General features: G+C 36.5%; 1 protein-coding gene and 2 long non-coding RNA genes across 8 annotated transcripts; 2 read left to right on the plus strand and 1 right to left on the minus strand.

Moving 5' to 3' along the window:
- Nucleotides 1-21391: 21391 nt before the first annotated feature.
- Nucleotides 21392-23976, plus strand: LOC113342179. Of its 3 annotated transcripts, XR_003356499.1 has the most exons (5): nucleotides 21392-21490; nucleotides 21566-21631; nucleotides 22025-22183; nucleotides 23051-23430; nucleotides 23524-23976. It is a non-coding gene; the product is annotated as an uncharacterized LOC113342179 (long non-coding RNA). The 3 variants fall into 3 exon arrangements; XR_003356500.1 differs by lacking the exon at nucleotides 21392-21490 and having other exon boundaries at nucleotides 21497-21631; nucleotides 23048-23430; XR_003356498.1 differs by lacking the exon at nucleotides 21392-21490 and having other exon boundaries at nucleotides 21497-21631.
- Nucleotides 23977-35112: 11136 nt separating this feature from the next.
- Nucleotides 35113-38609, plus strand: LOC113342309. Of its 3 annotated transcripts, none has more exons than XM_026586891.1 (5): nucleotides 35113-35318; nucleotides 36250-36719; nucleotides 36804-36881; nucleotides 37575-37730; nucleotides 38007-38223. In XM_026586891.1, exons 2-5 carry the CDS (start codon nucleotides 36319-36321, stop codon nucleotides 38146-38148), a joined length of 777 nt encoding a protein of 258 aa, XP_026442676.1. In that variant the 5' UTR covers nucleotides 35113-35318; nucleotides 36250-36318; the 3' UTR covers nucleotides 38149-38223. The 3 variants fall into 3 exon arrangements, with proteins under 3 accessions (XP_026442676.1, XP_026442677.1, XP_026442678.1); XM_026586892.1 differs by lacking the exon at nucleotides 38007-38223 and adding an exon at nucleotides 37816-37985 and having other exon boundaries at nucleotides 35117-35318; XM_026586893.1 differs by lacking the exon at nucleotides 38007-38223 and adding an exon at nucleotides 38237-38609 and having other exon boundaries at nucleotides 35193-35318.
- Nucleotides 38610-39219: 610 nt separating this feature from the next.
- On the minus strand, nucleotides 39220-40888 carry LOC113342310. Of its 2 annotated transcripts, none has more exons than XR_003356593.1 (2): nucleotides 40641-40888; nucleotides 39220-39607 (listed from the first exon to the last, which is right to left on the minus strand). It is a non-coding gene; the product is annotated as an uncharacterized LOC113342310 (long non-coding RNA). The 2 variants fall into 2 exon arrangements; XR_003356592.1 differs by having other exon boundaries at nucleotides 40618-40888.
- Nucleotides 40889-72089: the final 31201 nt, after the last annotated feature.

The raw sequence follows: 72089 nt of genomic DNA on the forward strand, positions 1-72089 counted from the left end.
CAGGACGTACCCCGAAATTCCTTATGGTTTGACATCAGTTTTCAAGTCTCCGCGCTGCAATGTACATTAATCTGAATTACCGAAGGGATCCTTGTTTCATTTGGACTCTTAAAGTGTTGTCTTGCTTCAATCATAACCCCTTGGAGTATTCCTTATCTTGGTTTAGGACGTGAATTTTATATCCTTAGGCCAGAGACACGTCTGTGGTATGATTGTACGTTTTTACTCTTTGGTTTCCAGAAAAGGTATTTTGCTTGATCCCTTGTGAATGTATGGACCCGAATGAATCCGTGAGTATCCTTAGATACATGGAATTGGTTTATTGAGATTAAAATAAGTATAGTTATATAGTCATGAGAGAAAGTTTCGGCTTTTGTTCACGAGGATTGAAACTTCACAACAAAAACCCTAATTACATACCCTATGTATATGTCATGTGTCTTCACTCTCTTAATGTACTTCTTCTAATTTCTCTCTCGCTTATAGAGTTGCATGGAAAATGAGACTTTTATGGATACAAGTACTCCTCATGGCTAGAAGGGTTTGACTTTGGTAGAATGAAGATGAGGCAAGCTTCAATAATTTCAGAGGGGCTTCAAAAAGAGATTCAAGGTGCAGAGAGACAACCGACCGACCTGAGGGTGATTTCACGGGCCTCATGTCTTCTTTGACTTCGGATGAGGCACTTGTTGGAGGATTTGGTGTCATGAGAATGATAACTCTGAACGTCCTTGCTTCTAAAGAACTTATAAATATGGAAAACTTGATGACAACCCGTGAAAATCTTTGCTTTCAATGTGAGGTAATCGCTAGAGTCGCTTGGAACTACCATGAACAATCTAAACTCCGGTCTTCGTTTCTTAGAGAGGTCCTTATGTAAGAGATACCGGTAGCTGAGGAGACGTGGAGGAAAGGATATGGAGGACTTAAAGAAGAAGAGAGATTTTTGTTCCCGAGAGGTAAAGGTCATTGCTGCTGGATGATTTCCTTAAATGTTGGTAATTTCCCCTCTAGACCTTTTATGTATGCATTTGGTAAAGGAAGGGGACCATCATGAGTTTTAATTTGTGCAAAACCTATCTTGATTCGTTGCGCATGCGAGTAGGTGAAAACCCGGAGTTAAATTTGAAAAAGCGGGGGTCTAACAACCACACCCAATATTTCATTTAGGCAATATGTATGGACTAACTCTAATATAATTCCAAGAGAATCAACAAGATAGTCTGACTAAATCAAGGAAAATATATCCAAGAGTTATATCTCTGTCTCTCAATGTAATCAGCAAATCAAACAGATAGAAATCCGCGAGCCTGATTATTATGAGAAACGACTTTAACGGTACCAAATACCATTGTTCAAGTGTCAATAAATTTCAATCAACAAGCAAAGGTTGGATTTACTAATTGATTGAACTACGCACAACCTGTGATATTTCAATTATATATAAAATATAATGCGGAAAATAAATAACACAGACACCAGAAATTTTGTTAACGAGTAAACCGCAAATACAGAAAAACCCCGGGACCTAGTCAAGATTTGAATACCACATTGTATTAAGCCGCTACAGACTCCAACCTACTACAAGTTAACTTCAAACTGGAATGTAGTTGAGTCCTAACCAATCTCACACTGATTAAGGTACAGTCGCGTTCCTTACGCCTCTAAATCCCAGCAGGACTCTACGCACTTGATTCCCTTAGCTGATCTCACCCACAACTAAGAGTTGATACGACCCAAAGTCGAAAACTTGATAAAAAATATTGTCTCACACAGAAAAGTCTATTAAAATAGATAAATCTGTCTTCCAAAGAAATACCTATGAATATTTTGTTCCGTCTTTTGATAAATCAAGATGAACAGAAACCAATTGATAATCCGGTCTTATATTCCTGAAGAACAGCCTAGAAATATCAATCACCTCACAATAACTTAACTATATGGTGGTAGAACAAGTTATTGTGGAATCACAAAGAATGAGACGAAGAGCTTTGTGATTACTTTTTATATCTTACCTATCAGAGATAAATCTCGAGCAAATATTAGTGAAGATAGTACTCAATACGATAGAACAAAGTAAGATCGGAACACACAACTACAGAGAAAATAGTTGGGTGTGGCTTCAGAATCCCTCTGAGGCATTCCATGCCCTTTCACGTGACTTATCTTAGTCATTTTCACAAATCAGGGTATATCTCTTTATCTTGGCCAACTCAGCTAAAGAGAATATTTATCTCTCTTGCCACATCATCACAAAAGATGACTCAGCTTCACACAAATGAGGGGATATCAATTATGGTTTTGGTCTGGCGGTCTACGACACGTGTGAGAAATACCTAGCCTATTTCTCACCACAGAAGAGAGAAAAGACGATGGAATAATGAGATAAACTCAACCTAGTTTATCTTTATCTATTCTGAAGAAACGGGAGAAGTGATTTGCACGACATGTCAAGCAATCCCTATCTTCACCGACCTGAGATTAGAGAATTTAGCTATAAATAGGTCCTCTATTTCTCCAAGATGACACAACTTTCTCATAAACTCTCACAACAATTCTTCTTCAAACCCTAGAATTTTCTAATCTCTCTCTTTATCTGCTTCCCTCCCTAAATCCAGCCATAAGCCTCTTCCCTGACTGAAGAAGCCTCTGAACGGCCACTGCGCGTGGTTTAGGTGAAGAATGTTCGTGCTCAACCTCATGTAACTCACTTTTAAAACCCAGGAATCCCACTTTAGCCTCTCCCTGATTTAAGGTAACTACAATGATGTACTTTTTGCTGATCCTTGAAATGTTTTGATGATTATCCAATGTTTTGTCTTTTGGGAAATGCCAAAAATGACAACCTTGGTCAATTGAATATTAAACATCTACTAGTTTGATAACTAAAATTCGAACGACAAAATGAATGATTAGACGAAGAGGCATATGGTTAAATAAAATTGCAGGATTAAATGGAAGAACGTGGAATGAAGGGGAGAGAATTGATTTATCAAGAAAGTGGTGAGAGAAAACTGAAACTTAAAGACTTGGGTTAGCAAACAAAATCAACCGGAATCAAAAAAACCGAAATAAATTACAAGGCCCATCCTAATGATCGTTTTCTTGAACTCATGAAATATAAACATTTAATATGTTTTAGTATGCCTTTTGTGAGAGTATTACTAGGTTGAACCTGCCAAGCATAGTTTAGTTCCAAATTAAATCAATGTCGGTTTATTAGATTACTAGAGTCAACTTTGTTAGGTTAGACTAGGAAGTATAGAAATGTTGAGACATATAAGTATTACCTTGAAGAACCTGGGGAATCAGAATACATATCGACATCAACGAACACATCATTCTTCTGTTCGAGGTTAAGAATACAAGACTTGATTTGTTTCCATTTCTATATACATCGTTAATTTCAAGTAGTTTCGATTGGAAACATAACATGCGAAATTATATATATGAAACTCTAGTATTATAGACTTGATCATTTTATTATGACCAAAGTGTGAAGGAAGAATATACAAGTTGTATCCAACTAGATGATAATTGAATCTAAAATCTCAATTCTCCTTCATTCTGGCCCCACAAAAATCTGATGTGGACAATTGTGGTGGGAGTATTACAAAATACATCTCTCTCATTAATTTTCTCCCCGCACAATTAGTAGAATAATAATCGGTTGAATCTCACTTACACCTCCCACTTAGCCCACTAACCTCAACCATACTTTTTCCAAATATGCTTGCTATGTAACCGACCATTCTACACAAAACAACTACAACAACCTCGAGGATTTCCAAACTGCCCCATCTTTAGTTTTTCTTCTTCCCATCCACCGTAATCAAAATTTAAATTAAGATTTGCATGAAATATTTATCTACAATCACATAATGAATCAAATACTTAACATTATTAAGTTTGGGTTTGTTGGGTGCAATAATCAAAAACAAGGAAAAATCAAATAAGCAAAAGTTATTGATACTTATCTCCTTTAGAATCGAAGTGATCGATTTGACGAAACGGACGAGCTCCCCAGATCTCCGCAACAGCAACAAGGAAATTTTTTGAAAAACAGAGTGAGTCACGTGTTCAACACGCTGTCCTTAAGACATTAGCGCCCGGCTACACTCAAGAGTGATGCTATAGCCCTCACAGGATGGATATCTCCAATAAAACACCCTACTATACCTACTACTAGCATATGTAGTAGATGCTCAACTTGAGCTTGGCAACTCCGAAAAAACCCGCAAGGAAAATCCCGAAAGCGTAAGAAAACCATACAAATATTTTCCCTTTGAGGGTCTCTCTAAAATATAGAGAAACCCCTTTCCCATTAATTTTACAAAGGTAGAGTATTTGTTTATATAATGGAACAATAAAACTTAAAAAGTGGAACTCCCCGATGTGAGACTAAAAAGCTTCATTCACAAACGAAAACAATAAGTTATTATTTTTCTTAAAAACTTTAAAAATCAATTTTTTATTAATTGTTTTCCAACAATCCCCCACATAAATGAAAACCTCGATAAAACATGAAAACACAAATAGATCTTGGTAAACCAACATCCCAATCACACGATCAGAACTGACTGAACAAACAGACGGATCGTGCATGTTGAAGTCATACTACCCATTCCAATGTCCTCTCCTTCACACAACAGTGTGTTGACCCCAGGGTCATGCTATGGAATGCAAAATCATATAGTATAGAGCTTTCATCTTTAGTTTCTCACAGGTGAGACTAAAGGTTTCTTTCACTAAGGTGAAAATGCATGAACTAGTTAACCCTCAGTGACCTTTAGGTCCTAATTTCAGTAATACTAAAACCATCAATACAAAAATCACATAAAAAACGCAGTAAATACCATTTTAGGCAGAGGTGTCCATGAGGTTTTGAACCTTTTCTTAGTGAGATATTACCAGAACTACTTGCTAGAAACAGTGAACGCGATGTCTTGAACTGCTAGCATTTGATGTAATTCGTGATAACAACCACGCATAATATCTTCAGGGTTGCTGCCAAGCTCGTGCCATTTTGTCCAATTTGGCCCTGGACATAACATGTTTCCCATAATGCTCTAGAGAATCAAAGCTCATATTCTCATAGGAAGCGTCCCCACTTCCTCGTTCAGATAAATGAGTTTCTATAAAGAGTGTTACTGCTACACCCTACTTCAATCTTAAATTGAAACTATAAAACTCATTAAGACTTCTTAAAAGTCATCCTTCACATGCAGTCACACTATCACATCTACACCATAGGGAAAGAGAATAAAATTCTCTGATAGTGTTTACCTTTAGCTACCACAAATTAGTTGTGTCATTCGAAACCTTTATCTTGGGATCTCCAATCAGCAAGGTTGAGTATCCTTCATGGAAAGTTTAATTTATGAGATTAAGCCCCATCCCCCTTGATGCATTTTTAACTATCTCTTTGTACAAACCTTTCGTCAAAGGTTGTGCAATATTCTCCTTGGACTTTATCCAATCAATGGAAATAACTCCGATTGAGATTAGTTATTTTTAGCTTTAGCTATTATAGCTTGGCTAACACAATGTATAGATATAGCTGACACAGACTTATGTCATAGAGGAATGTCTTCTAAAAAAACATCTTAGGCACTCGGCCCCCTCTCGTGATTTATCTAACGCAATACTCTCAAATTCCATAATGAATTGAGCAATATATGTATGTATGGAAATCTTCCAAAAATAAAACCTCCTGCTAGAGTGAAACCATATCCACTCGTATACTTAGACTCCTCTGAGTCAAATATCTAGTTTGCATCACAAAGTCCCTCAAGGACAACAAGATACCTTTCATAAGTCAAACAAAAAGGTAATAAAGTATTTTAGGTATCATAATACTCTACTAAGTGCATCCCAATGCTCTTGCTCTGGACTACAAGTATATCAACTTAACTTACTCACAATATAGGAAATGTATGGACTCTTACAGTTCATTAAATTCATCAGACATCTTATAACTCTTGAGTATTCAAGTTAAGATACTCCGCTACCCTTAATTTTCTCGAGTCTACAACAATAATCGTATAGAGTACAAGCAGGCTTACAATCAGACTGATTGTATCTCTTAAGTACAAATTCAACATAATGAGAATGACTAAGACTATAAATATTTGATTATCTTCTAATCCTCATCCCTAAGATTACATCAAAAGGGCTTAAGTCTTTCAAGTCAACGTTCTCATTCAGTGCATGTTTTTAGTGAAATTAATCACATCTATGTTTGTATCAAGTATAAGCATATCATCAACATACAAGCATACAATCACACATGCATCCTTAACAAGTTACTTGTAATATACTTGTCAGATTCATTAACTTAAATCCACTACACATTATCACATGATCAAATTTTCCATGTCACTGTTTACGTGCTTGTTTGAAAACCATACAAATATTTGTTCAACTTACAAACTTTGTCTTCATAACTTTTCACTACAAAGTCCTCAAGTTGGTATACGTAAATTTCTTTATCTAATTCAGAGTTTTAGAAAAGTTATCTTAACATCCATATAATGTATCTCGAAGTTATTTATGGTGGCAGCAATATCAATTAGTATCTCAAGAGAAGTAATTCTCGTCACAAGTGAATAAGAATCAAGGAAATCTACACCTTCTTTTAATTTATAGCCTTTAGCTACTTACGTAGCCTAATATTTTTCCACAGTTTCATCTACCTAATGTTTCCTATTAAAGACTCATTTACATCCCATGGTCTTACTCCCTGGAGGTAAACTAGCAAGCTCTCAAGTCTGGTTCCGACGGACTGAGTCCATTTCACTAAATGAAGCTTCTTACCAGAATGGGGTTACATTAGATGTCAAGGCTTATTTACAAGACTGGGGCTCAGACTAAGTTAGGCATGTTATGAAGTCGGCTTCATAAGAAGTCTCAAGTATAATTGTTTTACTTCTCTTAGGCTCAACCTTAACTCCATCTTCCTTTAAGATAAGTTCTGAATATTTGAAAATAAATCTAGGGGATCAACAATACATCTCTAATGAGGTACAGGTTTAAGAAAAAACATGTTCAAAGAACTCAACATCCTTAGATTCAGTAATAATATTCACAACAACGTCAGAAAAATCACACCAAAGTCTGAAAAATCAGAACACACGACCAAAAATCTATATGTAGAAGTATACTCAGCACACCCTATATGAAGACACAATCAACATTTTTGGTTTCTATCTAGTTCTTTTTCGAAGAGGAATGACAACCTTAGTCAAACACCCCCACACTTTGACGCATTCATATGAAGGTCATCTACCTTTCCATAAATCATATGGAGTTTCATCTGATCCTTAAAAGGGTACTCTATTCAGGATATACTAGTTAAGAGGAGTCCCCCCCCCCCCCCCCCCCCCCCCCCCCACACACACACACACACACAAAGCCGCAGGTAATCCTGAACTAATGAACATGGCAATTATCATATCCTTAAGGATACAGTTGTTATGTTCAAAGCTTCTAATTGGTTTTAAACTTCAAGTTTATACATCTTAAGGCTTCTAAGGCATCATCCTTATCCCTAAGCAAGTACGCAAGATAGTACCTCGTACAATCATCTACGAAAGGTATAAACCATCTTTTACCACAGTGGTTTTGGGTTGACCTCATGTCAACTAGGCCTAACTGAATTAATTCTAATAGCTTAGAATTACTCTGAACATTTGTTCTAAAAGGTTTTATAGCATATTTTGATTTTACGCAGATTTCACTTTTGTGTTCAAAATCCAAACTAAATTTGGGTACGCAGCCTACGCTAGCCAGTTTATGCATTGACTTATAAGTTTACGGTTCAAAGTCTACCATGCAAAACATTCAATCACACAAAGAAAGAACAAGAATCAACTATGTTCACTTTCATCAGTTTTTCCGTTAAGCTTATATAAACCAAAAGTCTTATAACCCTTGCCTAAAAAATCATTGCCTAGTTACGATAAGTTTTCTAGATTCAATTAAAATCTTAAATCTTTTATCGTCTACAACATAACAAGATACAAGATTCTTGCATATGCTCAGAACATGAAAACTTCATTTAATGTGAGAATATTATAGATATGAGCTTTTGCTCGACCTCTCCTTTTATGCAACCTTTGTCGCAGATGAGTTACCCATATATAGTTTCTCGACATCCCTTATCCTATGATAAGAGGTGAACATGTCTCTGTTTCAACAAACATGCTTAGTGGCTCCAGAGTCCACCCGTCAGTCTCTCACATTGGTTAAAAATAACTTCCGACGTCATGCCATTGAACTTGTTCTAGTTTGTTTCACCTAAATTAGCATTAACTTTCTACTTAGTAAGGTTTTTATGTTGCCTACAATTTACTGCCGTATGGCCAGTTATTTTACAAACATAACAATCACCCTTAATTAAAGTAATGTCGGATTTAGATTTATGAAACATAGCTTTCTTATGAAGACTACGCTTAGAGTTGTGTTTGATGATCTCGCCTTTGTCATCTTTGGAATACTTGTGTTCATTCACATGCACCTGTTATCCATGTCCCTTTCCAGTTTCATGTCACAATCTTTGTTTATACTCTGATTAGGAAGATGGTAGTTTCCCAATCATCTAAAACACCACATCTCACAGACCTTAGTTCCGAATCAGAAAATAAAATATGAGTTTCGAAGATAACATCTAGATGTGCAAACTTCGTTCGAATCACCATTTCAAAAAACACATGGTTACCCCATAAAAACTACATTAGTTAACATCAAATTTCTGCGTGTCATAATTTTTCGGGAACGTTTCTCTGTTTTGTGAAATATCAAAAATATACTTTTACAACTCCAAAAATTCTGAAATTTTATGTGGATAACTATCAAGATGTCTACTACATTATGTCAAAAGTGTTCGTCGAAATTCCTTTTAGGTTAAGAGATAAATTCGAAACTCTACAGCTGACCAAAAATTCGTTTTTGTTTTTTTCACTCCACAATTAACATCCATGATTATTACAAATTATAATGTCTTAAAATTATAGGGTGCAATAATCAAAAACAAGGAAAAACCAAATAAGCAAAGTTATTGATACTTAGCTCCTTTATAATGGAAGTTATCGATTTGACGAAACGGACGAGCTCCCCAGATCTCCGCAACAACAACAAGGCAAAACTTTGAAAAACAGGATGAGTCACGTGTTCAACACGCTGTCCTTAAGACATTAGTGCACGACTACACTCAAGAGTGTTGCTATAGCCCTCACAGGACGGATATCTCCAAGATAAAACACCCCTACTACACCTACTACTAACATATGTAGAAAATGCTCAATTTGAGCTTCGCAACTCCGAAAAAATCCGCAAAAAAAATTCTGAAAGCTTAAGAAAACCATAAAAATATTTTCCACTTGGGGGTCTCTCTAAAATATAGAGAATCCCCTTTCCCATTAATTGTACAAAAGTAGAGAATCTATAATATAAAGCAAAAAAGAATTGTTTGGTACGACCCTGATTTTGGTCCGGACGGACGCTGTAAAGACCCATTTGACCTTCCGTGTTTCCTTTCTACATTCAACAAAACTCCCGTAGTTTATAAACAAATCAAAGGGTAAATTCGAAACACAACACTCCTTCAGTAATCACTTTCAGGAAAACAATTCTCGCCTCGATTTTTTCACCTTTCTCCATTGAAAGCTCTTCCTCCTTCATCTTCATCACCATTAACACCACCAGTACCTTACATCACCATCACCTCTACCATAACCATTACCACCACTATCATTCAATTCAATTGAAACTGTTGCATCCCTCCCGATTTTGAAATTGAAATTGGATTTACATAACAAACCTAATTTCGAATTCGAACCCATCTTGATCCACAAAACTCTGTATTGTCAGGAACGATGAAACCTCGCAAATAAGATGTGCAATCTATGACTATTTTTTGTTTACAGTTATTACAAATTAGGGATTTAATATTACGACAAATTTTTCTTTGAATTGATCTCCTGTTAACAGGGATTTGATATTTTGGTTTCAATCCATTTACAAAATAGAGATGTGATACAGGTTTGACTGTATTTACATTCAATTCTGATATGTATTTCGGAATGTTGGTACCCTAATTACAGAGCTCATTTATTCGGTGCAATTATGCTTATTCTGATGTTGTTTCTAATGCCTTAATGAAGGTGCTGATTCATGAGTTCATGCCAACGGAAGACTAAGTGATCACCTTTCTGCTAAACCTTATTTTCTATAGTGATACCAATTGTGGTCCATTATTGTAAATTTCTCATTATTTTTCATTAATAAAAGTATGGATATGAGATTGCGAATAGATCTATGTTTTATTTACTTGACTACGAGCCTTGGGAAAATTTGTTATCCATCTTAACCTTCACATCAACTTAATTTTTGCTGCTTCTTTTATATTTTGGAAATTGATACAGGTTTGCGGATTCTAACTTACTGGATGATAATACAGGTAGATAAGCTGAATCCCTTATGTGCACCGCTAACTGATATCCGAGATCAGGCTTAAAGAAAATTACATGAACTCCAGAGTCAATTTCTTTGCTTCTCAGGAATGGTTCCTATACATTTCACCAGAGTTCAATTTGAATACATGATCAATTTTGAACCAAAAATGCAGGTATTGTCTTTCTATGGTTGTTTGGATAACTTAGTGATAACCTCAGTTCCCATTACATGAGGTGACCTATGTTTTCGCCACCAATATTAGAATCTTACAGCTGGTAGTAGCATCACAAGTGGGTCGACTTTCCTCAATATCACTACAGAATTTGCAACCTGCTCTATTTACGTCTACGCCTTAGATTATCTATTGTAAGGAGAGAGTTGTTAAATGTTCACCACAATATGATACGGGTCTTAGGGGGCATGGGTTTTCCACAAAACTGAGAAATTAACTCTTTACAGCAGCCATAATGCTTGCCCATAGTAATTGGTCATTACTCCCATTTTATTTATATGCATAGATTTTTATATATTATCCAGTTTATGTTGCTTTGAGGTGTGTGACCATACTTATCCTTTTACTTTCGAACTGCTAACAAACAAGTTTTGCTCCCAGTACATGGGAATTGTACACGCCCTATCAAGTATCCATAGAAAAGAAGACCCTTGATGTTAGGGCTTCATTTTGTAGTTGGAGTTGTAAGTATGCTATTTCGTCACGAGTATTAAAGTACTATCAGTGTTGCTTAGTATAAACTGGCGAGTGAAAGAGAGACTCTTGCTTAGTACGGCCGTTAAGAAGCTTACAGAGATTCGGCCAAGGTGAGATTGAGTAATAATATTTTCTATCCATATGCATATTGGCCTGACCGGGAGGTAGAAAAAAAGTTGGACATTTGAGACAAAAGAGGATGAATATCATGATTTGGTTTGGATGAGCATACCAGTGCTAATGATGTATTACTTGGTTACCAAATTGATCATACAGATGACAAAAGTGAGGAGTGAACTGCTTGGTTACCAAATTGATCGTGTAGATGACAAGGATGAGGAGAACAGAAACGAGGAGTGATGATTTATCAAAAGTGATTGTAGTTGTAGTGGTAAAACGGATTCGTATCAGACTTGTGAAGGAAATAATTTTTATAGATTTAAATTAAACAGGCAACTAAATAAAATAATTCAAAGTTTTGGAGAAAAATACCAAGACTAGGATTCCACCATCGACCAAATAAATAGTAAACTCTAAATAATATTCATGCAATTCTATCTTTAAAAATAATTCTAATATTTGCCTCAAATATATTCTTGAAGTAATAGTTGTAATCAAAGAGTATAAAACATCAAAAGTATTTAAAACCCAGCATGCTTCATCAAATTAATTCACAACTATTCAATAAGAACTAATATTTCAATTCAATCCCATGCAAATAATCAAATAATAATATTGCAAATAAATAGTAAAATTAGAATTATACCAATTAATGTGGAACAATGGCTTCCTCCGTTGCCTTGGCTAATGGGTTTAGCTCCTCATCCCAAAAACACATTCACAAGATAACTTCATGGCTAAAATAGGTGTTTTTATTGATGTATATAAGATGAAACAGGAATTAGCAACGCTGAGGAAGTGTTACAGTGTCACTGTTACAAAGGGGAAGCGTCTGAAAATAAACAACGATAGCACTAACTGCTGTAGAACAACGACAGTTGGGTTTTGATATTATGACTGTTGAAAAAAGACGGTTCAGAAGCGTCTGTTCTTCGTGTTCTTCAGCTATGCAGCAGCAGAAACACTTTCTCTGGAAATTTTTCTCACGCCTCTCCTGATCTTTCTGTTGCTCCAAACTCTCTCCTAATGGTTTCTCCCCGAACTTTCTTATGAATCGACCCAACCTTTTTATAACTCAACAGGGTCATCAAATCCCGATGAAATCTCCTCTTTTTCTTCTCTGCGTTTGAAACGATAATCAGTTCTGTTTAGTTTTTTTCACGTGCTGTTAGCTATATAATAGCTACCAAACTCTTCCCTAGACTTGAATAGGACCATGTACATGTTAATACAGCGTCAAAGTCCTCCAGAAATCTCTCAAAAATCTTATAAACTCGAAACAGAACACGTCTCTCTGTTGAGACTTTGAAACCCTCTCTCGGCCATTCCAGCCAAATTGGCCCGGGTCCAATTGATTGTACTGGGCTTGTAAGGTCTTCTACAGTCCATACAAACCGATTTCGGCCATTGAATCTCTTTGAAACTGTCCGAAAATTCAAATCTAAAACCATGCAGACTGATGCCAAATTTTCCCGCCATTTTCCTTAATTTGAACTTTGAAGATGACCTCCCCCTTATCCAGTTCCGGCCTCCCTTTAGCAGATGCCTGGAAATGGGTCACCCCTTAGTAATTAGGTTACCCCTTATCCAAAGTGAGAGTCCGTATAGTAATTTTTCCCACGAGCGCAAAAACCACTTTTTAGCCAATTTCGCCGCAAAAGCTTATTTCTCCAAAAACACCTACAAATACATAAAATAACCAAATAAGTACAAAATCGAGTGCCAACAATATATAGTATTATGATCAAATTAGACACAAAATGTGTCTATCAAATACCCCCAAACTTATTATTTGCTAGTCCCGAGCAAATCAAAACTACAAAATAAAATCCTAACTCACTTCGCAGGCATCGTCGATTGCATTTAGCGTATGCAATAAGCCTTTAAACCCCTAGGTGGCCCTAGTGGCCGAGTTATAGTCTCGGGAGGGCTTAAGAGATATACCCACAAAACCTTAATACTCCAGACCTTAGCTATCTACGCAGAACCTTGGAAGGCACTAAAGAATCTCCTTGGTTGGCATACTTATTGACTACAGGAAGAAGTACCCTGATGCGAAATTCCAATTGTGTACACGAGTTTGCACTCAAGCATACTAAAATTCATATAAAGTGACAGAGCTCTACTCAGATAGTTGCACTATGGACATCATATTCGGAGTCAAAACTAATCACATGGATAGATCAAGAAGATGGATATAGAAAACATAGATGGTTTTGATGTTTACTAAGTGAACGGCGTTTCCCATATCTGTCTGAAGGCCTCCGCCAAAATGAACCTATCCTATGGATTGAGATACTAGTCTGACTAATATCAACACACTGGCATATACAAGGGTACCAGTGGTCGATAACCTAACTCTAGGTCAACACAACTGGCATATACAAGGGTACCAGTGGTCGACTTTATTGAATTTATTCCTTTTGGTCAAATGGTCTGGTCTCAATTTTTTTTTTTTTTTTTTTTCAACTTTTTTTTTTTCAACTTTTTTTTTCAACTTTTTTTTTCAACTTTTTTTTTTTTTGGTACTCAATCACTCTAATTCACCCTAGCATTGGTAACAACTTGAATCGTGGGCCCCACCTATCACTTAGAGAAACATGGTTTAAAAAAAAAAAAATAAAAATAGAAGTGAAAAGGACTCAACGAGATATGGTGAAACTATCATGTTATTTCTAACACCTGAGCTCTGTGCTTTTATGAATAGACTCTTTAGATGTTTCCATCTAATCAGATTGGTTCTCAACTCCTACAACCAAAATGCTTCCATCCACTTAGATTAGTTAGTGCATCCTAAATACGCATAAATTTCTAGGCTCTGGAGTTTATTTATTGCAAAAAGGTGAAAAAGTGTTTCTTCCCCACCCCCAAACTTAAATCTACATTGTCCTCAATGTTCTAAAGATGAAATTAAAAGCATGAACAAGGAGAAACTATTACCACTGGAGGGAAAAGAAATAAGGAAGGATATTACCGTATCACATGAACGCGGGAGCCTCCCAGTAAATGCTAAATTTATAGTCATTAGCTAGACATCAAATACCTCAAAAAGAATTGTCATTCCAAAGTCGTATACCAATAGTCGAAACAATTGTGGGTCCATAAGACCAAATAGAACTGCCACGAATAGGAGACAAATGCTCAAGATCAGAAAAATGAGCAGATAGAGCACAACCTGATCTAAAGTTTCTCGCAAGACAACTGGATTTATCTGAGGTGCCCACTTGGGCTTCATATGAGTGTCTCGGCAAACAGATTCATCCGAAAAACGGGTCTCTAAATATGGATTTTTCCTGGACAGTATCAGGAGGATCGGGTTGTGGAGTCTGAATAGACTCAGGAATACCTACTAGGCTGAGTCCCAAGTTAGGGACTTCAATGGGGATATTGACGATCACAAGAATATTACTACCCCCAAACTTAGGTTTTCACTACTCTCAGACAAACCTTTAATTATGCTTGATTTCCGGATCTTCCCAGTCCTTAAAATACTCAAGAGATTCTTCTAGTTCTCCCCCAAACTTAGATTTTGGTGTCTCTAATGACTAGTCACAATGTTCCTAATTTCTAGACCATCGGGTTCTTGAAAAAGGTCAATTGCTTTCTCTAAGTATAATCAGGTGGTTCATCCTCAGCTTGCTTCATATCTTCTATGGTCCACTCTAAGCTTCCTTATTTTTTGAAGCACGTCTCTGGCCTACTCTCCTGATACTATCCAAATCGGAAGCTAAATACGGGAAAGATTCGGGTGGGCCTAAAAATGTATAATTAGGCTCCAACTCGGAGGCTCTTTTAAAAGGTATTAGAGTAGACTCAGAAACTAGTAATGGTTGAATCTATCTTTCCATATATCAATATCAACATAGGAATAGAATCCAACAGAGCATTTACTTGTTCAATATTACTATCATCGAAATCCAGCTAAAATGGGATAACAACTCTAACGGATATTCCGAACGATGTTTGGTAATGACTTGAACTAAGTTCCTATCATGTTACCTCTTCTACGCTCGTTCATCTAGCTCAGTGGATTTATATTAAAAATGTTCAGCTCAATAGTCATATTACCAAAAGACAGATTCATATACCATTTCGACAGTTATGATCGCATTAGATGTAGCTAAAATGGGCGACCTAAAATCACGGTATTTGGTTCTCTGGGTCAGGGACAGGTTGGGTATCTAGGACAAAATCCAGGATATAAACTTGTCGACCTCAATAAGAACATCCTCGATAACACCACGAGGATTTTAACGGACCTATCAGCTAACTGGAGTGTTATCTGGGTAGGTTTCATCTCACCAAGTCCTAGCTTAAGGTACACATGGTATGGCAGTAGTTCACACTGGCTCCTAAGTCAAGCAACGCTTTCTCAACACGGTATTTACCTATTGTCAAGAAATGGTAGGGACCCGGGTCTTATACTTAGGAGTAGTGGTATTCTGAATAATAGAACTCACATGACTAGCTATGAAGGCTTTCTTCTGGACACTGAGCTTACGCTTTCGAGTACACAAGTCCTTAAGGAACTTGGCATAAGAGGGAATCTGCCTAATTGCATCTAATAATGGAAGGTTGATATTAACCTGCTTAAAAACCTCCAATATATCATTAAAGTTGGACTCCCTCTTAGTGGAACTAGCAGGTGGGAATGGGGCTCTGGGAACAAAGTGAGGCTCAACAGGACCCTCATTGGTCTCTTTGGAGACTCTATCAGTCTCTCATTTTCTGGCTCAGACGGGTGAACTACAACATGTTCACTTAGGCATGGCAACCTTGTTGTCAACTTTCTTTCCACTCCTAAGGGTTGTGACAGCATTCACATGATTGTACGATTTCTCTCCTTTTGGGTTGGGATCAGTACGACTAGGGAACCTTCCATCTTCTCTCTCACTTATGAACTTAGCTATTTGTCCTACTTGAAGTTCTAATTTGGCAAGACTCTGGGAATTATTCTTCAATTCTTGCCTAGTTTCTTGTTGAAAGCTCATGTGGTTCTTTGTTAGCATTTCATGGTTATTTGCTAACATAGTGAGAGTATCCTCTAAGGTAGAGATCTTTTTCTCGGAAGTGTTCTGAAACTGGGTTTGACCTGAAGAGTTCTTAAAACCAAAACCTGGGGGAGGCTGAGAATTGCTAGACTGGCCTTGACTCTGGCCCTTAGACCAAGAGAAATTAGGATGGTTTCTCCAACCAGGGTTGTAGGTTTCTGAGTATGGGTCAAACTTCTGACGGTTCTCAAACCTAGCATTGTTATAGACAGCATGGGGCTTCTTCACTAACCTGACCTTCCCAAAATGAATTATCGGGCTCTATTCCACAACTAGAGACTTGAGAGGCTCTATTAGGTTCAACAAGGGACCTATTTTTAGACTGACCCATTTCCAAAGCTTCTAACCTTCTAGACAAAGCAGCAAACTTAGCATCAGACGCAAAACTCGTATCTACCATTGGTGCTACTTCTATTGACCAAGAGTCTTTTAGGGGGTTCAACACAAGATTCCCACTGTTGGGATTTTTCAGCGATAGCTCCTAAGAAGGTAAAAGCATCATCAGCATTTTTACTAGTGAACTCACCAGCGCACATAGACTCAACCATGGCTTTGGTCGAATAGTCTAAACCATCATAAATAATCTGTACGAGTTTCATATTATCAAATCCATGGTGAGGACACTGAGAGGAGATCATTGAATCGCTCTAAAAACCTATAAAGAGACTCTCCCTCTTGTTGCACACTAGCACTAATTTTCTGCCTAACAGCTGCAGTTTTATGCTTAGGGTAGAATTTCATATAGAAAGCAGCAATAAGTTCCTGCCATGTTTCAATGGATTCAGATGGTAGGTTGTTCAGCCAGGTCTTGGCTTTATCTCTCAAGGAAAAGGGAAACATCTTAAGTTTCAAGACTTCATCAGTAAGGTCTTTTATTCTAATTGTCCCACAGATTTCCTCAAAGTCCCTAATATGAAAATAAGGGTTCTCATCATCTTTTCCTAAGAATATAGGGATCATTTGAAGAATACTAGGTTTTATCTCGAAATTAGCCGTAGTGGCTGGCAATTTAATGCATGAAGCTCGGTTGGTCCTAGTTGGAAACATGTAATCTTTCAAAGTTGCCATCGTTGGCACAACAGAAGTACTAGGGGTACTTTCCTCACAAAGAGACAGATTCTCAAAACTGAAATTTCCAAAAACAGGGCTCTCAAAAGAAGAGTCTTCGAGCTCCCTGCTTAAATCAGAAGAACTACTAGGTTTTTCGCTAATCAATCGACCTAGAGTATCTCTTTTCCAAGCCCTATTAACAAAATCGGGCATACACTAAAAAGAATTCAAAAAGAAATAAAAATCCTAACAGGAAGGTTCTAGCAATCACACAGCAGGCTGACTCGACTTTACCACAGCAAACCTAAAGATTTCTAGCAAACAACAAGCATGATGGCTCCACTTAGATTGTTTCTAGACCAGCTTCTAATCCTTCGAAAGGGAATTCGTTACAATTTAAGCAAACCCCTCTGGAATCAATCCGAGTTAAAGTAAGTTGAATCGAGGCGAGGGAAGCTAGTGGAGCTTTGATACCCCCAACCTCACCGACAATGCGGCGCATCACGCATTCAACTCGCAGAAACCATCAGAACTTCGATGTGCTAAAAGATAACCAATATTTTTCGAATGATTTCCTTAAGCTCGATACCCTATAGGTCTCTTTCTAGTCCAAATTTTAGGCTTAGGTTCGCTTTGGTTTCGTTTTCCTAAGGCGGGCAAGAAGGGAGCGGTGATGAAATCCGAACCCTTATCTTATATGGTCCAGTCCTTGCCCTTTACTAGGAATTTAAAAACAGTCCATATTCAAGTCCTCAGCATATATTCACCTTAAGGAGTCCAGTAACCCGCTTGCAGGAGATTCGCGGGTGTTTAGAATTTTACCTCCCGTACCAGACGGGCGAAGAACCGCTGAAGTCGACTCGGGCCACGACTCCTATGTGTGCGAACCCGAGGGGCCGAGACGATATTGTAATCGTCGTCCTTCCCTGCAAACAGTTTGATATTTAACTACCCTTCCGTAGGGTTTAAAAAATAAAAATAAAAGTCCAAAGTCCAAAGTCCAACAAAAAAGTGCAAAAACAAAAATGAAAGCCTAAAAAAAAAAACTAATAAAAAAAAATCTCTTTTTTTTTTCTCTCTTTTACAAAATAAAGAAAATCTTCTTCTTTTCGCTCCTTTAGCTTTGGTTTTCACTCCCAAACTTTAAGTAAATCACCACAAGCTTTGGCAAAATTGTCTCTCGCTCCAACTTCAAAAATCTGCAAGGAAACAAAAAAAACAAAAACGTAAAGAAGAACAAAAAAAAAAAAAAAAAAAAAAATGCTACCTAAACACAAATCCGCGTCGGCGGCGCCAAAAATTGATGATTTATCAAAAGTGATTGTAGTTGTAGTGGTAAAACGGATTCGTATCAGACTTGTGAAGGAAATAATTTTTATAGATTTAAATTAAACAGGCAACTAAATAAAATAATTCAAAGTTTTGGAGAAAAATACCAAGACTAGGATTCCACCATTGACCAAATAAATAGTAAACTCTAAATAATATTCATGCAATTCTATCTTTAAAAATAATTATAATATTTGCCTCAAATATATTCTTGAAGTAATAGTTCTAATCAAAGAGTATAAAACATCAAAAGTATTTAAAACCCAGCATGCTTCATCAAATTAATTCACAACTATTCAATAAGAACTAATATTTCAATTCAATCCCATGCAAATAATCAAATAATAATATTGCAAATAAATAGTAAAATTAGAATTATACCAATTAATGTGGAACAATGGCTTCCTCCGTTGCCTTGGCTAATGGGTTTAGCTCCTCATCCCAAAAACACACTCACAAGATAACTTCATGGCTTAAATAGGTGTTTTTATTGATGTATATAAGATGAAACAGGAATTAGCAACGCTGAGGAAGTGTTACAGCGTCACTGTTACAAAGGGGAAGCGTCTGAAAATAAACAACGATAGCACTAACTGCTGTAGAACAACGACAGTTGGGTTTTGATATTATGACTGTTGAAAAACGACGGTTCAGAAGCGTCTGTTCTTCGTGTTCTTCAGCTATGCAGCAGCAGAAACACTTTCTCTGGAAATTTTTCTCACGCCTCTCCTGATCTTTCTGTTGCTCCAAACTCTCTCCTAATGGTTTCTCCCCGAACTTTCTTATGAATCGACCCAACCTTTTTATAACTCAACAGGGTCATCAAATCCCGATGAAATCTCCTCTTTTTCTTCTCTGCGTTTGAAACGATAATCAGTTCTGTTTAGTTTTTTTCACGTGCTGTTAGCTATATAATAGCTACCAAACTCTTCCATAGACTTGAATAGGACCATGTACATGTTAATACAGCGTCAAAGTCCTCCAGAAATCTCTCAAAAATCTTATAAACTCGAAACAGAACACGTCTCTCTGTTGAGACTTTGAAACCCTCTCTCGGCCATTCCAGCCAAATTGGCCCGGGTCCAATTGATTGTACTGGGCTTGTAAGGTCTTCTACAGTCCATACAAACCGATTTCGGCCATTGAATCTCTTTGAAACTGTCCGAAAATTCAAATCTAAAACCATGCAGACTGATGCCAAATTTTCCCGCCATTTTCCTTAATTTGAACTTTGAAGATGACCTCCCCATTATCCAGTTCCGGCCTCCCTTTAGCAGATGCCTGGAAATGGGTCACCCCTTAGTAATTAGATTACCCCTTATCCAAAGTGAGAGTCCGTATAGTAATTTTTCCCACGAGCGCAAAAACCACTTTTTAGCCAATTTCGCCGCAAAAGCTTGTTTCTCCAAAAACACCTACAAATACATAAAATAACCAAATAAGTACAAAATCGAGTGCCAACAATATATAGTATGATGATCAAATTAGACACAAAAATGTGTCTATCAAGGAGGGCGAGGAAGTTAACATAGACGATGAGGAGGACGAGATTCATGAAGATGAAGACTAGATTCGCATTGTACTGATAAGGGGTTTTGATAGGTTGTGAAGATTTTGGTATACACATTGTTTGGCACAACATAAAAACCTGTTACTGGTGCTGATATGGCTATTAATATACGGTCCGCGAGTTATAACCCCAAAGGTGTCACTATATATCCACAAAAAATCCCACCAAAACAAAAGTAACACAAAAACCCCAAAAAATAAAATTTTGATGAAACCAAAATTTGGTTTCATCATAAAATTTGATGAAACCTCATAGAATTTGACGAAATCAATTTTTGGTTTCATCATAAAATTTGATGAAACCAATTTTGAAATTTGGGGTTTTTGTATCAATTTTTAAAAATTTGGGGTTTTTATATCAATTTAGTTTAAGGTGGAGTTTTAATGAATCCCAACATTTGAGTAGAGTTTTTGTACCACAAGTTTGGTCACCTTGGGTTTTTATGACTAGTTTTGATTAATATATACTCCCTCCGTTCCTTTTTAATATGCCAGTTTCTATAAATAAAAGTTTTTAAAAAATAGGCCAGTTTCCTAATTGGGAAAGTCAATTGTTATTTTAATTTTTTGGGATCAGTTTTCTCTAACTTCTTTTGATGACAAGTGTCATGTGGACCACTTCACTGTATTTCTTTTGCTAACAAGTGTCATGTATACCATTTCACCTCACTTCTTTTATTGACAACTGTCATAAGGACCATTTTCAATGATTAGTTCTCTTAATTTCCTTAAATTTCGCTAAAAACAAAACTGAACTGTTAAAAGGAGGGAGTATTATAAACTACTATACAAGTGTAACCTTAATATACACACAAATTTGCCTATCCGTTTGGATCCAAGGAAACATCTAGATTATGCAATATGGTTGTAATTTATAATGCAAAAAACATATTGAAGGATGACGGAACTACTTTGACAAGTCTTTTTTTTGGTCGAACAGAGAAACCATTACTAGGAGACAATGCACAAAAAGAAATTATTTTCAATGTCTTGAGTGTTACAATTCAACATTCACATGTCCACCTTTTAATTGGTTGACTAGCAGCACTTCTGTCACCACCTGCACCACTTCGGCCACCATAAATCCCGTGCCATTATGGCACGGACAATCCACTAGTTTGTTTGTATGATGAAATAATACAATTTAAAAAAGAGGAACTCCCGGATATAAGATTAAAAAATTTCATTCACGTAAGAAAACAATAAGGTATTGTTTTTCTTGAATACTTTAAAAATTAATTTTCTATGAATTGTTTTCCAACAGGATTTTCATCTCTTACAGATTTCGGTTACACAATTTCGGCATTCTGCATGTGATGATTCTGAAATTTATACACTGTTTATTGAGGTAACCTAACTGTTTGTTAAATTTCTTTGCCGTTTATACTTTAAATTGGTTGTCTTTGATGTTTCCTTGCAGGATTTCAGTTACAGCCTTCTTTAGCATGAAATGGATGCCGCTTTCAATTTGTATGATAAATTGTCAAACTGAAAATCGCAGCAATTACTAAAAATATATTGTTTAATGTAGTCATTGATTTTGAAAAATTGGTTTTAGTTAAAACTCATGCTTTGAGATTGTTGGAGATGGATATGATTGCAATTGGTTTGGCTCAAAGGTCATATTTTAGTGCGAGAATCTTCATTTTTGTTTTAATTATTTCTGGGTTTCTGATATGTGATGGCTACTTATTGTTGTTTCTCTAGAAAATGTCCTAATTTTAGGGCTTTTGTAAAATAGGTTTTTAAAGATGTATGGGATTGATTGTTCGAGAAATCTTCTAAGCCTTCAGAGAAATTCAATTATCTGAGTCAGAAAGTAAAAAGAAAAAAATTGTATTTTTCTAAAGAGATTTTGAGGTTTCTTCTTTTGGAGCTTGAATCCCGATTAGAATTTGTGGTAAGTATCAACTCTCTTTCTATGCCGTTTTGTATTATTTTGAGAGATTATCAAATCTTTTTCTATGTCGATTTCTATAACTTTGAGAGATTCTATATCATTTTTTGGAAATTCAAATTTGTTTCTTAATCAGAGCCCTGACCCAACTTATGATTTGCATCACTTGATAATGGAAGTTTTTTGGTTGTCATTCTTGCCATTGATGCAGTCTTTCTATGTTCTATGCTGATGATATCTGTTCATCTCCTTTTAAAAAGATTTGTTCTATGATATCTGTCCGTCTCCTTCTATGTTCTATGAATTTGGAGCTCTCTCCTTTTTATTATTGTGCATTGTAGTTCTTAATTAATTTGTTTGTTTTAAAAAGATTTCGTTTCATACTGAATATGTGGATAAGAGGCTGCTTTAGGATGAACATCAACTGAATTGTTTTTTATATAGGTGGACTAAGAGGGAGAATCAAATGCTACTGAATAAAATAAAAATTCAGGCCACGCATAAGTAGTTTAGTTTGTCCATTGTTAAGTTTTTTAGTTCCGTTTGCCTATTGTTAATCAAAACCATTCCTAAAATACAGAGGGACAAGGTTAATCCTCTTCTTCTTTTACCCCTTGATAACTGTATATGTAAGTTAAGAACTAAGTCTAACATACAATGATTTTTGAGGCGCTACATTATTGACTCTTAAAAAGATAAGATTAATTTAAACTTGAAATTATTTGGTTCAACTAACTACCTATATCAGTTGGACACATTTGAAAACTTTAAAGTTGAAACCATATCATCATGAATTATGCTGCATGCTTTAAGATGTTTCTACGGATGCATCAATTGTGTCATACTGATTAAAAGTTTTTATTCAAGCAGGGTGGAGATGTTCCACTTGACTGGGTAGTAGGAACTTGCATCTTGCAACACTTAAAAACTTCAACTTTGAGTATGTGATACATCTGTATGGGCTTCAGAGGAAGTATTCGAAGAGATGGTTTGATGATTTGGGAGACTAGGAAAAGGATTTTACCAACGTTGCAGCTGAAGAAGAAAGCTGCAGTTGTGACCAAGGAACACGCTTTGTTGTAGAAGCAACAAACCTGATGATAAATGTGCAAATGCAGAAGTAGTAGGTATGACACTCAACTTTTGCAGAAGATTGTTAATCCTTTTCCTCATCATGTAATTTCCAGACAACAGCACTGTTCGCCTTTATGTAATGCAATTGTTTATCCAGTACCGTTGAATCACTAACGGTAAGTGTTCGCTGTAAAATGAAAGCAGATTTCAAAACATTTGTACTTCGAACACTAGCCATTATGAATACTGACTCTTTCTTATGTTGGCAGCCACTTCATGGATCACTTCTCCAGTTATAATGTATCGCCAGCCATTCATACTCAAACTCTCTCATGTGTCCACAGATAGTTTACATTTACAACCATTAACAACCAAACACTGTCTGTTGTGTGGTGTATGTAAAATACTGCTTCCATAGTCATGCAGAATTAGTGAGGATGATCAACAATTTAGTATGTTGTGTAAATTTTTATAGCATATTACTGTGCTGTGTTTTTTCAGAATTAGCAAGGATGATAAATTCATTCTTTAGATCACAATGTATTATGGGTCGGCATATGGTGCCGAGCATATGAAATCTTTGTAGGGGAAGATGTTGAAAATTTGTAAGAATTGAAAATCTTTGTAGGGTAATTAATATCTAAGAGACTGAGTCAACCGATTCAAGCTCCGAGGATCGGCGATCAACTCAGCTAAAAATTTTCGTTTCTTCTTCGATTTCAGTGCATCAAAGTATTAATTCAGGTGGATTTTCAGGTGATTTCTAATGATTGGTGTTTTATCTAATAGTTGTTAGTATTTTTCTTCTTTATTTCTGGTTAGAATTAGAGTTTCTTCAATGGATAAAAATTCAAACCCAGAATGGGTCATTCAGTTGTCGATTTAACAAATTCTCCAGTTGAGATTACATCCATTGATTTGATTAATAACACAGAAGAACGTTGTGATGCTTGGAAATTCTCATTAATTGGTCGTTTGGATTTAGCTCGATTAAAATTTTCTAAAGCTGTTCTAGATCTAAAAAATCAATGGAAGCTTAAAGGTCAATGTAAAATGATTCCGCTAGGCAAAGGTTTTTTCATTATCAAACTTGATAATGATCATGACAGGATGACTATCAAAGCAGGAAAATGGGAAGTTCATAATCAAGTTTTGTGGATTCGGAATTGGATTCCAGATTTTAGACCAGAGAATCATAAAACTTCACAGGCAATGATTTGGGTACATCTCCCAGGTCTAAGTTTGGAATATTGGATGAAGCAACTCTTTTCACAATCTGTAAAGCTCTTGGAACACAAGTAAAGGTTGATGAAGCTACACTTAACTTTGATAATGGGTATTATGCAAGAGTTCTGGTTAATATTGATTTAGCAGGTAAAATTCCTAATAAGTTATGGATTAAAACAAAGTTTGGAGGATTTATGCAGAATGTGATTCTAACAAAACCCCAAAAATTTTGTGATCACTGTAAGATTGTGGGGCACTTACAGATTGAATGCAGAGCAAAAACCTCTTCTCCACATGAAGTTACTAAGTCAACTGTGAATGCAACACCAAAGAGCACTAATCAATCTCAGGGTATGAAGTTTGATATATGTGATCCATTATTTTGTTCTGGCAATCAACACAAAGGTTCTTCTCCTAACAATTCTGCCAGTGAGGTTGAGAATTGTGAAACTCCAATTATATCAGTTGGAGTGGGTCATCATGTGAATCCTGTGAACATTTCAGCAAGTATGTTGGTTCTTTACAAAATTCTTCTGAGGAGGAAAATATAATTGAAATGCATGAAGATAGTGTGAATAAAGTGCAAATAGTGGACAAGAAGGATATATCTCTACAGGGTAATGAAATTCTATCTCCAACAATAATACAACAAGTAGCAGAGGATAATGCAGTTGAAAAGAGTGTGATTAACTTCAGTAATGGCAAAGATGGATCAATGTCAGAGGAAAGAATTCCAACTACTTATTGGTCAAAAATTATTCAAAAACCTTTATCTTCAAAAACAAAGCCAGTTCCAGTACAACAAAAGGAGGCTCCAGAAAAAAATAAAGTTCAACAAGTTAACAACAAATATAACTTCAGAAAGAATCAAGGAAAGGGAGGTAGTAATGACCTCCAATCCTTACAATGAGAGTTTTCTTTTGGAATCTCAGGGGCCTGAGAAGACCTAGGGCTCAAGAGAAATTAAGGTCTTTAATAAATCAATTTCAACCCTCATTAGTTTTTATAGCAGAACCTAAAATAAGTTGCAATGCAACATTTTGCAATAAGTTGAATCTTCCTGGGATGCAGAACATGGTGATTCACAATTCAGTTTTAAATAAGAAGGGTAACATTTGGTTGTTTTGGAATAAGCATCTTCCTACACCAACTGTAATTTCAATGTCAACCCAAATGATCACAGTAAATATTGGAGGTAATTTGATATCTGGAATTCATGCTCATGTTGGAGCTGTTCAAAGAAGAAATTTATGGTCTGAGATGGAGGTAATTAGTGACTTAAAGCTCCCTTGGTTAGCTATTGGAGACTTTAATTCATTCCTTACAGTTGAAGAAAAATTGGGAGGAAGAGCACCTAATACAAGGAATATGCTTGAATTTAGCAATTGTCTTGACAAATGTGATCTTATACAAGCTTCAAAATCTGGTTGTGAGTATAGTTTGTATAATTGCCAGCATGGTGCTAAAAGAATATTATGCAACCTGGATACAGCAGTGATTAATAGCTTGTGGATTCAAAAGTATGAAGGATGGAGTTATAAAGTTGGTTTGAGAATAGCATCTGACCATTCTCCTCTTTTAGGTGGTTGTGTGAGCTGTCCTAAACCAAAGAATGTACCTCAAAAGTTTCAAAAAATTTGGATTGAACATCCAAACTTCATGGAAGTTGTAAAGAATTGCTGGTCTGAAACAGTTCAGGGAGATCCAGCTTTTGTTTTTCAGAGTAAACTCAAGAAGCTTAAAAAGGTGTTAGTAGACTGGAACTGGAGAGTGTTTGGAAATGTGCATGAGCAAATCAAGGAGGCTACAAAAGAAATTCAAGAAGCAATGAAATTATCAGATGAAAATCTTTCAAATGAGGAGTTATTGGAGAATTTAGTTAAAGCTGAAAATAAGTTAAATTCAAAAGAAGTACAGTTAAGCACAATGTACAAGTTAAAAGCTAGAACAAAGTGGGTAAAAGAAGGTTCAACAAATACTAATTTTTTTCATACTAAACACAAGGTAAGGCAGGAAAGAAACTCAATCTGTGAATTGGAGGAAAGAAACTCAATCTGTGAATTGGAGGACAACAATAATGACATAATTACAGATCAAAGTAAAATTGCAGAGGTGCTCATAAATTTTTTTGAAGAAAAATTCAAATTTAAAGAAGTAAACATTTCAGATTCTCTACTTGATGTAATTCCAAGTTTAATAACATCTGAAGATCAAGAGATGTTGGATGCTATTCCATCAAGAGAAGAAATTAAAAACATTTTTTTTGAAATGGATCCAGACATCTCCCCTGGTCCAGATGGTTTCTCTGGCAGCTTTTACAGAGCTTGTTGGATGATAATTCAGGATGATGTGGTCAATGCAGTTCAATTATGCTGGAAAAGAAGATTTATACCAAAGGGATTAAATTCCAACTTCCTGGTATTACTTCCAAAGGTTGAAGGTGCAAGATCTCCTCAGCAGTATAGACCAATTGGTCTTAGCAATGTAAGTTACAAAATCTTCACTAAGATTATTGCATCAAGAATGTCTAGTCTCATGCATAAGTTAGTCTCTCCACAACAAGCTGCATATATTAAAGGAAGAAATATACAAGATCCAATTCTCCTAGCTTCTGAAATGGTGAATGAGATGAAAAAAAAAAGAAGAAATAGCAACATTGGTCTTAAATTGGATATATCTCAAGCTTATGACTCAGTAAGCTGGAATTTTCTGTTTCAAGTTCTAAAGAAATATGGTTTTTCAGATTCTTGGTGCAAGTGGCTAAGTATTCTGTTTGAGTATGCTAGAATATTAGTCATGATTAATGGTGGACCAAATGACTTCTTTTCTGTGGGAAGGGGGTTAAGGCAAGGAGACCCATTATCTCCATTACTCTTTGTGCTAATGGAGGATGTGCTTAGTAGAAACATCACAAAGCTGGTAATGGATGGTAAAATAAGTCCAATGGTTATAAGAAATGGAATTCACCCTACTCATATGTTTTTTGCAGATGATGTGTTTGTATTCTGCAATGGAGCTAAAAAAAGTATTCAAAATTTGATGAAACTTCTGGAAGTATATCAAGATAGTTCAGGTCAGGTGATTAGCAAAAGTAAAAGCAAACCTTTTGTGGATGGAACTACAACTGCTAGAAAGTTACTAATTAAGGAAATAATGCAAATGGAGATAAATAGTCTGTCTGACAAATACTTGGGAGTTATCTTACATGCTGGTAGAGTTAAAATTGCCACTGTTTGGCTTATGGTGGAGTTAATGCAAAAGAAGTTGGCTAGCTGGAAGGGTAAACTAATGGCTTTTCATGACAGACTTGTTCTCATCAAATCAGTGCTCTGCAGTATTCCAATTTACAACATGTCAATCTATCTGTGGCCAAAGTCAGTGATCAAAATATGTGAGAAAATCATCATAAATTTCTTGTGGACTGGAGATGGAGAAAGTAGAAAATATGGTACTCTTTCATGGAAAAAAGTATGTTCTCCTTACAGTGAAGGGGGGCTTAGTCTTCAATGATTGGAAATCATTAATAAAGCATTGCTCATGAAAATTTTATGGAGGATAATAAATTCAGAAGCTGAATGGGCCTTATTCATTAAAGCAAAATTTCAAGATAAACACAACCAATGGAAGAGTAATTGGCAAATGTTATCTATTTGGCCAGGTCTAAAAGGTGCTTGGAATCATTTGAAAGAAAACATCAGACGGTGTCTTGGAAATGGAAAGAAAATATCATTCTGGTTTGATTCATGGCTTGGTAATACTACTTTGTTTGAGAAAGTGGGTCTTACAGAGTATGTAAAGGAGAATATGAATTTAAAAGTCTCAGATTTAATTCATGAAGGGGAATGGAGAGTACCTGAGGAGATAAAACAAATTCTTACAAACTATACTCTACCTGAAATTGGTGTTGGTGATGATTTTTTGGTATGGAAAGAGATATTAAAGGCAATTTCTCTACTTCATCTGCTGTTAATCTAATAAGATACAAGGAGCAGCCTCTGCAACACTATACAAAAAATCTGGAATTCATATTTACATCCAACTATTGCAAGTAATATATGGAAGCTCATTCAAGGTGTTTATGTAGATGACTCTGTGATGGTTGAGAGGGGTTATGAGTTAGCTTCAAGATGTTGTATCTGTGAAGAAGAGAAAGATATCATGCAACATTTGTTATGGGAATGTAAGTTTGGTAAACAGATTTGGCTGTGGATTTGCTCAGTTTTCAGGTTTCAAATACCAAATTAATTTGAAGATGTACGGAGCAGAGCTAAAAGTAAAAGCCCTTTCAAAGAATGTTGGATCATTTCTTCCTGTGCAATCTTAAGAGAACTCTGGTTTCAAAATAATAGAATGTGGTTTGAGCAGATAAAACCTAATATGCAAAGCTTCAAGGATATTATCAAGAAGACTATCTATGAAGGAAGTCTCAGAATAAAGAGCAACAAATGGAATTCTGATATTGATACTCAGGTAATCCTTTATTTCAATCTTGATCCAAGAAGAATCAAATTTCAGAGTATAAAAATGTGTCATTGGATACCTCCAAGTCTTGGTTTTATCATGTTTTGCTGTGATGGAGCATCAGTTGGAAATCCAGGTTGTGCTGGTTTTGGAGTAGTAATTAGAGATCATTTGTGTCAGGTGTTAGGAGTTATAACTGGTGGTATTGGTGTTGCTACAAATTACTTGGCAGAAGTATATGCAGTTATAAATGCAATAGAACTGGAAGTTAGCTGGGAACTGCAAAAGGTCATAATATGCTCTGATTCCAAAACAGTAATAGCAGAGTTTGAAAACAATAAGGTTCCCTGGTTTGTGAGAATGAGATGGAATAAGGCAAGAAATCAAATTCAGGAGATTCATTTCTTACACAATTACAGAGAAATTAACTTTGCTGCTGACACTGCAGCTAAGAAAGGAGCAAAAATTAGTGCAGGGCAGAGGCTGGTTTATACTAGAAAGCCTGTTTTTTTTACTAGAGTTGAATATCCAAATGTGGATTACTATAGGATCTGTTAGTCATTAGTTTTGATCAAAGCCTATGTAGTTGGCTTCTTTGTTGATTTTTCCGTTTTTGATTTGTAACTTTCACTTCCTTTTTTCAATTAACAAATATGTGATTCAGAAAAGTAAATAAATTAATATCTAAGAATTGAAAATTTTGTAAAAGTTCGAATAATATACAAGCTCTCAACTACCTGATCATATTTTCACCATTCACGGATACTATCTCATTATATTTTCATCTTTTCCAGATTAACACGATTTATTTATAAATATTTCTATAATAAAATACTAACTTTTAACCCAACCCGAGCGAAACTATATATTCCCGGTGATTTTAACCCAACCCAACCAATGAAAACGCATATTCCCGATGCGAAGCACGAATTACTATCTAGTCATAACTTATGTATAAATAGAATACATAGCACAATTTTTATAACTTTGCCTATGTAAACATCAGTTAGGTCCGTTAGGATTTGTCCCTGGTAAAGATAAATCCACGGACGTGGTTGCTCAGAGATAAAAGTCAGGCATGTTCTTTGCAAACTCCAAACGTGTGGCGTTTGGTACTGTGTGGAAGAAACCGTTCGTTATTCCCATTAACTTGGCTCATCTCTTTTCTAGCCTTCCCCATTCTCTTCCTTTTCCTTTGGTATGGAATATCAACACCTTTGTAAGTGCTCTGACTATGATGGATCTAAAGTGCATAGTAAAAACTCAGAAATGAGATATGTTTCATGGTATTCTTTTTCCATGTATGTTTTAATTCAAGGTTTTCATTTGCTCTAATTCATTTGTTTTTTTTCGGTTGGTGAATATTTTAGGTTTTAACTTTCTCCAGAGATCAACACCACCACCACCACGTATTTCAGGAGGTAATATAATCTTTCAGTTGAAATGGTTTTTGTGATCGATCAAAGTTTAGGTAATTAATAACATGTAATGTAAGTGTGCAAGTGATTGTGTGTGTAGGTTGAGTGTGTGTAGAACGTGTGAATGCAAGAGATGAATTCAGTCGATAGAGTGGTGTATATATTCTCTTCAGAGACATGTAAGCAATTCTCTTTTCTAGTAATCAATTGATTACAAAATCGTCTGCAAGACGATTTGAATCAAAGAGTTGATTGAATAATAGAAGATAATTGTTTACAGGACTGTGAAGAGAATATATACACCACTCTCTCTCGACTGAATTCATCTCTTGCACTCACACGTTCTACACACACTCAACCTACACACACAATCACTTGCACACTTCCATTACATGTTATTAGTAATAACCCATTTTTTTTTTGATTTATCAATTTAGAGTCCTTATTTTCTCTAATTCATGTGGGTTTTTCCTGGTGGTGAATATTTTAGGTTATAATTTTCACCATAGATCTAATGCAAGAAAAAATCTGGAACAATATAATATTTTAGTTAGAATGGTTTATTGTGATCGATCACAATTTAGTCAATAACCCAACATATGTGTGATGTGTCCTCCCAATAGATAAACTGATGGTTGCTATTATCCTAACAAAATGCAATAAAAGCAAACATTTTTAAGGCAAAATCTTTTTGAGTTCTGAAACGTGGCTCATCTCTCTCCTTTCTCCCGTGCCAAGGATTTTCTATATGTCATTTCTCCTCGACAGGGAGTGATTGTGCTTGAGAAAGAGTTATGGGAAAAAGTGAAGAGAGAAAATGAGCCGATAAGAAACGAAATGGATGAACTATTCAACTTCAAGGAAGTTTATAAAGAGAGAGAGGTAAACCCTACAACTAAAAAATATTGTAAGATTAATTTGATTGATTTAGAATTGGGATGTCTTTACTTTTGTTATGATTATGGGGAATGACCTATCCTATACACATTTTTGATTTTTGTATCATATATGTGTATCATGGGGATAATAGCAATAACGTTGTGTATGAGTTTCGATTGACTTTTTAATCATTTCACTTATTCATTCATGTTAAGTTTTGGTGTGAGTTTCCTAAGGTTTAAGAATTTGATAATTTCAGTTGAAAATTATATATCGGGTTTAAGGTTCAATTTCTTTTTTCATACTTCCAACCGTTTGTTGAACTTTATTAGCACAAGGCACGCTGATGGATTGAAGACTAATGGATACAGAGTGATGAATGAACTGGAACGCTGATCCCCTCCAATTTTTCTTTCGCTTCCTCCCACGACATGTTTAAATTATTGAATGCGAAGACAAAACATTCTCCATCAATTCCCCCCCCTGTTGTATATGTGGATCAGAAGATCGCCTCCTACTCAGGTTTGCTATGGAATTCTCCACCTATTACCACAGGTAATTCACGCAGAATCCTTTCCTCATAATAAGAATTTTTTGTGGTTTTTTTTTCCAAAAAAATGCTTAATATTTGGTTTGGGAGAGATGTGTTTCCTCATATAATCATGACCCTATTCAGTCGTACTCTTGGTAAACTTCATGGCAATGTTATAGGAAACCATTACATCACAACATGTTATCATGTTTATTTTATTTTTTGTTGGCATGTCATAGATTCTTTTTTAATTTTTTCGTATGCACACTTCATGGTTTAAGTCACCATTACCAGGGATAATAGAATTTGGTTAATATTCGTGTTTGAATTTTTTTTCAGGGATTTGATTTAATCTGATCTCATTAATAACTTATACTTACAATTCCAAGATTCTTCGGTACAACCTAGAATTTAATTGATTTTGTAGGTGGCAGATGGGAGGTGGAAATATTTCGATTAACTAACAACAGGTATGGGTTCATTGGATTGTTGATACTTGATACAAGCAGGTGGGAGTTGAAGTTGTTCATTTGTTATTTTTCTTTTCCAAATATATCGTGTTTTCTTGGTAGAGTTATGCATGTGCCAATTTTGGTTCACACTAACTGAAAACCATTAAGAGGGTTTCAGGTGTTTATGCTCATATGAATAAAAAATTTTTTTTTTGAAGGAACAGGAGAAAATTCTCCCAATTTCATATATTACGAAGAACGTTTACAACGATTGAGTATATCATGATTAAAATACATGAAGAAATACAAAATATATGTATTCTAAAATACATCAAAAGTATCAAATACATGTAATTCATAGAGGAACTCGATAATATTTGGGGGATGGTGTGAAGATTCTGATTCCACCATTTGAATTGTTGTTCTTCATCAAGAACAAATTTTTCTTCTTCATTAAGAATAAATGCTCCTAAAAGAGAGGAGTAATCTGCACTGCATATCGAAAAGACGATCACATCTGGTAGCCATGGATTTCCATAAGAATACAAATCTACGTCAATCCGATGTAATTCACCCTCAAATAAGATATACTTGAAACAATCGTAACGATCTAACGAAGCGCCTAAATGGCTATATGAAATTGTTTTACATACACATAATAATAATAATAATAATAATAAACCTAATTGACTTAAACAAGCCATTAGATGGAAAACAAGAGAACACACAAACATATATACATAGAGAAACCTAATAATCACCAAATCAGGGATTATTTTTATTCTAGATAAAGATTAATACATACGATTATCCAAATCTACCCATTAATCGGATTAAATCCGGGTAGATTTGGTATGTTTCTTGAAGAACAACTTGGATCGAGAAAATTTAGTTTTTTTCTTTTGGAGAGAGATGAGAGAAGGAAGTGATATGAATAATTCATTCATCAACCTGTTTCGTTCATCATCCTATTATATGGTGAAACTCAATTAATGACATGGAAAGTATGATAATGCAATGGTGTATGATTCGATCACTGCATACGTGTCATATTGGATATGGTAAAACACGTCCAGTAATGGAAATGTAGGGGTTGTTTCCGGGGAGACGACAATGGGAGAGAACTCTTATGAATTCAATCACTGCATATATATTTCATTGCCACTATGGGAAACCATGTTACATAATGGATATATAGGGGCGGTTGCCAGGGGAAAACAAGTCCTATAATCGAAACATATGGGATGTTGCTGGGGAGATGACAACGGGGCAAGAGAATTCTGTCGAATTCAATCACTGCATCCATTTCATTGTCGCTATGGGAAAGCATGTCCTACAATGATAAGTACAGTCGAACCTCGATAAATGAATCCTCTCGGGACCAAGAAAAAATATTCGTTTAGCGGGGTTATTTATTTATCGATAAATGAATATTTTATTCATTTATCGATAAACGAATATTTATTCATTTAGACAATATTTTCTTAATTAAGAAGTTAAATTGTATAGGAGAAAATGTACATGTATACCATAAAATGGTCAATTAGAAGAAGAAATCCAAGGATTAACTGGTGTCATTTCTAATTTATGTTATAGAAATGTGATGGACGTCGAACATCATTTGAACTATCCTAACGAGAATGATGCAGTTATGGAGTTTCCAACAGACGAAGAAATTATTGAGTCAGTAATGAATATTGAGAATGATCCTGAACCAGATGATAGTAGCGTCGTACCAAATGTGTCATCTAAAGATGTTTTTCAAGCGATGGTCACTTTAAAAAATTATTTGCTACAACACGAGCAAAAATATTTCAGAAATTGTGCAAGCATTGCATAAAATTAAGGATACGGTACATTTTGGTTTGGGTGGAAGAAAAAGACAATCAACCATAGATGAATTTTGTTGAGTTCATTCCCACATATATTTTTATGTAAAATTTCCTGATTATGTATTGTGGTTTATTTTTTATATATTTCTTTATATATAATTCAGTGATTATTCGTTTATATTTTTATAGGGCCTTTAAGGATCCAATTTTTTTTATTCATTAATGCATTAAGCGAGATTATTCATTTATCATCTTGACCCAAGTCGGGACCGGAGAAAATTATTCATTTGGCGAGGTTATTCATTTATCGAACATTCGTTTATCAAGGTTCGACTGTAGGGGTGATTGCCGGAGAGAATTCTGCCATGCCCTAAGGTAAATATCCTTCAAAATACCAGTACAATAAATATTTTATTTGCAACCATTTTACCGCATTTCAGTAAGGGTAACAAATTAAATAGTTATGTCAACATTCGGGTTGCCTGGACACGATAATTTCAATTTTGGCAAAATAGGGAAAGGTGAAGAATGTTAAAATTTAACTAACCCATAACTTGACGAACTTGATCTTTTACGGATAGAATAAAAAATAACGTTGTTGGGTTCATTTCTTCATCTATATGTTCTTGAATTTTTATACGCAAAGTTTGTTCATAATGTGTAGGCACACAAATGAGAGTTTCACCTGTGTACGACATAGGTTGTTTTGATGACCTATACATTGAACGCCAGGTCCAATCTCACAATTTCCTACATTGCAGATGATGGCATCAACCTGATTAAGACTGGGAAGCCGATGGATGAGTACATGGTGTTTTTTTAATATAAATTTGTGAAAGAAAATAGTTGTAAACAGTTTGTTTTGTTGCGTGTCTACAATGGAAATTGCACGCATAAACACTAAAGTTATTTTAGTGAGCGAACCTCATGAAAATTGAATATTCCGTGAAAAGGTGCAGCCAGAGTCAAATTCTTTAAAAAGCTAACAACAATGTGTGATTTGGACTCGCTCGACCAGGTGAGTTAACAAATCCCGTTTTTGTCTAACCTACCCTCCCTGGTCGGGTTAGTTCATTATCCCTGGTTAGGTTAGGTTATACGGGTCGGGTGTTTAAATGGGTTAGGTTAGGTTATATATCCCATCTCTTCTCCAAATTCTGTCTTCAATTTATGTTTCACCATCTTCATCTTCTGCTTCACCTTCTTCATATGCAAGTTTGCAGAGACCGATGGATATGAATTCATCAAATCCAGATGGTATAGGTATGTAGATCTATTTAATTTTTTAATTACATCAGATAGAAAAGTGATTGTAATAGGAATTTTTTCCTTTTTGAAACCATAACCTGTTACTGTTTAAATCCCTAATCCCTGAGCTTCTTCTTAGATTTCTTTAGGTTCATATCCTCATAATAGTTGAAGGTTAAGGAATTGAATATAATTTGGGTAGCAGGGTGCAAGAAATTAGATTTTAACTTGTTATTATAAAGAGTGAACTAGAAATGCACATAATACTCGAATTTGGTTCAGTTTATCTTTCACTGAATCTTAAATTTGAAACTTGTTTACTTAGTGCTTGTTATTATAAATTTTCTTTTTTTTGGGAAATTTAAGATAGACCTGTTTCATTGGTAATCTCAAATAGTTAGTCATGGGGATAAAAACTTCTGATTTAATTGGGAGGCAATATTACAGTCACCTTTAGCTCTTTTGTGTTTTTCTTTCTATATTTCTTTGTGGTGTCACCCCTTTGTTGAGGCTTGTACTAAGTCCTGATACTTGCTTTGTACAAGGTAACACAGTGTGCTTAAACGTGTAGAAGCCTAGGTATGGTGGAGAGGCAAACTGGGTCCCTTGTGTTTTGACCAAACTGCTCTTTGTTTAAGTCTCTGGGTTTAATCTTTTTCACTTTGGTGTGGCGTCTTGTTCTGGTTTGTGGATGGCCTTCCTATCTTGGCGGAAGGTGTCTGTTGTTAGGTTTCTGGTTTTCATCTGCTTTGGTGTTGATATTTCAACGACCAGGGTTTTTTTTTTTTTTACACAATCAACGACCAGGGTTACTGTGTTTGCCTTTGGGCTTTTCCAGTAAGTTTAGGTTATTTCTTTTTAGTATGCGATGGAGATTTATTTTAATGGTACACAAATAAATATGAATTACATCGGCTAAGTTTGATTTGTTTGTATCAATGGTTAGGTGGTGACGACAATGATGTAGTTAATGTAATTCTGTGGTCTGGTGGGAGAATCAGCAATCGGTCAGGCAATGAACCTAGCTAGGTACAGCGGTGGTTTGAATATGTTCCAAAAGGTGTCAAAATCCATGTCTGTCGTTGACTTTACCAAGATGGTGTATCAGTTGTTCCGGCTGAACCCCGCCAAGCGTTACAAAATCTACTCCAAAGTCTTCATTAGTGTAGGGTCTTTTTGTTTTGTTGACATTTCAAACTCCTCAACCGTCGCGGATCTTGTGAACAAAGAACTCCATCAGCTTACCAACAACTTTTCCTTCTTCACTGAAGAGGTAATTAGTGAAGACGATCTTAGTGCATCTAACTACCATGCCGGGACAATTACGAGTCGATGTTCTTTTAGGGGTTCTAACACTCCCCTTCCCCTGGGGACCCGATGTAATGTGACCCCAGTAATTGCAGATCGTGTCATCTGGTATATTTTTAGTTTTTGTTAGCCTTCTTTACACTAGACAACTTTTGTCCCTAATGGTTACTGAACATATAAAATGTGTTGCAGCAAAGGAGGTGGCCCAAGTTCCGGTGGTCATGTAGTAATGTCAAAAGGTGGTGGTGGATTCTGTCATAAACAAGCTCGGTATGTTTAATTCAATCTGGCCACTGTATGAAATGTGATCAACTTTAAAACAGCTCTTAAATATTTAAAGTTGGCACCAATGTAATTTTTGTAGATTTTCTTATTTGTCTATTTCTGCTTTTTTTTTTACAATGTTTCTGTAAGGTTAGGGTGATTTTATAGAGTGGGCTTCATTAATGGTTATTAAGGTTTACACAGTAAGAAAACCAAACAAGTTGTGAAGAGAGTACAGAATGAATGTTGTAAAGGAGAAACTATAGCTAGAAATTAGGTTGTCACAACTCGAAGTCCGTTTCACGGTAGAAACTATAGTGTAGCTGAAACAAAACCCCTGATATTAAATCTCCTTTACTCTTGTTCATTATTCAGATTGTTATTTTAAAATCATATAAACAATTGGTTTTGTTTGTTTCCTTAAGGTTGAATTCCATTTGATAAATATATCTTTAAAACTAATATATTCAGACTCATGGATTTCTCTGAAGATTACACGAGCCTTCTACAGCTAAATCCTTACTGTCTATAAAAAGAGCAAACAATTCATATTCTCGTACCCATTGAATTTATACGACATGCAACAATGAATTGTTTAAGGAGTATTATGTGTCGCCTATTATTTATTCTTGTCGTAACCTGTTCTCGGTTTTCTTGTGAACATTGTCGGTATGGGCCTAACACATATGTTTTTTTCAGGTTGTCCATTCAATCCCCAGCGGAAACTTGTGATGCTCCAGCTAAGTCGGCTGAATTCCCCCAGGAAGGAAATGCTCCACTCACTCCATGTGAACAGACTGACAACATGGTTCCGCAAAGCGGTGGTTGCATTCAATCAATCGAGAAGACCGACAGGTAACAACCCTTCTCCATATGTGGTTTAGTTTCGTGAAAGTTAGTGTTCGAAGTACTGGTTAGTAATTCTTCGACACAATCTTAGGTCGATAACAACCCTTGTAAGTGAAGTGACGAGCAGTGCATCGGATTTTGCTTCAGTGGATGGTTTAGGACAACTTCCAGATTGGTGTAGGAAAACAAGCGTTATTCGATAGTACTAGTGTAGATGATTGAAAATCCCTTATTTTTTGTATGGTCATTATGAGGGTATTTGACGCATAGTACTGTCTTTAGGATGGCGACAAACATTTTGATCCGGCCACTTGGAAGATGTTCCCTATCCTCGGCACGAATGGTACTGTCTTTAGGATGGCGGCAGACGGATAACACTGTCTTTAGGAGAGTTCATTGGGGGAAAAAAACTGGAAAAATATAGGAGACACCATCTTAGAGGAATTATTACTAGCCAGCCATACATTTAATTCACTTTGGTATTTTCTTAACCTACTACTTCTTGGGTGCAGTGTGAATCCAACTTTACACCGGATTGTTTTTTGGCCAACGGGACGCACTTCAGGTATACATAGATACGTCGATGGAAAGCCTGGTTTTTTTGGAATATCGGGTTGCTGATTAACGTATGAAGCTCTATTTTTTGGGAATACCTAAATGTTAGCTTAACTGATGTCAGTTGTATATATACTAACGTCTACAAATACAGGAATGGGGATTAGAATACTGGTGTAGGTCGTTAGTCGGCAGTAAATATTAGAAATGTTTTTACTTTCGGTATGGTAATTGTTAAATACGTAGTCGCACTTCATGTAATCACACTTCAATACAATTTCTGCCTGGGTGGATGAATGTTTAAATGCAAAAAGTTTATCATTTGTTAAAGATGTTTAAGGATGTTTCACCGATGTTGAAGCCTTTGACTTATTTACATACGGACTATTGATTGTGGCTCGTGTAGCGCAAACAGAATTTCACCACCTCTTAAATCTATCTATTAATATGGACTGCGTAAAAATGGTGCTTTTTAGCTCAATACTCTTCTTAGCATGCAAATAAAAGTGAAAGAATATGTAATAGATCTTCCCCCTTATTTAAGCATGTGCAAGTGAATAATAAGATATGGTATCCTGAAAATATACGCTCGATTGCTGGTAAAGTTTGTACTACTGGAGATTCGCCTAGCTAGTTATGTGATTTTTACTGAAAGATTTGATCTTCGTAGGTTGTAGATTGGGTAAATAACGAAGAAAGTCGTATGAAATTAATCTGGTGCAAATCAAAGAATGCCGTATAACACTACTATCAAAAGCATTAAAGAATAAGGTTTGGCAGTTCGAGAAGCAGACAAATCACAAACATTAAATCACTTATCTGCAGTACGTCATTAAGCAACGCAAAATAGATGACAAAAAAAGAAAAGAAATAAAAACACATGAAAGTCTGAATTACATAGATATAAATATAATATAGCCATATAACTGCAATTTTGCAGTGATCAAAAAATTTGGAAATTTTATTCAGGATAAGTTTCAGTGCTTATCTACTACTACTGAATATTATCTTGTAAGTTTAAAATTTGGTAATTTTTTCTTCTTGAAAATCAAGTTTACATGTTACATGATGGTAATTGCAACAATAACACACACTAAAGGGCAAGTTCTTGCAATGCAGCTTTTCATACTGATATTTCGTAAACAGAACACTCATAGACACTCAAAATTATAAAACCAAGTATTAAGAATAATAAAACGATGGGAGCATACAACCTAGTTGAAACTTAAAAACTTAATAAATATACTCACAATGGGTCTCTTCCGTAGAACATGCTCTTTTGAAAATTTGCATGCCTGCTTCACAGCAAAAGCATCCATATCATCTACCTGTTAACAAATACAAACCTCAGCTAGCATAATTGGCAGAAAGAGGTGGATACAACTAATAGTGTGTCACGTTGCAGATGGCTAAATCTGTAAACTTGCATGACACAACCACCATGAAACTTAACCGAGACTGTAGAGTCGAATCAAATAAGTACCACTATAAAAAATCAAATGGAAGCATACAGTAAAAATATGTGACAAGCATTAGAAAAGATGAACAATAGAAGCATTCGAGAGTTAATCTGGCGTTGCTCCATTTTTCCTCCTCTTTGTCAATAGCTAATGTCTAGTGTAGTGGCGATATAGTAGGAAAACGATGATATAACTAAGAGAACGCCTAAATCGTTAATGTATTAGCACCATCATTATGACGCTTCTTGATTTGTATTGTGCATGAAGATAGGAGCAGCACAAGTAACCATATTATCACAAAATCAAACATTCAAGAATATGAGTCCTACAAAATAAGTGAAAACCAGTGATACTCAGCTCATGTTAATAACTTAACAACACTGTCTCGAGCCCATTTTCGATTTCCCACTAATTTCATAGTAGCTAACAATTGTTGTTGCACTTTCCAAAAATCTTTTCAGGGAAACTCCTTCACAAACCAAATACTTTTTTTCATCATACATATATCTTTTATGGGCTTGCTTGGTTTCCTGTTTGAATTTTCTCTCACTCTCAACTCCTTTGGATGGGTTATTACAATGATGAATGGATGTAATTACCAACTAATTTTTGTGTTCTATTATTGTTATGCTTTGAATTATGAACATAGGGAGAAACATCATTTTCTAAAAGACTGGACTGATTACAGAGCCTGAAAACACATACTGCACATGAACAAGAAAATCATCTCAACAGTTAACAATAAAACCCTATAATTTAATCCCACACGAAACTGGAAGAACCCTGTGTGTATCAATTTTAAAATTAACTGATACAATAGTATATACCCTTTTCACCTAATTCACAATGGAAAAACAGGAAGGAAAAAGAAATCAAACCTTTCTCAAGATAAGTGATATACCATGTTTAATACCAGCGCTAGATAAAGAAGAGATTGCGGTTTTCTAATCTTCGTCCCCTCAACTTCGGTGGCAGATGCTATTAGCGGTTTGAAGAACAACAACGGGTGGTATTACTACATCAGTTGAACAATTGTTTGTCAAAACAATCTTCCATCCATCAATTTGATCCAGAACACCTTGGTTGCTAGAGAAACAGGAAAGAAGAACCAGGATTTTTATAAAACTTCCATTTCTATCTGGGTAAACCCAACAGGGTAACCAGAGTAGTTAACTTAACCTAACTTAACCTAACCAGGGATAATGAACTAACCCGATCAGGGAGGGCAGATTAGACAAAAACGGAATTTGTTAACTCACCTGGTCGAGCGAGTCCGAATCGCACATTATTGTTAGCTTTTTAAAGAGTTTGACTCTGGCTGCACCTTTCCACATAATATCCAATTTTCATGAGGTTCGCTTTATTTTAGTGGCATTGGAATAGAGTTATTTTGGTAGGATTGGAAATTGGTGGATAGCTTCGTTACCTTTGTATTAAAGCAGTGCTAGTGAAGTTTTAAATCTTTATTTTCATGAAATTCGATTTTCTTTACTTTTCTAGCGTGTCTACCTGTAAATTACAATTTTAAATTTGACTTTCGGAAATTTATGAATATCCTACTCATTTTCGGCCTAATCAATGTCCTAATTGCTTAAACACATATAAGTATTACCTTGAAGAACTTGAAGAATTAGAATACGTATCGACATCAACGAACACATCATTCTTCTGTTCGACGTTAAGAATACAAGACTTGATTTGTTTTCATTTCTATCTACGTCGTTAATTTCAAGTAGTTTCGATTGGAAACATAACATGCGAAATTATATATATGAAACTCTAGTGTTATAGACTTGATCATTTTATCATGATCAAAATGTCAAGGAAGAATATACAAGTTGTATCACAACTTATGTATATTGAATTACGAAGTATAACACTTATCTTTTGAACTTCGTGATTTTGACATAGATATTATCTTTGTAACTTTTTACTAGATTGTGTAATATAATTAGGATTGATTCCAAACCAAGAAAACTATGTTTAACTACATAAGTGTAAGGAAGTAGACTTGGAAAACCTGTTTCGTAGTTGAAAGAAATCAATGGGATTGGAGGACCGATCTCTATTGGGATCTATAGCAAGACCATCCCTATTTGGGGATCTCTTGCATGACCGGTCCCAATAGAAAAACTTATATTTATTGTTTTACATATACTTTAGGGTTTTGTGAATATCGGAATACGAGTTTCTATTAAGGAAAGTTCAATATGTCGACATAATGAGTAATTTGAACATGATTTAAAATCTTACCTTTTATTGTTCAAAGATATTTCTTGATACTCAAAGTGAGATCCCAAATTGAAATGTGTGATAATATTTTTATTGAGATTTTTGAATTTATATATTTTAGTTTTCCAACAAGTAAAACATATCTATGGAAGATATATTAATAAAGTATACTTGCATACTAGCTAATATTGAATTCTCATCCATGGGGATTTCAGTATATTAGTTGGACATATTAGTTCGAATTAGACAAAACCGAGAATTGGTGTTTATTGCATATCTTTAGATATTTTCGGTTATGAAAGTTCCTTAGTATCCAGTCTACCTTGGTCTATAAATATATAAGTTTGTTCTTCTTACAAAATTATCCTAACACAAGCACTTCAGTTTGTAGTCACTGTGGTAGCCGACTAATAGTATTACTTGTAATATTATCTTGGAGAGGAGAGTAACCTAACTGGGCGAAATCTCTTACATCCGCTAGATTAAAGACTTCTATGGGATCAAGAAGCGTCTGGATAGTACCGTTGGTGGGAAACTAGAATTTGCATTGTTTTTATTTTTAAATTATTGATTTGATTAACTAAAGGTGGTTAAATGATCGTTGTCGTATACATCAAAATAATTTCACTTTCTTAAGTATGTGATAAGAAAGAGTTTGTTCCACGGGAGGCTATTGTTGTTATAAAATTCAAGTTTCTTTTGTAACCAAGGGGGGATTTTGTTTTATCAAATCAATAAAAAGTAAATTGAAAGTAAAGTAAATAACTTGAGGTAATCAATAAGAGAAAGTTGTTGCTCAAAGGATTGTATCATCCACAAACATGTATTCTCATCAACGATTAGAATTAGTATTTTAATCTCGCATTTATTAGAAGTCCTGGGATATCTTGATCGCAAGGACATCCCGCTAATTTCCTGATCTCATCACAAACACATTAAAAGATGCACATGTGAATTATACCTAGAAAGCAACATAAAGTGTAAAAGCGCAATTTAGTTTAACTCCCCAAGAGCCCTAAGTTCGATAAAATAAGAATAATCAATGAAAACGAACGTGAAAAAGCGCTAATCCGTTTAACAAAGGTTATGATTCATATGTGATTATAAAGACGAATCACTACAAGTAATAACCACACTATGCTACTTATAACCAGGAATTGACAACTTTTACGTATTGAAAACCCTAATATAACTTTAGATATGAATGCAAATCTAATTGATTATGGACTCAACCAAACAAGCCATCAAATCATTATAAATAATGAATCATAAACAACAAAGTTGAGACAAAACTAATTCATTGATGCAAATTACATTAATGAGAAATCAACTTTAACCCTTAACTAATAAATGATATTTAGCTACTCATAGTTTTGGAGTTCATCATCATAATAATAAATGAAATAAATAAAATAAAAACCAAAGCAAACCCCTGAAGTGTATCCGTCTCCCCAAAAACTCCAAGTAGTAATAGAATACGTGATAACCAAGAAAAGTAGAAATTTTTTCCTTTTTTGTAACTTTTCTTTCTTTCCAAAACTAGGTTAAGTCCTCAAAAGACTATATTCAACATGTCCACCGAGCCCAAATGTGAGAAAAACCCATGTAGAATTCTTCCCAAAATGTGTCACCGGAAGTCCCAAAAACTTGCAGGAAGTTGACCGGAAAACAGTCGCCGGTCAAAGTTGGGCAACAGGTCAATTCAGAAAGTCAGACCGAGTCAGGTAAGTCAAGTCTGAGTCGTAGGGACGAGCCAGAGAGGCAAGTCAGAGTCAGCTAACTGACTCATTTGATTGGTCAAGGCCTGAGCTGTTGCAGCCTTGCACAGACCATAACCTGCTTAGACATCCAAACCCAGCCATGATGGCTCATCATGGCACACAGCTGCAGCAGCTTCATTTCCTCCCGATGCAACATCCATTCATTCCAATCATGCCATTCTACAAACTCAGTAACCTCATAATCTCCCAGAACCAAGCAACACTTGCACCTAACAGATTCCACCATAACTTGCGATACTCATCAACACTTCACAACCTGCAGATCACTACCATCTCCATTTCCTGAAACCCAACAACCAACAGCACATACCACACATCACCATAGCCACTGCAGTTGAACTCTTGACTCAAAATCATTTCAGTTATTGCTTCAACATCAACCACTGCAGAAAAGCAACAAGCATCAGCAACACTTCACAGCTCAAGCCATACCAAATTCTGTTCTTCCCTATAATGCCAGCTGAACCCAACTATTCCTTACTGAGTTCTATAACACCAATAGCATCATTGATTCCATATACCATAGATGTTTCTCTGCCCCAGACAAATTCAACAAAGAAACACACAAACATTGCCATGTAATCCTAAACATACATCTAACTCCATTCTTAAGCCAATGTCAGACTTCAGTCCATCTCCACTGCAGCCTTCTGCAAACAGTTAGAAGACCACCTGCAATTCATTCCACCACTCTACCAGCTCTGTATCTTTATCACCACTAGCAAAACCAATTCATAACATTACACACCAGCACGGCCACTTATCCCTTGTCACTCAAAAGCTTCAACCCCAACAGCTGCAATTGCTCTACTGCTTCTACCAGCACTCCATCTCAACTTCAATAGCAGTATCATCTTCATCAGCAACCATCTTGTTCTATCCATCACCACTAATTCATCTGTAGCAGAAACCAAATATATTCCTTCTCAACCACCAGTCCCATCTGACCTTGACTGAACCCTAGACTAGAAAACTCCATCTCTTCAACCACCATAGCAACATCACTAACATGTTCTTCGATTTTTAGCAACAGATAAGACTTCAACAACCCCATTCATCTCAGTTCTAGAAACCCATCTCTGTAATTCATGTCAAATTCATTACTAGTACATAAAACTTTCATCTATCTTTCTTTTACCAGTTCAGCCATGAAACCCTTGAATATCAACACCACTGGTTCCATCGTCAACCTCTTCTTTCTGTGGTCAAACCCTTATTCTTCTTAACCTTCACTTCCATTCACTACTCTATAACCAACAACAGAACCCAATTCCTGCTCCAATTTCAGATCCATAACGCCCTAATTGACATTAATCTTCTCTGAATCGACCCAAATCATCTCTTATTCTACTGGAACTTCAAATCCAAGTTAAAGCTACCTTCTCGAATGAGTAGCACCACCATCTTCTTTATCAATCATCTCTTGAGTCTCATCAAAACCCTGAATATGTTCTTCTCGATCTCAAACTCAGACTCATCTCAGTTAAAAAATCAGATTCATCTTCTTCTCGTTTCATGAATCCTCAGCTCAAACTCATCGAGTTTTATTCTTCACCGTCATCCATCACTCTTCTGTTCTCCTCAGTCCCGGACCGAAATCGCCATCAGCAGCGCAGCCTTTCTCTGAATTTCCTGTAAACTGTAACGAAGACAACCACCAATTCTCGGTCTTAGGGTTTGTGTAGGAATAGATCCAGGCACCCAAACTTGGATACAGGCCACCTGAAATGGTAGTCCCTCTGTTCCTCCACTGTGCTCCCACTAGTACATGCACATAGAAATGATGCATTTATCCTTTATGCTCGAAATGGGATGATTTCTTCTCCTTTTGCTCCAAATCACTCAATTGCGCCTGATAACCCAAAAGCAAACATAAGATACATGTTTCACAAGAGAAATAGCAAAGAAAACTGTAGTTACCTAAAATTAGTGAGAGGCTAAAATGGGATTCTAGAGTTTCTGAAAGTGAGTTACGGGAGGTTGAGCACGAACAATCTTCGCCTAAACCACGCATAGTGGATGTCCAAAGGATGCTAGGGCTGGTCTTAGGGAGGAAAGCAGATGAAGAGAGGTATCAGAGAATTCTAGGGGTTTGAAGAAGAATTGCTCTGAGAGGTTATGAGAAATTTATGTATTAGCTTGGAGAAATAGAAGATCTATTTATAACTGAATTATCTAATCTCAGGTCGGTGAAGATAGAGATTGTTTGACGTGCCGTGCGGAGCACTCCTCCCGTCTCTTCAGGAATAGATAAAGATAAATTAGGTTGAGTTTAAGTTATTATTCCACCGCCTTTACACTCTTCTGCAGTGAGAAATAAGCCGGGTATTTCTCACACGTGTCGTAGACCGCCAGACCAAAACCCTAATTGATATCCTCCCATTTGTGTGAAGCTGAGTCAGCCTTTGTGATGATGTGTTGAGAGACAGAAATATCCCCTTTAGTCGAGTTGGCCAAGATAGAGAGATATTCTCTTATTTGTAAGAATGAATAGGACGAGTAACATGAAAAGGCATAGGATGCCTCAGAATTCGTGTGGAGAGTATGAAAAGGAGACTCGATTCCTACATGAGGATCGCGCCTATCATGAGGAATATGCAGCCCTGAGATTTCCCGAGAGATACGAATCTCTCTGAGATTTTGAGGAGAGATGTGAACCTCTCCGAGATTTTGCAGAGAGATTTGAATCTCTCCGAGATTTTGCAGAGAGATGTGAATCTCTCCGAGATTTTTCGAAGAGATGTGAATTTCTCCGAGATTTTGAAGAGAGATTTGAATCTCTCCGGGATTTCACGAAGAGATGTGAACCTCTCCGAGATGTTGTGAGGAGAGATGACATCTCGGAGAGATTCACATCTCTCCGAGATTTTGCAGAGAGATTTGAATCTCTCCGAAATTTTGCAGAGAGAGTCTTTGACCAGCGTATCTTGCAGAGATGTGCTAGGAATCAACTGTGTGCATTTTATGGGGCCGACAAGACCCAGTGTATCTCAAAAGGATGTTCTAGGAGTCTGTCGAAAGGGTCCAGAGGCAGAATATCCAGTATCTCGCGCGGATGTCCTAGGAATTATTCGAAAACCTCAGTAAGTTGAGTCAGAGCCTAGAGTAGACATGACCAGTATATCTCGCGATGATGTACTAAGAATCAGTCCTTGATCTCAAATAGGATGAGTCGTGCTTACAGGAGACATGCATATCTCCGCTCTGGGTCATAAGTTTTTCGGGGACGTTTTGATGCATCTACAGAGCCTACATGACCAGCAGTATCTCTTCGATGATGTATACTAGGAATCATAGCATCACAATCTGCTTCGTCTCACGAAGACATGCTGGAATTGTGGCTGTTCTGGTTCATAAGTCTGATGGGGACATTTTACGCTCTACAGAACCTACGTGACCAGCAGTATCTCGTCGAGGATATGCGCTAGGAGTCACGGCATCACGACCAACAGTGTCTCGCGAGGGCGTATACTAGAAATCGTGTCTAAGGGTGCCTTGAGGGCCAAAGGCTTAATCTCTTACGTGAGAGTTGAATTCCATGGTCTTGAAATGACACTTTTGCCCGTTATCCAAATTTCATCATCTACATTAAGTCCCCTACTCAGCGTAGAACCTTGATTGTTCTATGATGAGTATATATATGGTTACGATTTTTTCAGGCGCGAAATTACAATCCACTTGCAGAGTTCCCGAATTGATGCTCAATCTTTGCTTGCTCTGGTTTTGGACTTCGAATCAGCTCTGGACTTAAGATTTCTGGGATTTTATGTTAGGAAATGTTACTAGCATGACAATTGAGCCTTGAAGATCTAAAATTTCCATTTTGAGAGACTAGACTTGCGAATTAGGGTTTATTTGACCAAAACCCTAACTTCTTACTTATGTGCAACTCTGAGTTTGGAATTGACCCTGGATTTGGAATCCTTTTTAGGGTTTCACATTTGAAAGCGTCATCGGAATGGGAATAGAGTCTTGTAGAGATGAAATTTCCATCTTGGTCGAATGGGATTTTCAAATTAGGGTTTACTTGTGTTAGAGCATTGCTCGGTCGAACTCGCATGTATTGCTATCTCAAGCATGTTATTCAATGTTAGTGATCAAAACTACAAGTCTTGATTTCTAGCCTACATAGCTAAATATCTCGGACTAGTACAGAAAGTATAGTTGAGCTCAAGACTCCATGGAAATCATCATACAAGATGAAGGACTACTCAAGGAACTGGTGGATCTTCATCGACTAAAAGGTATGTGGAGACTTGAACTTATCTGTCACTCAACAGTCTATCTATTCTATCTCCTACTCTTGAGACAAAAGTCGTATGGATATATAGACTTTCATTATACACATTTGCTATTTCGAGCCGAGTTTAACTCGCCTATCTATTTCTCGAAATATGTGTTGGTAAGCTTTCTCTTTAGCCAAATTCATCTTTACCTAGTGACGAAAGTCATGTTATGTTTCAATCACTTTGGAAATTGCTCTGATGAAAAATGGTCTGTGAATAACGGCTATATCCGTCCTCTGAGAATGTTTCAATGATTGAAATGAGAGTTTAGATTACATAACCACTGGTAGAATATAAGCATTGTTGTGGAAACACATATATATGTATAAGTCCTTATTCCTTGAACCAAAGTTTGCGAACTTTGTTGATCAAGAGAAACGGAATGTGGCGTGAGCCAAGTCCGCGAACTCAGTCCGCGAACCGGCGTAAGTTCTCGACCCGAGAATTATTGTTGGAGTTTGTGAACTCCTTCCGTGAGCTTAAGTCCGCGAACCCAGTCCACGAACTTGAGCAGGTTATATCTAAAACCAGTTGTTCTTGAACTCATGTTTATATAAACTAAGGAATGCTTTTGCAAACCATGGCTATAAAGTTCATGAACCGATTCGAGCGAATCAAACCGTTTTTGCTTCGATTATGTCTTGTATAGTTACATAAGATCTAAGCAATAGAAAAACTCTCTAACTAGATCATTTGAGTCATTTGAACTAGTTATGGTAAAGAAGAATATGGTGGATATGAAAGTGATCATATGGCTAACCATTTGGTTAATTATTGTTGAACCAAAATATGTTAATGTTTGGGAACGGTTTGTAAACCCAAAATTGGACATTTCATTTGTGTGTAACAAGCTAAGTTTTCGATCTAACGGTTGAGAAATATTAGCTTGAATCTAATCAGGTTTTCATCTAACGGTGAATATTGAATGCTTTGTTACCAAGCTAACATTGATTGCAAACCCTGATTTGAAAGACTATATAAGGGAGAACTCTAGCAACCGGGAAACCTAATCCCCACACCTTACGTGTGATACTAGTTGCATAGCTAGAGTCGATTCTCCTTTAACCTTTGGTTTCTTCTTCTAAACCAGGTTAACGACTTAAAGACTTCATTGGGATTGTGAAGCCAGACCGATACTACTTTTCTTGTAGTTGTGTGATCTAATCTTGCTGTTTCTATCGTTACGAATACGATTATAAGTAATCACAAACACTTCGTCTCATCGTTTGTGATTCCACAATATATTTTTTCGCTGCGTCGATTAGGATTATTGTGAGGTGATTGATAATACTAGGCTGTTCTTCGGGAATATAAGTCTGGTTTATCAATTGGTTCCTGTTCACCTTGATTTATCAAAACACGGAACAAAACTCGTAGGTATATTCGTGGGAGACGGATTTATCTATTACCGTAGACTTTTCTGTGTGATACAGATTTGTTTATTAAAGTCTTCGACTTTGGGTCGTAGCAACTCTTTGTTGTGGGTGAGATCAGCTAAGGGAATCAAGTACATAGCATCCTGCTGGGATTAATTTGGAGTAGGCTAGTGTCTGTAGCGGATTAATACAGTATGTGTTCAATCTGGACTAGGTCCCGGGGTTTTTCTGCATTTGCAGTTTCCTCGTTAACAAAATTCTGGTGTCTGTATTATTTCTTTTCCGCATTATATTTTGTTATATAATTGAAATATCACAGGTTGTGCGTTGATCAATCAATTAGAATATCCGACCTTTTGGTTGTTGATTTAAATTGATTGACACTTAGATATTGGTCTTTGGTACAATCCAAGTTATCTCTCTAGTATTTGATAAATACTCGCATATTTTTATTTGCTTGAGTATATATCAAATCGGGAGATTGAGATATAAACTCTTTGATATACTTTTTATCTAGATTGAGTCTGACTGTCTAGTTGATTCTCTAGAAAGTATATTGGAGTTTGTCCATACAGATTGCTAAGAGAAATATTGGGTGTAGTTGTTGTACCCCCGCTTTTTCAATTGGCAACAGAGCAGGCAAACACGTTTAAGACCTCAAAAGTCTGTGTTTGTGGTAATCTGACTCTATGGACAAGAGTACTATCTCTGATAACTAGAGCTGGCAAACAAGCCAAAACCCGCGGGTTAACCCGTGCCCGGCCCGTGAAAACCCGAACCCGGCTCGGCTGGTTTCAAAACAAGCCGGGTTCGGGTTGGAGAAATGTCGGCTTGTGAGTAAACGGGTTAACCCGTCCCGGCCCGTGAACCCGCGGGAACCCGCAACGGGTTTGTGCAAAACCTTATACCGAGGAAGGTCACTCCAAGCGAAAAAGATGGTGTATGCTGCCATTCTAATATTTCAATCAACTCATGTTGCTAATCCTCCTCTAGTCATTCTAATTGCTCAATCTAACCACAAACTAAACAAAAAGAAAAGAACAATTTACTTGGAAGAAACCAAAGGTCTTGGGTTCTAAGTAATTGGTTAAGGGACACCTGTTAGCATCCACAATCTTGGGTTTTCAGCTTCATTTTCTAATGGGTAACAAATAATGATCTGACCCATTAGGTTGATTATCTTCAGGACCAGACGTAGCAATTAACTGTTGTGGTGATATCACAGCATAATCATTAAATGCCAGTGAGTAAGATTTTAATTTCAAATTTGGAATAGTCAGTTGAGGCGATACCGGGGTAACTGAGGAAGAAACCTTCAAGTTACCTTTCTGAAATGCATTATTCTCAACAGTAACGATAGCTGAACGAAGCCTACGATGTGGTTGATGACGATGATCCTGATGATTATTTGATAAGCTAACCAGATAATTTTCAATAGATAGCCACGAGCCCAAAAAATTAGCAGCTGCAGGGATTTTACTAATATGACAGAGGACTTTAATCTTATAACTGTTAACTTTCAGAAAATTAATCGATGATTCATGTATATCAATAAAATTCCAATGGTGAAAAGGCAGTTCCCTAACACCAATCCAGTGAAAATCATCTGATGCAGAAACTTTCACGGTCCCCATTAGAGTTGTACCATCTGAGCTTGGCACCCATGTGAGGACCTATTTGTAGTCGACATTAATTAATACTAGTAGAACAATGTAGTGTTTGTTTTTAGCTAAATAATGGCTCCAAAATTTGATCTCATTTAGGATATGTTCTTAAGGTATAAAACGGACGGGCTAACCCGTGAACCCGCGGGTTGAACCCGTTACGGGCACGGGTTGAAGAAATGATAACCCGTGGAGAAATTCAACCCGCGGGTTTCAACCCGTATTAACCCGAACCCATGGAACCCGTAACGGGCGAGTCCCGGCTCGCCCGTTTGCCAGCTCTACTGATAACGCAACATCAGTTCGGAGACTCTCGGGTGAGCTTCAAAGTCCTGAAACTTCTGAGAAAAACTATATCTCCTGTTTCATGACTGAATCTGCATTCGACTGGGAAAAATCTCTTGATGAGAAGTTGGATGAACTGTCAAATGACAGTGATTCAGAAGAAGGACAAAGTATCGATGAGGAAGTCTCTCAATATATCAAGCTGTTTGACCATGCTTTGAAAGAAAAGAAGTCAACAACTTGCTTATGTAAGTAGATGACTCCTCTTTGTCAAGGAAACATAAAATTGAGAAAACTCTTTAAAGGATATGATGGTGGATATAATCTCCTAAAATCTATCGTTAAAGATCGTGAGGAAGATGTTCGCACAAAAAGGTCTGAATGTGATAATCTTCTCCGAAATCTCTTTGTATTGAAAGAAAGACTTGCAGAAGCTGAAGCAAGATATGACTCTCAACAAAAATGTTTTGATGACAAAGAAATCAGTCTTCTTGCCAAAGAAAAATCCTTGGAGACTGACCTTGCAGTTTCTCTTGATAAAGTGAAATCATTGGAAGAGAGTCTGGGAAGATTCAATTCTAGCTCTACAAAATTTTCTTCTATGATTGGAGCATGTAAAGAACATCGTGATACACGTGATCTGGGCTATAAAGGAATAGACGCTCCAAAAACTAGTAAGATCAATTTTGTTAAAGCTGTTGGTAATTCTTCATGTAAAAAACTTTCGCATCTTGTAACGTGGCTAAAAACAAGGATTCTACTTCTTCCAAATATACTCACACGAGAACGGTTAAGAATAATTCCTTTAACTGCTACTACGGTAGAGATTAGAAAATAAAGGACATTCTGCGCAAAGATGTCGTTTTCGTTTAAGGAATGAAAAACTTCACAACATTCTTGCATGGATGTCTAAAGAAGTCATCAAACCTGTCTCACACATTATTGGAGTAAAGGACACTTTCGACAATCAAGGAAACTACTATGATAAGTCTTTTCTGAATCGTTCCTTTGAAACGAAAAATGGTAGAAGGAAGAACAACCGAAGAGTAACTGACTTCTTAAATAACTCTGAAAAGAAGAAAATACATAGGAGAAAGAAAGAAAAGTCAAGTTTCTTGTCACTTCCGGGAGAAGGCCGCAATTCCAAAAGTTCAGCTCCAGATTGCTTACATATCAATAATGTGGAAAAAACCATGTCAGCTATTGGTTGGCCGACGATGTATGTGTAATGTACCTTGCCGACCTATAATGTGGAAAATCTTTGGATCTCATGTGTAGTATATTTGTTATAAGCCGGCAGGTTATTTGAATGCTACCCTGCCGGCTGCTCTTTAGCTGGCATGTAATTTAGATATCGACCCTTCCGGCCATTGTTCCGCCGGATAGGTTATATATGTCGACCCTGCCGACCTGTAATTTTTTTTTTCCTTAATTGTTCTTGTTCAGGTTGGAAAAGGAAAATAAGAAAGCTATGAAAGCTCTTAGCCCTCCTTCAAGACCTCCTCGTGTTGGTGAAAACTCTTGACTTCAAGACATCGAGGGGTATACGTTGTGCCGGGAACGCTTTTGATTCGTGTACCGAATGATTCTGGAACACCATCGGAACCCAGTGATTCAGACGAGACTCCAGATGAAGACCAATCAATTCCATCTGGTAGAAGAGGTGATGATGATGATGTTGATGAAAGCACTCTTGCTGCTGGAGGAGGTAACAATGATGATGGTGATCAAGACATGCCTAATGTTGGAGGAGGTGATGATGATGATGATGGTAATGGAGATAAAGATAAGGAAATCGAAGAAGAAATTATTGAAGAGGCAGTGGAAGAAGAAGAAGAAGAAGGCGATGGAGATGGAGAACAAACTATAGCTATTGTTGAACAAACCGAAGCTTCAACTTCAACTGAAACCGGAACGAAGAAGAGGGTGATCACTAAACCAACTGATTCTCACATGCCTCCCCCTCACTTGATGCTTACACTGAAAAAAGGTGAGCTTCCAAGGGGGACCCAAGAGATGGCGGAAATGTTCTTTTTGGATACAAAGACTCATGGGCATGTACGATCCATAATACTATCGTAAGTAATCTCAATCCGTCTTTGTTCTTTATTCAAGTGTGTAACTATCTTAAATTTGCGTCAAATGTTTGTATTTCTTTTCATTTTGTTTTTTTGGTATTTAGGATCACAGGCATGCCGTCCGTCTCATGAGGCGCCAAGCTTCGTGTTCAGTGACTAATACTTGGGATCTTGACAAGGAATGTGAGGAGGTGAAAGTGATAATCAAGAACTCCGGGTTGTGGCCTGCGGTGGAGAGTTCGAATATTGAGTATGATAAAGTTACCGTATATGCATTCTGTGAGAGGTTCTATGGAGAGACTGATACAATGTTATTCCCATTCGGTGAGATGGCGATAACTACCGATGATGCTCAACAAATACTAAGCCTCGATGTTGATGGAAAAGCAGTCACTGAGCAATAATAAGTTTCCTTTTAAGGATATTTATGCATTGAGCCAGAAATTGTTCGGTTGGAATCAGATTGAGACGGAGTCTGTTCTTGAGATGAAGGATGGTCGTCTAAGCAAGAAGTTTAATCTGAAGAAGTTGAGGGACAAATTATGGGAGACAAAGAAAATCTTTGATAAGGAAGGAAGGGTGAACCCGGTGCGAATCAATGCTACCGCGTCAGCTTATTTGCTATACGTCTTGGGAAAATGTATCTTCCCCGACAGTTCCGGAAGCTTGGTCGAGGCCAGTTACTTGCAACTATTGGATCCCTTAGATAAGATGCGTGAGTATTCTTGGGGTACTGCGGTGGTCTCCTTCTTGAAAAACGAGTTGACAATATGTTCTAGGACACTCACTAAGCAAGTTAACGGAAACACATGTCTCTTCCAGGTAATTTTAATGTCTAAATCATTTATATTTGCAAAATTCTCGTAAGATAAGATTCTTACTAAACTTTTTTTTTTTTTTTTTTGCATAGGTTTTGATATATGAGCACTTCCCTTCCTTGTTCAAAGCCAACTCCTACGTCAAAGTGGATGCGAATGTTGCGGTTCATAATCCAAGAGCGCAAAGGTACAGTTTTAAGGGTACTCAGGATAAGGACATGCCGCAAAATCTTATCAAAATCCGAATCGCCATCGACAAATTGACTGCGGATGATGTGTTATTTGATCCGTATCGAGATGCTAGAAATCAAGGTTTAATCCAAAGGAGAGATGAAGTTGCATTATACCATGGACCCTTGATGACTATGTATGATGGATATTCAATGTACGATCCACATCGGGTAATGCGACAATTGGATTACGTCAAAGAAGAACCTCATTTCGATGAAGAAAATCCGTTCTTTACTGTGAACATGGCTGCATGCACCACGTCCCAAAAAACTATTAACGTCTCTTACGATCCAGCGCGAGTTCAAAAACATTGGGACGACAGACGTGGCCGTAAAATCGATGTGAGTCTTTTGGACGAGGTGACCACCGGTTGTGAAGCCAGTGAGAAATACATGGTGTGGTACTTGGGTTGGGCTCGTACTACTATGATTAGGGAAATGACTGCTGAAGAATTGGATCGTAAGATGAGGATGGCATCGAAAAACCAAGCAATAAGTCTTAAGTTCTTTGTAAGTATTTTAGAGTTGCTCTTACTATTTTAAGATTACATTATCGAATCATTCTATTAATTGTTTGTTGTTTAATTGAAAATAGAAGGACCAATTGAAGACCTTTGTGAAGGTATTGTGCTGCGCGAAAGACAGAGGAAAGCCTTTGTCGATTGAAGAGCAAAGCAAGCACATTGACTATGCTTGCAATGTTGACAATGAGGATGCCCATGAATTATTCAAGCCACTTGAGGCTCAAGTAAAGATGGAAGAAAAAGCTAGGAGGGAAGCACAAGCCAAGCTGAATGCTGACAAAAAGAGGGCTCGTAGCGGTCGTGGTGGTGAAGGTAGCAGCAGTGGTAGTGTTCCTAAACGGGTCGTGGTTGTGGTCGTGGTCGTGGTGAATGAATGCTTTCCTAGTTTATTTCTTTATGTTGTGGTGGACAAATGTTTAACTTAATGGTGTGGACAAATGTTTTTTGAAGGTTTATGAGACATGTTTTCGTATTTTGCACAAAAAGTGTTGGATTTCTAGTTGTTGAATGAATGGTTTGTTTAGCTATGTAAAGTTTCAATACTTATGCCGGCATGCTTTTTTTAAGTTACACGCCGACTGCTCCCGGGTCGGCAAGGTTATGAATTGTCAGAATGCCGGCCCTGACAACGGAAATTGTGTAGTTACCAGGATCGGCAAGGTAATGCGATTCCTACCTAGCCGGCTGTTTACTTGCCGGCAAGGTAATATGTTATCGACCCTGACGTCTATGTGTGGAAAAAAAACCTTTCTCCTGATGCTTAAAATCATATAAGGTCGGCATGGTAACAAAATTCAAACCTTGTCGGCCGAATCCTAGCCGGCATGCTAATGACCCAATACAGTTCCGGCGGATACACAGAAGAAAAACCTTCTCTTGATGCCTAAAATCATCAAAGGTCGGCATGGTAACAAAATTCATACCCTGCCGGCCGAATCCTAGCCAGTATGCTAATGACCCAATACTGGTCCGGCGGATACACAGAAGAAACTGGTCTCCTGATGCCTAAAATCATCATCAGGTCCGCATGGTAACAAATTTCAGACCGTGCCGACCTTACTTAGTCGGCATACTGGGGAAATAAAACAGTGACGGAGGATTTAAATTTCAATTTTTTGCAAGTACAATTGCATTGATTGACTTGTATTTATACACTATAACGGACAAATTTGGGCACCATCCTATAAATAAACTACTTATCTCCACAAAACAACACACAACTATTTGCATATACTCTCCAAAGCTCATATCATCATACACTCCATCTAACTCACCCAATAGCTCTCTACACATAACAATGGCTTCATTTGATTCTAATGAAGGTTTTACAATCACCAAAGCTTGGTATGCAGAAAAGCGACTTAGACATCAATCCTCCGAAAGGGTGGATTCCACAACCTTTTGGGCTAGGGTACACAAAAAATTTAGCCAAGAGTTTGGGAATCCTAACACAAGAAGTGTTCAACAAGTGCACGCTAGGCACTAAGTCATCGAAAACGCGATATTTGCTTTTTTAGCTATCCAACCTCGGATTTTTAACACTCTCCCCTTCACCTTGTCCATTGCACAATTTGTAAGTAATTTTGTGGTTTTTTTTACGTAACCCATATTGTTTTATCTTCCAATGAAACACCACTAACAAATGTAAGTTTGTTTTTGTGTTTTTGAAGCACGAAGTCGTGAAAGAGAGCTACTTGGAGGTAAAGGGGGAAGCATTCGTGTTCGATGCAAGCTATCACTTCTTGGCCGAAAGAATCCAGGAGGATAAACCGGACTACTTGGATGCTGTATCGTCTTTGTCGGAGGAAGATTGATGGCTTTAGAAGTTTTTGTATAGGTTTTGTGGGTATACCTATATGTAAGCCCTCACGAGACTATAACTCGTCCGCTAGGCTCGCCTAGGGGTTCAAAGGCTTGATGCACATGCTAAGTGCATTCGTTTTTCCGTCGACAAGGATTAGGTTTTATGTTTCAATAAATGTAGTAACCAAAATTGAATGAATAAAGTGAATTCCATCTATTAGAATTCAGTTTTTTTTTTTGGGATAACCAAAGTCGGCAAGGTTATAATATTACAACCATGCCGGCTAAATGCTGGCCGAAAAGGTAAGAAAGTTAATAAATGCCGACAACAAGGATGCCGGCAAGGTAATAAATCAACACCATGCCGACTACCTGCGCATTTATAACAGTCTCCTGTGTGTCAAAAATATTACAGCCTCCATCTTTTTCATTCGTATAACCTGTCGGTCCATATAAAGCCGATACCTTCTTCAACCGACCTTGCCGGCATAGAGTGGTCGGCATGATCTTCATTAGTCGACCCTGCCGACCTTTCATACTTTCAGAACTGAAAGTGTTGATTTCTTCTTTGATTTTGAGTATGATTTCATACCACAGATTTGCAATCACCTTTTAAAAGTGTTTCGGTTGTGTGCTTCATTTTCGTAGCAAGAGATATTCTCAAAAAAAAAAAAAATTCTCATCAAAAATCATCCCACAAAAGTTCAATCAAAAACAAAATTTCATAACTTCAATTCCTAAGTTTTAATCTATTCAATCAATCTAAACTCAATTAATTAATCTAATCAGAATTTTTAGTGTTAATTAAACAAGGGCATATTAGCCATTTAGAAAATACAAGGTTAAGGGGTGGCTTGGTTTTACTTCAAAATAACCAGATTTTGTCTTATTGGATATACCCCAATTAGTTTGGGTATACCCCAATCAAGCCAGGTTCATTAAGAAAGAAGAGAGTTACAAATTACATTAAGGTTTATCTTCCTGAACAGAGCATTAAGAAAATTTGGAAGAGAAAACCATAAACCCTAAAGATTGTTTTTCCTAACCCGACGAGCAAGTCGGTTCGCTAGCGAGTTATTCAACCGCTTTATATACATAACTTTAAACGAAACAGAACTAGAAAGTAAACTCCGACAAAGTTCCAAAAGGTCCAAGCTTCTCCAATCCACTGAAGAGTTGCATCCATTAACAAAATTCACCAGTTGGAGACAATCACTAACAAACACCACTTTGGGAAGTTTCATCTCTTCTGCCCAAGAGATAGCCAAAATAAGAGCAGCAGCTTCAACTCCCACTGCATCTTGAATCAACCCAAAGTCCGAACGCGCCTTTCTTACATTTCCTGCAACATCACACCAAATAATACCAATACCCAAATTAAAATCCTTGAAAGAGCCATCTACAAACATAAAATGCTCCACTTCAGATTGTGGAGTTCTGACATCATGAACACAAGCCGCGACACTAAACCGTGGAGTAGTGTAAGAATTTATCATTCTCTTGATATCTACAATGATCCTGTTCATATCCAGAGAAGCATTCTTGAAGATTATATCACACCTCAGTTTCCAGACACACCACATAAAAATAGCACCAACACTAGGCCAACCAACTTTAAAGGGTGACATACCCAGACTAGTGTCATGCCAATAGAGGAAAATATCATCAATCCATTCAAGATCAGTAGTAACTAAGTGATGAAGGGATAGACCAAACCAAATACGCGAAACTACAGGACAGTTAACAAAAAGATGCATAATAGTTTCTTCATGAGTACCACAGAAAGGGCAAAGAACATCCACATGCGGGTTATAAAGCTGCATAATAGAGTTAACAGGAAGCATTTGTGCAAAGATTTTCCACATAACAAACTTAATTTTCGGCAAACAATCAATATCCCAAACTTTCCTCCAAAAATAGGAGTCTTCAGGCGAAGGAATATCATTCATATAAATTCTATAAGCTGATTTAATAGTGAACTTACCATTCCTGGTATGAACCCACATAAGAGAGTCCGATTGCGTAATATTTATTCTAATAGACATAATCCTAGTAACTTCCTCAGGCGAGAATAGAAGATTCAGAAGAGATACATCCCAACAGTGATGCTGATGATCAATAAGTTCAGACACATAAACAAAGTTATTACAAATAGGATTCAAAGGAGTAGGAGGTAAATAATTCCCTGGAATCCAGGTTGCATTCCATATAGGTGTGAGAGCCCCATTATTTATTTTAACCAGTATATTATCCTTAATGAATTTCAGACCCTTAATAATGCCTTTCCACATCCACGAAGAGGAATCAACAACCTTATCATTTTCTAACAGATTCTGATTAAGGAAATATTTATCCTTAAGAAATGTAAAAAGCAAACTATTCTGATTCTTCAAAATTCTCCAACCCAGCTTACAAATGAACACCCTATTAGTAGCATATGAATTCCTAATACCTAGTCCACCATTTAGTTTAGATTTTCCAATATCACCCCAAGAGCGAAAATAAGCGGCATGCTTATGATTCTTTTTATCCCACCAGAAAGTTCTTTGTATCGAATCAATTTTACTAATGACTGTTCTTAGAAGAGGAAAATAGGCCATATGATAAATAGACAAGCTAGAGAACACATGCTTAGAAACCACAGTTCTACCATTAATATTCAAGTTGGATTTCTTCAAACACCATCTATATTATTTAATACTCTTTAAAATTATTAAGCTATAAGAAACCAAGGTGATACTCTTTGAGTTACACAAACACCATCTATATTATTTGATACTTGTAAAAACTATATCAAAGAAAAATGAAACAAAAACCCCATTTCAATTTAAAATTGTTAAATTTAATTTTCATTATTTTTTATATTTCCAATCTTGCCATCACTATGCACATAGGCATATAAATCTTTTTTCTTCTCTCGTGACTCATTTTTTTCCTCCTTCCCCCTAACAGCACCACCACCTCTTACGTCATACCTCCGCACCAACGCCAAACCGGTTACGATGTTCAGATATGATATCAACACCTCCTCCTTCATCGCCTCCTCCTTTTCCTTCACCACCAGCAACATCACCTTCTCCTTCTACTTTTGTACCACCGGCAAACCCAAAACCATCTACACCAACACCGCTTTCTTGTATTCTTTCCCCAACACCCACCAACATCACCTCCTCCTCGTCCTCCGCCACCACAACTAATAGATGTATCGATTAATAGTAATGTAATGGAATTTGTGAGTGGGTATCATAATCGACCCCAATATATAACATAAACCCTAAAATGAGAAATCACAGATTCTCATTCGATTTTTTCCCCAAATTAGTTAGCTGCAGCCGAGAACTCAGATTGGATCTGAGATTGAGACGGGTGATTTATCGATGAATGAGATTAAAGGGTTTATTATATGGAACTGGTGGTGGAATTGATTGCTGAAGTAGACAAAGATGTAGCTGAGATTTTGATGAATTTGGTTGATTGTTGTTGTTGAAATTCATGGGTTTGATAGAAAAAAGAGCAATGATGTTTGATGCTGGAAATTATAAAAAAGAGATAATTTTGCTGGTGGATTTGATAGTTTGGCAGCAACATCAGTGTGGGTATGGTGATGAAAAGATGGGTTTAATGGTGGTAGTGAGTGATTGAAGTTGCAATGGTTGAGTTTGTGCTGGTAAAATCAGTTGAAGAATTAAGGGAATGAACTCATTGTTGTTGTTTGGTTCATGACTGAGATGCATTTTCAGTTGCTTCAAATGGAGGACACAGGCAGTGAAGATAATCACCTGCAATATGTTGGAACCCTTTTTGGTTTTATCAATTCTACAGTTATTTTGGAACCAAAATAGGTTGGAACCCTTTTTGGTTTCATCATTTCTTTTCACTATTGAGTTGTCCAAGTATGTCGGAATTGGCTTGGCTTGTTGTGTTAGATCACTGCTTTTGTGAATGTGCATTGTTGAGTTGTCCAAGTATGTTGTAGTTGGCTTGGATTTTTTCCTTTAACTTTCATGTGTTATGAATTATTGACATGACTTGTTACCATTGTGTGGAATGTCGATCACTAAGCTGTCCTTGGTGTGTTTTCTGTAATAGTTTAATACTTCGATGTAATTAGACTTCTCCCTTTGGAATATGAACATGTTCCATGCCTTGAAATATATCAAAATTTTTCCTATAAACCAAGCGTGATACGACCCTTTTCCTTTTGGTTTCACCTGCAATATAGTGGAACCCTTTTTGGTTTCATCATTTTACTGCTACAGTGGAACCAAAATATGTTGGAACCCTTTTTGGTTTCATCAAAAAACAGACATACATAACATTCTGTGCCAATATGGTTTCGGTTAAACATAATTGGTACCATTACAAAGATTGTTTACATGTAGTTGACAGTACTCTAATTGAAACCTTTCGTACACCATTTAAACCTTTTACAAACTATTATAAGCATTCAAGTTTACACTGGGTAAAGGACGCAACCTGTCACATCTTCAACGCCTGTTGTTGTGCTCATTGACTCCATTAGATACTCATGAAAAATGTCTGTCCATGATACCTTATTCATCTCAAATACATTGTACAAGTACTTCGTTGTAAGACGCTACCCTCCTTTGTTTGGAACGAATATTGAAGCGAGAAGATATAAAACAAATAACTTGACAAAGTCATACTTAAGACCATCTTCACGGCTACCATTTTCTTCTTCAATCCCTCTTCCTTCATTACACCGTCATAGAATGGTCTGTAACACAAAACAACCAGAATTAATCAACGCACCAACAGAGTTTCGTGTAACCAAAATTATACAAAGTGAAAATATTGCAACCAACAATGGTTTCATCAAAACAACCAGAATTAATCAACACACCAACAGAGTTTTGGTGATGAAACCAAACAGATAAACCAACAATTATTTTGCTGAGCAATTCATTTTTATTTACGAACATTAGATAAAACGATGATGAAACCAAACAGATAAAACGACGATCCATATTAGTTCAAACGCTTAATAATAGGTACAACTTCTGACCATTTTTGATGATGAAAATGAAGAAACCATTTTTGGTTTCATCAAAAAGGACAGATTATACCTTAGCAAACATCATGAGTTATGGTGGTACCAATTTGATAATTGGAAAATGATGAAACCATTTTTGGTTTCATCAAAACTGATTTTAACAGCCAAAATTGAAAAAAAATCAAATGAAACCTAAACACGGCCAACAGAAGACACAGGAAAAAATGAGACCTAAACCTAATAATCAAATGAAATCAAATGAAACCTAAATACCACATTTATGAAGTATGATTTCATCAAAATGAGTCCTAAACCTAAACCCAAAATTGAATCAAATGAAACCTAAAAGCAAACAGAAAACATAAACCATTGAAGAATAAGAATTCATACGATTTCTTACCTTTTGGAGGTGATTTCGCAGTTTTGTTTAGCTTTTCGTCTTTCTTTTTCTCCTGTTGATTTCGTTTCGTCGCCATTTTTATTGTATTACACAAATTAGGTCAAAAAAAATGAATCGAGTTAGGTCAGAATTTGCTTAAATGGTTGAAGTGAAGAAGAGAAGAAGGTAAAATCGAGAATCAAGGGATTATTTTCGCTACGAGATGAAGAGATTTCTGGGTTTTGAGGGAGTTAAGTTTTTGTTTGTGAAATAGAATCAAAAATGATACCGCAACCGAAGAAAATAAACGGATATAGGAAAATAGACGGAAGCGTGATTTAGACAGTTTAGGTAAAATGGGGTTTATTTGTTTGTTTTTTTGTTGGGTCTATTTTAGATGGATAGGGACCCCTATAGTGTTATAACGCGCGCGTTAAATTATTAATGTGATTTTATCTTTCTAGGTAGTTTTGTTACAGTTTTATGGACTTTCAACATTGCACTCTTTTCCTTAGCCAAGGGTTTACCACTATGAGTTTTCCTTGGCAAGGTTTTTGTCATGTGACCTATATTCTGCTAGCTTACTAGTCGGCTTGCCCGAATAATAATACGCCTGCCTTAATCATAATGACGCGTAGTCTAGTCATTTGGCATTTGTTGTCTGTTAGGATAAGAACACGTGTCTGGCTATGATTGGTTATTCATTAGGGTTTTATACCAATCATGAGCTTATTTAAGTTGTAATGAAACCCTGTTTTAGGGTAAGTATGAATTAATGAAGTGTCAAGAGGCTGCTACAGCAGAGTTACTATTATCCGACCAAATTCCGTCCAATTTCCGTTGAATTTGTTCTCAATCGTACTTAGAACAGTACAATTGGCATCAGAGTCGTTCCTTCCTATCATCCATCATGGTGGTTCAGTCTTGCAAAGTGTTACAGGAAACCAACACAAGACAACAAAATGAAATCGATTCTCTGCACTTGAAGGTAAACAATCTAGTTGTGCAACTCAGTACAACATCGATAAAGGATGATGTACAATCGATGAATGTTGAGATTGAATCTAGTATGCACTCACTTAAGGCAGTTATTGAAAAGGGTCTGCAATCTCAGTTGGATTTTTTTTTTCTAATCGAGATCTTAACAGAGATCAAAATGGAGCTCAGGGTTCTAATCATGGCTTCTCTAATGGTGGATCTCCTTTTACTTCTCGTTCTGGTGGTTGAGATTCTACTCAATTTCATTGAATGCCAAAGCTCGACTTTCCTCGATTTGATGGCGATAACCCAAAAAGTTGGCTACGAAAATGTCAATACTATTTTCAGATGAACAATTTCCAGGACACCCACATGACAAGGATGGCGGCTATACATCTAGATTGTAAATCAAATAAATGGTATGACAATTTTTGCCTTAATAAAACTCATATTCCATGGCCATATTTCTGTGATAATGTTTGCTCCAGATTTGAGAATCCTGCTCATGATAATATAATTTGCTTATTCAATAAATTGGCTCAACTGACCATTGTTGATGCTTATTTTGAAGAATTTGAGTATTACAAGGCCTTACTCTTAAGTGTTCATAAGGATTTTCCAGAAACATATTTCATTGCTAGTTTTATTGGTGGCTTAAAGGAAGAACTCTGTTCAGTTCTCATGTTTGATACTAAAACACTACTTCATGCTTTTTCACTTGCAATGATGCAAGAAAAACTCTTGTCCTGCAACAAAAACCCTCTAAGCCTGCACCCAAATTTTTCTCTAACTCATTCTCCACATCCAGACCTTTTCCGCAAACCAACCCCCCTCCTAAATCTACTTTTGTACCCTCTACTTCATCTACTTCCAAGGCTAGCCAAAATTTACCACCCGAAAGACTCACTCCTGAGCAGGTACAAGCCAGAAAGGCACAAGGGTTATGCTTCAACTGTGATCAAACATAAAGAGGGGACACATTTGTAAAAAACAGTATTTATGTGTGCTAATAGGGGAAGAGGCTGAAGAAATTTTTGAGCAAGGAGGAGAGACTGAACATCAAACTGATGAAGACCCTCTCATTAAGAGTGATATGGAGATCTCCTTATATGCATTAACTGGTAATATTTCAGGAGATACTATAAGAATTCCTGGTTTTATCAAGAAAAAAGTTACTTCCATTCTTATTGATACTGGTAGCACACACAGTTTTATATATTGTGCTTTGGCTAACATCTTAAATTGTCTCATTGCTCAAACTACTAGTTTATTGGTCACAGTAGCCAATGGTGACAAAATAGTGAGTTCTGGTCTTTGTTCTCAATTGGAATGGACTATGCAAGGTCACAAGTTTTGTGGTGATTTGAGACTACTTCCTCTAGGAGGGTATGACATAGTTTTGGGAGCATATTGGTTAAGGAATATGGGTGATGTTCTTTTCAACTTATCCAAGTTGTGCATTACTTTCAAACACAAAGGTAAGAAGATCACATTAACTGGTATTCATCAAAAGTCTTCTCTTAGCATGATGAGTGGCTCTGCAGTAAAGAAATTTTTCAGAAACATACTCATGGCATACTTGGCCAATTATTCTCCATTTCCAGCTTATCCTTCCAACCCACTACTCCACCACAGATTTCCAACTTACTCAACCAGTTTTCTGATGTCTTTACTGAGCCAAAAACTTTACCACCTCAGAGGAATTTAGATCAAAAAATACCTCTCAAACCAAATCCTGAACCAGTAAATCTCAGACCTTATAGATGCCCTTATATCCAAAAATCAGTTGTGGAGAATCTGGTCAGGGAGATGCTCCACTCAGGCATCATCCAACCAAGTCACAGTCCATTTGCTTCTCCAATTTTGCTTCTCAAGAAAAAAAGATAATCCTTGGAAATTTTGTGTGTATTACAGAAAGTTGAATAACCTCACCATTAAGGATAAATTTCTAATACCAGTTATTGATGAGCTATTGGATGCTTACATGGCTTCAAATTTTTTACTAAGATTGATTTGAAGTCTGGTTACCACCAAATCATAATTTATCCTTCTGACATCCACAAGACTGTATTCAGGACTCATCATGGGCATTTTGAATTCAAAGTAATGCCATCTGGCCTCACAAATGCACCTGCTACTTTTCAAGATCTCATGAATGACATTTTTTAAGACCGTATTAGGAAGTTTATTCTTGTCTTCTTTGATGACATTTTGGTATACAGTCCTTCCTTAGAAGATCACTTACTTCACTTACAAACAACTCTGAAGCTACTCAGACAACATCAGCTGATAGCAAATTTTTCCAAATGTTCTTTTGGACAATCTGAGATTGAGTATTTGGGACACATCATTACTAGCCATGGAGTTATGGCTGACCCTGAGAAGATCTCTGCAATAGTGGATTGGCCTACACCAAATAATATCAAGGCCTTGAGGGGATTTTTAGGACTCACGGAGTATTATATGAAATTTGTGAAAGACTATGTCATTACTAGTAGTCCCCTAACTGGCCTATTGAAGAAAGATTCCTTCATTTGGTCTCCTGCAGTAGATACAACTTTTATTCAGCTCAAAAAGGAAATGTCCACTTCTCCTGTTTTGGCTCTGCCTTATTTTAGTAAGCAGTTCATTCTTGAAACTGATGCTTGTGACTTAGGCATTGGGGTTGTCCTTGTGCAAGAAGGTAGAGATATTGCATTTTACAGCAAACCTCTTGGACCAAGAGCTGCTGCTTTGTCCACTTATGATAAGGAGCTTCTGGCAACTGTCCAAGAAGTCACTAGATGGAAACACTACTTACAAGGTAAACATTTCATTATCAAAACTGATCATCAAAGCATCAACTACTTCTTGGAGCAGAAGATCTGTACAGTCTTGCAGCAAAAATGGCTTATGAAGCTTTTGGGTTTTGACTATGAAATAAAGTACAAAATAGGTTCAGAGAACAAAGTGGTTGATGCTCCCTCTAGAAGAGCTCATTTACTTGTTGCCTACAATTCCATTTCTCTGTCTCAACCTGCTTGGGCACATGAAATTATTGCTAGTTATGTTGAAGATCCTAAAGCTCAACATCTTATTGCTCAAGATCACCATTCCTCCTGAGACAACTCCTAACTATTTTTACATCAATGAAGTTATGAGGTACAAAATCAGGATTAATGTTGGCAATTCTTCTACAACAAAGTCCAAATATTAGATTCAATACACTCTTCAGTTTTGGGTGGCCATTCTGGTATGAAGGTAACATATATTAGAGCAGCATCTTATTTCTTTTGTCCTGCAATGAAGAAGGACATTCTCTTGTATGTTTCCAATTGTGATGTGTGTCAGAGGAATAAGGGGGAACACACATTCCTTGCTTGCATGCTGCAGCCATTACCCATTCCAGATCATGCTTGGAAACACATATCAATGTGCTTCATTGAGGGCTTACCAATGAGTGAGAGGAAGTCTGTCATTCTGGTGGTAGTTGACAGATTAACAAAGTATAGTCACTTCATTGGCCTGCATCACCCTTACACCGCTTCTTCTGTTTCCATGGAGTTTATTTCTCATATTTTCAAGCTTCATGGTCTGCCCACTTCTATTGTTTCAGACAGAGACAAGACTTTCACCAGCAATTTTTGGCAAGACTTATTCAGAGCATTAGGCACTCAGTTGCACCTAAGTACAGCTTACCATCCACAGACTGATGGTCAAACTGAGAGAGTGAACTCTTGTCTTGAGAGTTACTTGAGATGTATGTGTTGTCACCAACCAAAGAAATGGCATTTGTGGCTTCCACTTGCAGAATGGTGGTATAACACCAATTATCACACCAGCTTGAGGACGAGCCCCTTCCAAGATTTGTATGGATATCTTCCACCACACTTAGCATTCCCTTCTACTGCCACCACTTTTGTTGCTGAAGTTGAGACCTATTTAAAGCAAAGAGATGTTGTTCTTGAGTTACTGAGGGATGCTCTGCATAAATCTCAATAGAAGATGAAGTTTTTTGTTGAGCAGAAAAGAACTGAAAGGACCTTCTCCGTAGATGACAAAGTTTACTTGAAACTACAATCATATAGGCAATCCTCTGTAGCTCTCCGAAGAAACTTGAAACTTGGAGCCAAGTACTTTGGACCATTTCCTGTTGAGCAAAAGATTGGTACAACTTCCTATAAACTCCGGTTACCAGTTGAAGCAAGAATTCATCCTGTCTTCCATGTGTCTCAGCTGAAGAAGCATATTGGTATCACTCATACTCCATCTCCTGCACTCCCTGTTTTGGATACAGATGGACAGATTCTTGTCATTCCTGCAGCTGCTCTAGATTCAAGGACAATTTTACGCAATGGAATTTTTGTGCCTCAACTTGTTATTAAGTGGACGAATGCTTCAGCAGAAGATGCTACATGGGAAGATGTCAAGCACATAGAGCACCACTTTCCTAAATTTCATCCTTGAGGACAAGGATCTGCTGATGGAGAGGGTGTTGTCATGTGACTTATATTCTGCTAGCTTACTAGTCGCCATGCCCGAATAATAATATGTCTGCCTTAATCATAATGACGTGTAGTCTAGTTATTTGCCATTCGTTGCCTGTTAGGATAAGAACACGTGTCTTGCTATGATTGGTTAGTCATTAGGGTTTTCTCCCAATCATGAGATTATTTAAGTTGTAATGGAACCCTGTTTTAGGGTAAGTATGGATTAATGAAGTGTTAAGAGGCTGCTACGACAGAGTTACTATTATCCGACCAAATTCCGTCCAAATTCCGTTGAATTTGTTCTCAATCGTACTTAGAACAGTATAGTTTTTAGCGAGGCAATTGAAGCGAGTCCTACTTTTTTAAAAAAATCTTCAAATTTATTCCTTATGTATTTCTTTTTTGCTAGTGATCTGAGCCGACATTGGAGGCATATCCCTTCCTAAGACAACCTTGATCAAGTCCAGGTTAGTTTTCCGGTTTATTATAAATCCATTTATTCTCAAAAAAAAAGGTGGATGAAAAATGAAATATTACTTATAGAAAAAGAATGAGTTGATTCAAAGGATTTGGGCGATTTTGTAGGAATGAAAAAGGGATCATGTGCTTTTTCTTTTTTGCATGAATACATCAAGGGGCAAAGTATCACGGGATACCACTATTAGCATGCCTAATACCAATATATATATAATAAGACAAACAAATATTAACAAATTCTAACTATTAGATCGTTTGACTTATCAAAAAAAAATAAATCTAACTATCAAATCGTGCATTTTTTTATTATTCTTTTGAGTCTTTATATACATTCTTTACTGGAATTTTACATGTTTTATAAACGGGATACCATTAATGGAGGGTTGGTATCATTATATACATGACAAATAACTATTAACAAATCACGATCTTTGGATCATTCAAATGGTATCACTCCGCTAATAGTGGTAGACCTTTTTATAAATCATGGAATTTTATTGATATATTCCAACTCTAATGCATGTCATAAATCTTATTATTTTTTCTATTTTTCTTGATGAATAATTAGAGCACATTTTACTTTTTTTTTTCAATGATGAAAAATTATATCACATTCCATTCGATACAGAAAGTTGATTATATTATATAATTGTTTACAGAAAAATAAAATAATCAAAATACGAGAAAATAAAAACTTAAATACAAACAAATATACTAATTACATATAAGTCGCAAAGAGAAAGAGTAAAATACCGCAAAAATACCCAATTTGTATACGAGAGAAAACATGGTATAGTCCGGAATAAGTTCCGACTATTTTGAAGTTTGATTTATTTAATATAAGAGGTACTTCAAAGAGAAAGGAGTGCTTCGGAAAAGTCTTATAGACGAGAGATATAGTCAGTTGCATACTTCCGCTAAGTAAGGTTGCGGGAATGTGTAAGCCTTATAATGTGGCAGAAAACTTTGATATTATTCCTCGTTTTTAAGATTTAATAGTTTTGAAATATTAGGTGGTCTCATTTTAAATTTATATTAATATTAAATTATGAAAGTGAGGTTTATGTTAGAGCACCGCTCGGTCAAACTCGCAAGCGTTACTATCTCAAGCTTGTTTGTCAAGTTTAGTTGATCAGAATTATATACTTGATTTCTAATCCACTTATAGATATGTCTTGGATTAGGATAGAAGTGTGTAGTTGAGCTTTAGACTTCACGACATTCACCAATTGAAGAAGAATATCTACTTAAGAGCTTGGAGGAACTTCATCAACAAAAGGTATGTGGAGACTAAAACTTATCTATCACTCAGAAGTATATTCTATTCTATCTTCTACAGAGACTAAGTCGTATAGCTATATAGACTTTTACATTATACACATTTGATATTTCGAGCCGATTTTATCTCGTTTATCTATTTCTCGAAATATGTGTCGGAAGCTTTTAGCTTTAGCTAAGTTCATCGTATACTTGACGAGTTTAGTTAGAGACAATTTATTTGTTGGAAACTAAATATTAAGTCAAAGATGATCATGTGAAAATTACCTTGAACATCTTACATAATTTGTGTGAGACAATCATTTGATGTCAACTTGGGAAGTTTTGTATTGATCATATTAATCACTTGAAAATTACTTGAAGCTAGTGGTATGTGAAAGATTACCATTGTCATCTTCCAAGGATGTTTCAACTATTAAATAAGAGTTTAGAACGACTACCAATACCTAGATATATCACAGTATGTATACTTTGTATGTGCACTGTGAAGCTCTAGTTCAGGTCCGGAACTCTTGTTTGCGAACGAGTTTACCTGTTAAAAGGTCTGGAGTTGTTGTTCGCGTACCCTGTTTGCGGACAGCTAGACAAGGCCAATTCTGAAACTGTTGTTCGCCTACCCTATTTGCGAACGGCTGGACAAAGCCAAAGTGCGGAACTGTTGTTCGTGTACTCAGTTTGCGAACATAGTAGTTAGGTTCTAAAATCAGCAAGTATGGATTTTCATACTCATGAACTCAGTTTCGTTCGCGAACTCAGTTTGCGAACTAAAGTCCCTGAAACTTTAATGGAATAAGTTATGTCAACTAGGTTTACAAACCGAGGCATTATGTTCATGAATTGGTTCTTGTATAAGTACTTTGTACAATTACAAACCAAACCGATTTTGTTTCAAATGGTTCATATATATATATATATATATATATATATATATATGAGGTGATGAACATTTTAACAACTCACTTGAAACACATTTAGATTCATATAGATTATCCATCATGATTGATTGATCATCATATTTGATCTAGAAGTGTTAGATGAATATGGCTAAGTTATAAGTGTTAATATGGCTAATTCGGTTAACTATTATTGAGCCAACAAGGTATATACGTATGGGTACAGTTCATCCATATCTATTTGAGGAATACTATCATGATGGGTCTATTGATAAATATATGTTTGCAGCTTTTGAAGACGTGCTTAAATCCTTAAAACGACTTAACTCGATTAAGGAAAAAGTTCCCCCTAGCGTTAGTTCCGATCATGTCAAGTCATGTATTCATGATGTACAGTCTGGTCATGTTAACAACTCATGTAAAACCTGTATAAAATATTTTTGTTGACTCTATTAGAGTTCCAAATATCGGAAAACTCCACCCCTTAATCGTAAGAAGGAGGAATCAAGGGAATTAATCAACCCTGAGTATCATCACTACTATGATTATACCTATGGTATAATTCACAAATATCAACCTGAGATGGTCCGTGAGCAGTCTCCTGCCCATCTAACCTCTTGGTAACAAGAATCGGCATCACCTCATCTGTATATAGCTTGAGATGGGGCAAGTAACAAATTGATTAAGATTTGTGCTTTTGTATTATTTTGGGTTGGTTTTTCTAGTGAACTGTGTACATTTTATGAAAAGGCTTCTTACCATGGTGTTACTGGCTGCTAAAGTATTCCAATGTGTTGAGGAAACTCCAATTTTTTAATACTACCAAAGTCAGGTTATTCCTGCTCACCGGTGTCAAAAAAAATGGCATGAAGAATTTTGTTCCTCTATCTTATTTTTACACTGTGTCTGATAATGTATATCAATTTTTCTTGTGCTCTGAATATTAGACTAAATCATTCATTGAGCTAAGAATTCTTTCATATTGATAAAAATCTCCACAGTGAGTGATCCTCATATTTCTGGATTCCTTTTTGGTTTTTGTTGAACCAACTGTCCCAAAAATTAAATTAAGATTGAGCATTTCTCTTAATTTGCAAGTCTTGTTTTCAAGTCATTTTGTGATATCATCTAGACATTCCCTAGGAATTATGCTATGATATGGAATCTGGCTCTTCATGGGTCACAGTATCGGTACGGGTCCAAGCCCACTAAGGAGTTATAAAGGTTACCGTACGCGTACCTTTCTTCTTCTTCTTCATATCGTCCGCGAACGGGAAGGTTGTCTTAGGTTTTTCATACCAGCACCATGGAAGCTTAAAATTAGTCCAAGGAAAAGTGAAGCAGGCAATCATCTACAGGGAGTCCATCAAGTAAGATTCTAATCTTGTTCTCCTTCACTCCATTTACTACTTTTTGGTTATTACGGGAAGCTCTAATGGAGATAAGAAACCAAAAATATTTTCCAAGGGGTTGTTACATCCACTCTCATAAGTAAGATTATACCCAGTGACCAAGACTCTATTAGAATTGTATTCATCGACGGTTCTAGTAGTAAGAGCTTTGAAAATATCTCTTCTATTGAATTCATCCTAGAGAAGAAATTGGTAAAAGAAGGTGGTCATAAAGAATATTTAGTGTGTTTTGAGAAGTATAATCTTGGTAACATCTTCAATGGTATTGATGAAGGATGATGTTAATCTTGATAATTTTGTATTTAAGACTATCATAAATAATAAAAAGATTCTAGTTGATAGAGAGTTGATCTCAAGGATTACCAAAATTCCT

Source organism: Papaver somniferum, unplaced genomic scaffold (assembly GCF_003573695.1).
Source record: "Papaver somniferum cultivar HN1 unplaced genomic scaffold, ASM357369v1 unplaced-scaffold_35, whole genome shotgun sequence".
Lineage (NCBI taxonomy): Eukaryota > Viridiplantae > Streptophyta > Magnoliopsida > Ranunculales > Papaveraceae > Papaver > Papaver somniferum.

Excerpts from the sequence above, each read along its gene's own strand:
- LOC113342309 (XM_026586891.1), top strand. The coding sequence starts at position 36,319 with ATGAACCTAGCTAGGTACAGCGGTGGTTTGAATATGTTCCAAAAGGTG. Across the intron at positions 36,720-36,803 it reads ATTGCAGATCGTGTCATCTG|CAAAGGAGGTGGCCCAAGTT; the intron begins GTATATTTTTAG and ends AATGTGTTGCAG. Across the intron at positions 36,882-37,574 it reads TTCTGTCATAAACAAGCTCG|GTTGTCCATTCAATCCCCAG; the intron begins GTATGTTTAATT and ends TGTTTTTTTCAG.